The 60,948-nt window shown below is 39.1% G+C and overlaps 1 protein-coding gene across 4 annotated transcripts; it reads right to left on the reverse strand.

Moving 5' to 3' along the window:
• Nucleotides 1-27,481: 27,481 nt before the first annotated feature.
• Nucleotides 27,482-56,599, reverse strand: mfn2.L (mitofusin 2 L homeolog). Of its 4 annotated transcripts, none has more exons than XM_018224449.2 (19): nt 56,343-56,599; nt 53,750-53,820; nt 52,713-52,891; nt 52,239-52,374; nt 44,583-44,745; nt 44,062-44,186; nt 43,194-43,302; nt 42,998-43,105; nt 41,558-41,711; nt 40,474-40,541; nt 40,256-40,377; nt 39,057-39,183; nt 38,293-38,397; nt 38,109-38,211; nt 37,097-37,317; nt 31,999-32,154; nt 31,708-31,904; nt 31,384-31,518; nt 27,482-30,022 (listed from the first exon to the last, which is right to left on the reverse strand). In XM_018224449.2, exons 3-19 carry the CDS (start codon nt 52,885-52,887, stop codon nt 29,956-29,958), a joined length of 2,271 nt encoding a protein of 756 aa, XP_018079938.1. In that variant the 5' UTR covers nt 52,888-52,891; nt 53,750-53,820; nt 56,343-56,599; the 3' UTR covers nt 27,482-29,955.
• Between the last annotated feature and the right edge of the window lie 4,349 nt (nt 56,600-60,948).

Here is a 60,948-nt window from a genome sequence, read left to right on the forward strand (position 1 = left end):
TATGAATGTACTTTTTGAACATTGAGATCAAACAGAAAAACAAAAACCCACAAAGTGATCACTTAGTAAATCTGATAAAGCATTCTAAAGAGTTTTTCACACAGTTTATCTGTGGAAATACTCCACTTGCTTGCCCAGTACAGATGATATTTGGTCTCAGTCTCATACCAACAGTAGAAGTTTGTGAAATGGTTTGCTAAACTTTAGCTTGGCACAAGCAGAATTTACCTGTTACCACTTAGCGATGTCAATTACTGTGTGTTCGTTTGGTATATTTCCTCTGCACAGGACTGTGGTTAAGCCACTGAGGATTTACAGCCAAAATATTTAATTATTTTACCAAGCAGCTATAGGACTGATCTTTGTTTACTTATTTACAGGGCATATGGCATGATTATCCTAGTTCTGCTGTTTTGCTGTAAGTTAGGTTAAGTTAATTTTATGTGTGAATAAAAATGAGGTTGATTAACTATTAGTATATAGTTTGAATTTTGTTTAACAGAATGACAGCCTAGTTGTTTACGTCATAAGGATTGTACACTTAGGTTTTGAAGAAGGGCTGTTTGGCTTGTAATGTACTTGCTGAGACTCACCTGACGAAGGGGGAACGCCCTCCGAAACGTTGTTTGATGCAATAAACATACCAAGGGTAGGACCCCGGTTTAATTTGCTCCGTGTGCCAGGCTTTTGTTTCTACATTGTGGTCCATTGGGAGTGCCGTCTCCCTTAGGCCTTGGCACCAGCGTTATCCGTCGAAGGGCCTGAGTGTGCGCGTGTTTTCTTTATACTTGCTGAGATATTATCATCATTATCGTCATCACATATGTCTCAAGTACCCCAAAATGTTTCAGACAAGATTATCATCTGAGACCAGACGGCCTGGAGGATTTGTCACAGAACATGGACTAAAGTAAACAAGGACTTTAACATCTGATCGTCAGAACTGAAGCCTTTGGAGACGCACTTACAGGGGTATAAAAGGACCAACACTGGAGGTCTGTTTTTGGAAAGTTTTTGTACAACTAGTGTCATACATGAGAGTCATTCCACCAGCGCGAATAAACCTTATCTGTTTTGTTTATCTCATAAGTCTAGGTGGCATTATTCTGTGGAGGAGATTTCCTCAGTAGATAAAGGGACTTGTTGCCTGACACATTTTTAGCTGGGGGACTTGATTTTAAATGCACAACATACTTAGACTGCTAATGGATAGTGTAGGACTCACGTACAATGAGGGGCCTTGACGTGGCACGTGAGCTTACATAATGTGGTACAACACCTCGTTTTTTGCAACAATTATTATTAAAGGTATACAGTGTGCTGGCGATTTTTCTTTGTTACAAATAATGGATTTTTATTGTTTATTGCAGCTGGTCAACTCCAGATGGGTTAGATCGAAGGCTGTTTCTTGGACTGCATGTACTACTACCTGCCACTGCATCTGCCCAGATGCAGACACACATAGTAGATTTCAACTCTGAAATGCACACTAATTCCGTGGCTCCAGGTGTAGACACACATTTGAACTGATGAGCTACATAATACATATTGTATGTTAAGAAATGTGGTTGTTCAACTGCATTTGTGTATATATTTCTGGTAAATATGAACATTGAATGCTTTAAGACCAATAAAGAAAACAATAAGCAAATATTTACAAATCTTGTCTCATAATTGGTCTTCTATAAGGGAACATTTGTTTAAGTAATTAGCTAGGAATCGATATAAGTAAAAATAAACCAAAAAATTGCATTTATTGTTCAGTAGCTATAGATACTCAGTGTACAGTTTTGCTTTGCCAAATAATTTTGCAGCCAATTCATAAATGGCTTATGTTCTGCCGTTGTGCTATTTAAATGATCCAATGGGACAGGAAATGCTTCTGTCCAACTGATTATGGGTAAACAAGGGATTTTAGTAATAGTGATCACTAGGAAAATGTACAGAAAACAAGAACATTTGCTATACTAAAACTTTCTACCCCCATCAAATCTTTGTATATCAGCACTGTGGCAAATTATTAATTCACGAGAAATACATAATAATGTCCAGTCTTCGATATAATGGAAATATTTGTGGTCTGATGCAGAGCTTTTGTTAATTGATGATAAATCTTCCCTTTTGAACATAAATCTGTATGGCAGATTTTGCAAAAAAACTGAATGGCATAGACCAGATTATAGAACAGTGGTTTAGATCATTTACGTGTGAAATCCGCTTTTAGAATGTTATTATACCCTGAGAGAACACTGACAGATATTCGCGTTTTTGAGCCTGCTTTTTTCTGATAAGTGAGGAAACAATTTTAAAATCCTTTTTTTCTGCTGTAAAATATTGTACCCTATAATTCTATGAATAAAAGTTACAAAATAATCAGAAAAAATGGCATGTTCATAATCATTTACATACAGGATTTATATTTTGATACACTGTGAAAGAATTTAACTTAAGGGTTATATCATTAAAGCAAGTGTGCATATGACAGCTTTCAGTCACCTGCTATATCTTCAGTGTTGATGGCAAACAGCCTACTCTTAGTCAGCACTTGGTTAAGCTTCTGTCAAGGTAGGCCAAACTGTACCAATATTCTTCAAACAAAATGTCTAATTATGCAAGCAACAGTTGCAAGTTAATCATTTACATATTGTAGGTGAATTAAGTGAAGACATGCCATGTGTGATGCAGAAGATCACAATTGGCTCAAGGGAATGATGGGAATTCTCTAGTCTATAAAGGGGAGGAGGTATCGTAAAGTAAAGCAGTGGAACACGAGTAAAGGGATCCTGAGAATCAGGATAATGAGGTGTGAAACAAAACTTGTTTTAGCATCTTCCATGAGTGTGATTTATGAATAGGCTCGTTGGTATGAGCAGTCTTCTGCTCCACTGAAGAAGTAACGAGTAACAAGTAACACCCAACAGAGTAGTAAATCAAGCGCTTAGTAAGATTCTATTCAGCAATAAAATCACTGTTACCTTTAAGAAGCACTGGTGCATATTGTGACTGAAATTTTTGGAACAAAACTGGTTTGCTTCGCATTATTTTTACATATCAGTACAGCTATTCTGTGTCAGTTATTTTCCTGTTGTAGTTTTATTGGTATTTATGTTAATTCAAGGCCAAAAGAATGGACGGCACTCTGTTCAAGGAGGTAGCAAGTTTATTGCAGGCTCCTACAAGGATCTCAAGCCCTACGTGTTTCGGGATACAATCCCTTAATCATAGGCAAACATCCATAGACACATTATATACAAAAAGTGCATAGTGACCCCTGCTGGGTTCAACATGGTACTACAGTTAAAATTACTATTTTAGTCCTCGTAATAAAATCAACATCCAGAAGGTAAAACCCTCATCTGTATCTTAAAATAACATGCTGTTAGTTAAAATTATCCCTGTACCTATGTGAATCCTAAATTACCAATGTTTAACATATTAACTCATAGAATCTGACCTCAGATGTATATATTTATAGACCAGGAGAAAGAGAATACACACGTAGGGGCACATTTTACTAAGCTCGAGTGAAGGATTCGAAATAAAAAATCTTCGAATTTCAACGTTTTTTTTTGGGGTACTTCGACCATTGAATAGGCTACTACGACCTTTGACTACGACTTTGATTCGAACGATTCAAACTAAAAATCGTTTGACTCTTCGACCATTCGAAGTACTGTCTCTTTAAAAAAAACTTAGACTACCTACTTCGCCACTTTAAACCTACCAAGCTTCAATGTTAGCCTATGGGGACCTTCCCCATAAGCTTTCTAAGCTTTTTTTGATCGAAGGAAAATCCTTCGATCGATGGATTAAAATCCTTCGAATCGTTCAATTGGAAGGATTTAATCGTTCGATTCGAAGGATTTAATCGTTCGATCGAAGGATTTAATCGTTCGATCAAAGGATTTTTCCTTCGATCGTTCCATTGAAGTATTTGCGGTAAATCCTTCGACTTCAATGTCGAAGGATTTTACTTAGATGGTCGAATATCGAGACTTAATTAACTGTGTGGTTATTAACCCCTTCCGGAAGATTGGGACTGTGATATTTACCAAGGACTGTGTAAAGCAACAGTTAAGCACCTAATAGTGATTTAGGTAGTGTCCCATGTGTCCCCAGTGTAGGAGTGCATAGTGTATTAGTTGTCCAAGTGTTTACTACCGTTTATATAAAGTTTATATTTGTTCATTTGCAAACTGTGTGTTTTATTATTCCTAGTGGAACCCCCTGAGGTGTGTTCCTCAGTGTTTACTAGGTGGAGGCACTGCGCTGTAATTCCCAGTTCCCAGTACTTTTCACACGCAAAATGGACTCAGGGCCCCTGGATTGCCAAGGGTAAGTTGCTAAAGAGACAGTAACCAAATTAGTGTTATAATAGATTGACAGCAATTTCTTAAAATCCTTGTTTAATTGTGTGTGTAGCAGTTGAGTCTTGAAGGTTGCATTCCACTGTGGAATATACAGGCCATATAAACTCAACGCTATCTTGGATCTTTTCATATTTTTGCCTGAAAAGCCAGAAATTCGGATTTTTAGGCTAATTCCAGCGCAGACAACAGAAACTTCCAAATAGGATGGGGACCTCTCCCATTGACTTAAATACCATCTCGGTAGGTCTGAGATGCCAGATTTTTGGATTCAGACTTTTTTGCAGCCTCAGGTTTTAATAAATCCTGAAAAATGTTGAGGATTTTTTTTCAACTAAAAATTTTGGCATTCAGACTCTGATAAATAACCCCCTTAGGGGTGCAGCCTCATCTGAGAATTTGGCCCAGTGTTAGCACAGGAGCCCAAGCCAAGGAATTGGTGAGACTAGTCCAAAATCTAGGGGAAGAGTGCATTGTTTTTTTTTGATGGTGGAGGGGGATGTCCCACAATAAGCCTTGCTCAATAGGCATGGGATATCTCTTGAGAGAGATTTTAAGCCTAAAGACTTGCGTGAACAAGAATTATATACATTAATATACCTCCATTATTGATTTATGAATAGTAAAGCATTTTGGTTAATGAACTAAGAACCTTTATAGCTCACACAAATATATGGATTTCTTATGAACTTGGACTTTTTTTTAAAAATTGCTTTAAAGGAGAACTATACCCCCCCAAACAATATAGGTCTCTATAAAAAGATATTGCATAAAACAGCTCATACTGTATGTAAAACCCTGCTTCATGTAAATAAACCATTTTCATAATAATATACTTTTCTAGTAGTATGTGCCATTGGGTAATCATAAATAGAAAATTGCCAAGGGTCGCCCCCTGGGATCGTACAATTCACTGTGCACACAAACAAATCAAACTATACTTCTTAGGTCACATGAGCAAATTAACAGACAGAGTTGTGTCTTTTGCTTCCACACTTCTTCCTGTTACAGTTAAGAGTTGTAGTATTTCTGGTCAGGTGATCTCTGAGACAGCACACAGACATCATGAAATGGTGGTTCAAGGCAAGAGATGTAAAAGGGCAATATTTACTTAAATATGTATTCCAGTTTGATAAGATTCTTTAATATGCCACTTAATATGTTGTAAACTATCTGTTGCTTAAGTATTCATTTTGGGGGTATAGTTTTACTTTAAGGAATTTTTATGACTTGAAGCTGCCAATTTTTATACATAGATTGAGTAACGCTCCTAAAAATTGTTATCAATTCCTTATATTGAGCTGATCCATTACATTTTGCACGGATAAAGAATCAGCCTTTTAGCACACACAAAGCAGATTTCAGTCTGGGAATGCAAAAAAAAATTAACGGGTAGTGAGAATAAAACCAATACAGGTATAGGATCTGTTATCCAGAATGCTCGGGACCTGGGGTTTTCCAAATAACGGATCTTTCCGTAATTTGGATCTTTATACCGTTACAGGGCAACCCTTTTGAAATAAAAAATAACAAAGTGGTATAAAGGTGATACCTTTATCGGCTAACTAAGATAATCATAGCAAGCTTTTAGAACATTTTAGCTCCGCTCAGTGATTGCCAAACCACTTTATCTTGTATGATTCTTTTACTGGCATGGTGCTGAGAGATTGACAAATTGCTAATGATGTGTCATTATTCAGAAAGGGATCCTGGTGTCAACTTGAAAACTATAGGCCTGTTTTATATATGGTAGGAAATCTTTTGGAGGGGGTAATAAGGCATTAGATACTGAAATTAATTTTAAATAAAAATTGCGTGAGTTTGTGCTGGCATGGTTTTATGTGCAATAGATCTTGCCACACAGAAGGTTACCGATTAAATTAAGGAATACTAAGAATGATATTTATGAGCTGGAAAGAGTGCAGAGACATGCAGCTAAACTGTTAAAGGAATAGTTCAGTGTGAAAATAAAAACTGGGTATATACAGTAGATAGGCTGTGCAAAATAAAAAATGTTTCTAATATAGTTAGTTAGCCAAAAATGTAATATATAAGGCTGGAGTGAACAGATGTCTAATAAAACAGCCAGAATCCAACTTCCTGCTTTTCAGCTCTATAACTCTGAGCTTGTCAGCGACTTGAAGGGGGGCCACATGGCACATTTCTGTTCAGTGAGTTTGTAATTGATCCTCAGCATTCAGCTCAGATTCAAAAGCAACAGATATGACCCATGTGGCCCCCCTCAAGTCTCTGATTGGTTACTGCCTGGTAACCAGGGTAACCAGTCAGTGTAAACCAAGAGAGCTGAAAAGCAGGAAGTAGTGTTCTGACTGACATGTTATACATAAAATCACTCCAGCCTTTATACATTACATTTTTGGCTAACTAACTATATTAGAAACATTTTTTATTTTGCACAGCCTATCTATTTACCCAGTTTTTATTTTTACACTGAACAATTCCTTTAAGGAAAGGAATGTTGAAGTAAGATTAATCAAACTTGGAGTAGTTTTATTGGAGAAAAGATGTTTGCAAGATGACATGACATGACATGACCTCAGGGGATAGTTTAAGCAGATATTTGGGAATTTATTTTGCTCTATTTTAGACTTTAGGGGCCTAATTTCAATTTAAAGCAAAGGAAATAACTCTTCTTACACTGAGGGGAGTGAAACTGTAGAATGCTGTGTAGGGTGATGTTGTGATGGCTCCATTAATACCATTAAGAATGGCTTGATGACTGCTTTGAATAGCACTGGCCAATATCCAGAGCTATAATCTCAAAATCTACAGTAAGGGGGTTACCTATCAAAGGTTGAGTTGATTTTCATCCAAATAAATTGAGTTTCAAGGGTATTTTTAAGTCAAAACTAGAATTTTCGGGTTAAAATAGAAAACTCGAGTTTAAAAAAAAAACAAAAAACTTGAATTATTAAAATGTATTATAACCCAAAGCGGGAAATATATTCCTGCTCAAACCTGTTAGGTCATGTAGAAGTCAATGGCAGAGCTTTCCAGCTCATGGAAAATTATGTGAAGATCCGCTATCTGGAAAACCCCAGGTCCCGAGCATTCTGGATAACAGATCCTATATCTGTATTGGTTTTATTTTCATTGCAATACCCTTTCATTTTTTTGCATTCTCACACTGAAATCTGCTTTGTTTGTGCTAAAAGGATGATCCTGTATCTGTGCAAAAGGTAATGGAGCAGCTCAATATAAGGAATTGATAACAATTTTTAGGAGCATCGCTCAATCTATGTATGAAATGGCAGCTAAAAGTCATAAAAATTCCGTAAAGCAATTTTTAAAAAATTCCAAGTTCATAAGAAATCCATATACAGTATGTGTTTGAGCTATAAAGGTTCTTAGTTGATTAACCAAAATGGTTTACTATTCATAAATCAATAATGTAGGTATGGTAATGCACACAATTCTGGTCATACATTTAGAGATTTATGAGTTTTTTTTTATACCTGAATGAACTCACAATTCAAATGTTTTCCTATTTAATAGAAAAAACTCAAATGGAAAAAAATGTAATCAGTGAATTCAGGATGAACAACCTGAAAACTCAAATTAATCAAGTTTTGGTAGAATCAATTCCGTTTTTAAATGAAACCCACCATAAATACTCAAACATCATGAAAGCTACAAACATGTTCAAATAGTTGGAATTGAGCTGAAGATACCCCACATACCCTTTTCAATTTTACCCCCAGATCACTTTCAAATGGCTGCAGCACAGAGCCTGCCAGCCTGGCCTGACTGCCCCATCCTCCCCCCTCACAAGCCAGTCAGACAGTCACATTCTTCAAAAATATACTAATACGTAATTTAAAAATTCAGCTTGCAGCAGGCACTGCCACACACTTTCTGCACATACCAATCAGGTACAGAAAGATAAATAGGCAGCAAGGCAAAACACAGGTTTAGATAGAACTGGGAGTTCCTAACATGATGAAGTTTGGCGCCAACTGCAGCTCTCCCTGTACACACCCAGGCTTTTATTGCCGGCTTTGGTGATCTTCCCTCATGTGATGCAATGACTCTGTGCGTGCTGTCAGGGCCGTTTTAAGGCCTTGGTAGGCCCTGGGCAAAGAGCTGGCTGGTGGACCCCCAAAATCTGGGAGTACGCCAAAATTTTTTTGTGGAACCAAGCCCACTTTTGGTCACACCCCCAAATACCACACCCATTTAACACAACATAATTCAGTCATGTCAGTATTAAATGAATAATCAGAAGATTAAATGCAGATCTGACAGTATACTACATAAAAATGGATAATTAGCATATTAACCCTAGCTGTGCCAGTATAATCACTATAGAAACTATGAAAACTGAAGGAAGAACACAGTAGCAGTTCCATGTATACATACCCACAGAATTCATAGTAGGATGGCACAGGGGCAATTCCATGTAAAAATATACACAGAATTCATAGTAGGATGGCACAGGGGCAATTCTATGCATAAATACCCCCAGAATTCATAGTAGGATGGCACAGGGGCAATTCCATGTAAAAATATACACAGAATACATAGTAGGATAGCACAGGGGCAATTCCATGTTTAAATACCCCCAGAATTCATAGTAGGATGGCACAGGGGCAATTCCATGTATAAATGCCCCCAGAATTCATAGTAGGATGGCACAGGGGCAATCCCATCTAAAAATATACACAGAATCCATAGTAGGATGGCACAGGGGCAATTCCCTGTTTAAATACCCCCAGAATTCATAGTTGGATGGCACAGGGGCAATTCCATGTATAAAGGCTCCTAAAATTCATAGTAGGGTGGCACCTGGGGAATTCTATGCATAAATACCCACAGAATTCATAGTAGGATGGCACAGGGGCAATTCCACGTTTAAATACCCCCAGAATTCATAGTAGGATGGCACAGGGGCAATTCCATGTTTAAATACCCCCATAATTCATAGTAGGATGGCACAGGGACAATTTCATGTATAAATGCCCCCAGAATTCATAGTAGGATGGCACGGGGGCAATTCTATGCATAAATACCCCCAGAATTCATAGAAGGATGGCACAGGGGCAATTCCATGTTTAAATACCCCCAGAATTCATAGTAGGATGGCACAGGGGCAATTCCATGTTTAAATACCCCAAGAATTCATAGTAGGATGGCACAGGGGCAATTCCATGTACAAACACCCCCAAGAACCCACAGCAAGATGGCAAGGGGCAATTCCACGTATAAATACCCCCCAGAACCCACAGCAGAATGGCAAGGGGCAATTCCTTGTATAAATACCCCCCAGAACCCACAGCAGAATGGCAAGGGGCAATTCCTTGTATAAATATCCCCCAGAAACCACTGCAGGATGGCAAGGGGCAATTCCTTGTATAAATACCTGCCAGAACCCACAGCAGGATGCCAAGGGGCAATTCCATGTATAAATACCACCCAGAACCCACAGCAGGATGCCAAGGGGCAATTCCATGTATAAACACCCCCCAGAAACCACAGCAGAATGGCAAGGGGCAATTCCATGTATAAACACCCCCCAGAACCCACAGCAGGATGGCAAGAAGCAATTCCTTTTATAAATACCCCCCAAGGCCAGAACCCATAGCAGGAAAGGAGACAAGTAGAATTGACTCACAGATTCAATGAAGGTGCCTGGTGTTAGTGTGCAAGTGGGACAGTCGGGTAGCGCCGCAGATCAGGAGGCACAGAACGCAAAGCTCCAATGCGCAGCTCGGCTCCTCTTCCACTCCAGCGTGACGTCAGCGTGCCTCACACACAAGGGCCGCACGCTGCAACATCACCAACCTGTAATGTTAGGGGGGCCTGGCCGGAACCCAGAACAATCAATAGGTGATTTTTTTTCAAGTTATCCAGGCCGGGCCCCTAGAGCTAAGCGGGCCCTAGGCAGGTGCCTAGGGCGCCTGGCGGGTAATCCAGCCCTGCATAAAAGGCATTTTTTCGAATGGCAATTTTTTGTGTTGGCAACATTTGTATTGGCGACTTTTTTTTCTCACAGCAAATCCATGGCTGGAAAATAATTTGCTCATCACTATTAGTGGATACAAAAGAGTTTTACAAGCTGTGGTTTGTGTCAAAGCAAGGGTTATTAAAGGAACAGTGCCACCAAAAAATGAAAGTAATGAAAATATCATGTAATGTTGCCCTGCACTGGTAAAACTGATCTGTTTGTTCACTACTATAGTTCATATAAATAAGCTGCTGTGCAGCAACGGCAGAAATTTAAAAAGGGCTATATGGCACCGGTTTAATAGTGGATAACAGATAACACCATTATGTTCTACAGAGCTTATTTGCTATCTGCTGTGTAACCTTAAGCCTTTTCTCCTTTGAATGGCTGCCCCCATTGTTACATAGCAGATTATATCAACAAAAATAGTGTTTCTGAAACAAACACAGAGTTTTACCAGTGCAGTGCAACACTGCATTATATTTGTATTATTTTTAAATACTTTCATTTTTTAATATTACTTTTCCTTTAAATACTGGCTAACTTTTGCACATGCCATAATTACCATTTTTGGTTTGTGAAATATAATGCAATTCATATATATCTAACATCATATAAAATTGCACTCGAATGTCTTTTAAAGTGACAAAAAATGGTAATTTATTGAAATTACATTTTGGCTTTATCAAGGTGATAGAGCTTGACAAAATCAGACATAAATAACTCCCTTCCTGTAACTTTGAGAAAAGTTTCAACTGAGACAGAAATGTTGGTAATCCAACGCTGCCCAATTATGGCATTTGTGTGTAGTCACATGAATGGCACATGTATCTGAGTCATATGTTTGACACATGTTTGTATGACACATGTATCCAAATGAAAAATGTTCCAGACGGCACTCCAAATAAGTATAAAGAGGTATCTTTGTTGTGTCATGGTGGGTAACATAATCGCCTTATGCGTTTCGGGAAAGCATTCCCTTAGTCATAGGCATACAGATTCACATTAATCTTTCCTTAAATAGTTGATGTCACAGTGACCTCTAGTGGGCTAAGCATCAAACAATTGCCCAACATGTTACAAATGTTTACACATGTATGTATGACTCATGTATGACATTTATGTTTGACACATGTATGTATGACATGTATGTATGACACATCTATGTATGACACATATGTATGACGTGTACGCCATGTATGTATGACTTATATATGTATGACACATTAATGAGATATGTATTACACATCTATGACACATGTATAATGTATGAAAGACATATGTATGACACATATGTATGATGTATAACATGTATGCCACATATATGACATGTATGTATGACGTGTGTATGACAAATGTATGAATGTCACATGTTTAACTCTTATATGACATGTATATAAATAACATGTATGTATGTCACATGTATAACACTTGTATGTTTGACATGTGTATGACACGTGTATGTATAATGCATGTATGACACATACATGTATGAAACATGTACATTGCATGTATGTATATCAAATGTTTAACACTTGTATGACACATATATGCCACATGTTTGACATATGTATAACACATGTATGACATGTTTGGCACATGTTTGACATGTGTATGTATAAAGTATATATGACACTTGAATTTATGCCATGTGTGTATGACACATGTATGTATGACACATGCATGACATGCATGTATCACACAAGTATGCCATGTATATATGCCATATAAGACTTTTGTGTATGTATGACATATGAATGAATGGCATGCATTAATGTGAAATATGTATGAAACATGAATTTATGGCATGTATGTATAAAACAAGTATGACACATGTATGTATGACATGTATGTATGACACATATATGACATGTATTTATGACACATGTATGACATAGTAACATAGTAAGTTAGGTTCAAAAAAGACACATGTCCATCAAGTTCAACCTTTTAACTTTTTTTTAACCAGCCTAACTGCCAGTTGATCCAGAGGAAGGCAAAAAAAAATATCTGAAGCCTCTGCAATTTGCCTCAGAGGGGGAAAAATCTTTCCTCATTCCAAAATGGCATACGGACTAGTCTGTGAATTAACTTGTACTATGAGCTATCTTCCACCTTTTAACTTTTTTTTAACCAGCCTAACTGCCAGTTGATCCAGAGGAAGGCAAAAAAAAATATCTGAAGCCTCTGCAATTTGCCTCAGAGGGGGAAAAATCTTTCCTCATTCCAAAATGGCATACGGACTAGTCTGTGGATTAACTTGTACTATGAGCTATCTTCCACAAGCCTGTATTCCCTCACTTGCTAAAAAGCCATCCACCCCCTTCTTAAAGCTATCTAATGTATCAGCCTGTACAACTGGTTCAGGGAGAGAATTCCACATCTTCACAGCTCTCACTGTAAAAAAACCCCTTCCGAATATTTAGGCGGAACCTCTTTTCTTCTAAATGGAATGGGTGACCTTGTGTCAGCTGGAAAGACCTACTGGTAAATAAAGCATTAGAGAGATTATTATATGATCCCCTTATATATTTATAGATAGTTATCATATCACCCCCTTAAACACCTCTTCTCCAGCGTGAACATCCCCGATTTGGCCAGTCTTTCCTCATAGCTAAGATTTTCCATACCTTTTACCTGCTTAGTTGCCCTTCTCTGGACCCTCTCTAATACAATAATGTCCTGTTTGAGTGATGGAGACCAAAACTGTACGGCATATTCTATATGGGGCCTTACAAGTGCTCTATACAGTGGAAGAATGCCCCCCCTCCTCCCGTGAATCAATGCCCCTTTTAATACAGCTCAAGATCTTATTTGCCTAGTGCAGTTCCATTAAGGGTATATGTGGCTTGGATATTTTTACATCCCAGGTGCATGAATTTACATTTATCAACATTGAATCTCATTTGCCACTTAGCTGCCCGGATTGGCAGTTTGTCAAGATCCTGTTGCAAGGATGTCACATCCTGGATGGAATTAATTGGGCTGGATAGTTTTGTGTCATCTGCAAACACTGATGATATATGTCATACATGTATGTATGATACATGTATGACATATGTATGTCACATATATGCATGACACATGTATAACACTTGTATAACATGTAACCTCCCCTAAGTCATTAATAAACATGTTAAATAAAAGTGGACCCAATACCGAGCCCTGAGGGACCCCACTAAGAACCTTAAGCTGGCCATAGATGCAAAGATCCGATAGTAGGAATCATCGTGCGATCGGACTTTCCCATCTCCCGACCCGCCACTAACCATTCAGATCAAAGTCTTACCAGTCAGATTAGTAAAAGAACAGATCAGCAATGTTCTGCCCCTGACAGCAATCTTACGATATCTATGTCCAACCAAAGCTAGTGACAGTCTCCCACTGAAAATCGTACGATCGGCAATACACGAAGAGATATTATCGGCAGCCAACAGAAATTTTCTAACCTGTCCGATCGACCAAACAACCGATCTCCGCCGGATGAAAAATGTCGGGACTCTCCACACACGTTCCGAAAATCGTACGAATCCTCGATTCGTACGATCAGATCTTTGCGTCTATGGCCAGCTTTACTCTAAGTAGAGAATGTCCCATTAACAACCACCCTCTGTACTCGATCCTGTAGCCAGTTTCCTATCCATGTGCAAACGACTTCATTAAGCCCAACAGACCTTAGTTTAGAAAGCAAATCAAATATGTCTGACATGACCTATCCTTCATAAAGCCATGCTGATTGCTGCTCATAATGCCATTCACATGTATGTATGACACATGTATGTATGACTTATGTAATTATGGCATGTATGTATGACATGTTTATATGATGGAAAACATGTATGTATGAAACTTGTATGACACTTGTATGTATGTATGACACATATGTATGTATATGACAAATACATGCATGCATGTCACCTTATGACATGTATGCATGCCACATGTATGACATGTATGCATGTCATATGTGTGTCACTTGTATGGGACATGTTTGACATATGCATGACACATGTTTGTATGATTCATGTATGACATGTGAGTGTATGGCATATGAATGCATGACACTTGTATGAAATGTATGTATGATACATGTATGAATGCATACATAACACGTGCATGCATGTAACAAGCATGTATGTCACATGTATGTATGTCACATGTTACACACTTGTATGACACATGTTTGACATATGTATAACACATGTATGCCACATTTTCAGCATGTATGACACATGTATGTATGCCATGTATGTATGGAGTATGTATGACACGTGCATGCATGAAACGTGTATGACATATATGTATGACAGGTGTATGTATGACAGTTGTATGTATGACACATGCATGACATGTATGTATGACACATGTATGCAATGTATATATGACATGTAAGAGTTATATGTAAGACACATGTGTGTGTATGATCTGTATGTATGATATATATATATATGACTTGTATATATGACACATGTATGAATGAAACGTGTAGTATGACACATGTGTATGACATGTATGTATGACTGGTATGTATGAATGCAGAATAATACGGATCCGCACACACTTTATCTTCAAGCAGATGGGGGTTACCCCAAGTTTATTGTACCACCACTAAGATCAACGTTTCGGGGGGGTTTAACCACCCTTCATCAGGACTGGTATGTATGACACATGAAGGAATGAAATGTGTATGTATGACATGTATTTATGAGACATGAATGGATGGCATGTATCTGACACATGTATGTATGACACATGTATGTATGTATGTATGTATGTAAGACACATGTATGTAAGACATGTATGCATGACACATGTATGACATGCATGTATGACATGTATGTAAGATTAATGTAATTATGACATGCATGTATGACACATGTATGACACGTATGTGTGACACATGTATGTATGACACATGTATGTATGACTAATGTAATTATGACATGCATGCATGACACATGTATGTATGATGAATAACAAGTATGTATGACACTAGCAGTAGACACATGTATGTATGACAAATACATGTATTTATAACATATGTATGTATGACACATGTATGTAGGACACATATGTATGACAAGTATATATGACACGTATGTATGATGTATGTATGGCACATTGATGACGTGTATGTATGACATGTATTTGACACATGTATGACACATGTTTAACTTGTATGATGTATGTATGACTCATGTATGACATGTATGTATGACACATATATCATTTATATAAGACACATATGGCATGTATGTATGACACATGTATGGCATGCATTTCACGTTTGGCACCCTAATGTATATCCAGAACCCAAGCTAAGCTCCCTGGTCTTGGCTCTCACTTCTGCCTCTAACTGCCGCCTTTCACCTCGGGAAGATCCCTCGGCTAATCGGATGCTGCCAGGTCTTATTTGAGAGAGGAGCAAAGCTAACGGTTCTGGACGAGCAAAGGGGCACAATCGTCTCACCAAGATACTGGAAGAAAGAACACCACCAGGAACAAGCAGGCCGGGCCAGCACAAGCAGAGAATCGTCAGACAGGCCGGAATAGGTATTGGAGAACGTAGAATAGTCGGAGGACAGGCAAATGTCAGATTGGAGAGGTCAGAGTAGTCACAAGCAGGCAGGATCAGGATTGGAAAGGTCAGAGTAATCGGGCAGGCAAAGGTCAGGATTGGAGAGGATAAGAATAGTCACAGGCAAAGCAAGGGTCAAAACCAGTAATAACAGAAAGGATTATACAAAGCAAGGCACTTTGGAACTTTCCAAATAGAACCTAGCAACGGGCAGTGAATTTCCATGAAAGGCCCCATTAAATCGTTTGAATTTTGCGCCGTTGCATGTGACGTCATCACGCCAATGCATAAACCCGGAAGCACGCCGGCGCGCGCGCCATAGAGGAACCGACAAAGAAGGAAATAGGACGCACGCAGTGGGCGTCCACGCCAGAACCGCGGCGTACGTCCCCGCTAACCACTAGACCCCCAGGGAAGGCTACTGGACCACCAGGGTAAGGTTTCACATGTATGGCATGTATGTATGGCATGTATATATGACGCATGTATGTATGACACATGTATGACATGTATGTATGTCAGGTATGCATGAAACATGTTTGACATGTATATATGACATGCCTGTATGACATACAGTTATGCCACATAAGTATGATACATGTGTGACATGTATAACATTTATGCATGGCACATTAATGACACATATATGACATGTATGTATGACACATGTAAGACATTTATATATGCCATGATACATGTGTGACATGTATAACATGTATGTATGGCACATTAATGACATGTATATATGTCACATGTATGACACATGTATGACACATACGATACATGTCTGAAATGCATGTCTGTATGACACCTGTATGACATGTACATATGTATGACACATTTATATGTATGTATGACACATGTATGACTTGTATGTGTGTATGACACATGTATGTATGATATGTATGTATGACACATGCATGACATGTATGAAACATGTATGACATGTATAAATGACACATTCTTATGATATACAGGCGTGGCACGTAGGTATGAGACATACAAAAAATGTATGTATGGCCAAGGTATGACATTTATGTATAGTACATGTCTGACATGAATGTATGGTGTGTATATATGAAACATGTTTGACAAGTATATATTACACGTTTGTATGACACAAATGTATGATACATGTATGGTATGTATTTATTTTACATGTATGGTACATGTGTGACATGTGTATTTCACATGTAACACTTGTATGTATGACACATTTATTGCATGTGTGTATTGCATATGTTTGGTATGTATGTTTGGCACATGTATGACATGTATGTAATACACAAATATGCCATATATGTATGACATGTATGTATGACACTTGTATGACTTGTATGTATGACATCTATGTATGACCCATGTATGACATATATGTATGGCACATGTATGACATGTATGTATGCCAAATCTATGACTTGTATGTATGGCATGTAAGACATGTATGAATGACATGTATGTATGACATGTATTTTATGATTTTATGTTTTGTAGGCTAAAGTGGACATCCCTGTGCTGTTTGAAAACTGTATGTTTCAGACACATGTATGATATATATGTATGTATGACACGTGTATATATATATATATATATATGTAATCTCTCCTACCGTACACCTGTAATTCACCAATTCTGCAACTGGTGGTGCGTTTCTTCCGTTGACCCGGCCGGGTCCCTTAGCAACGTATGTGTATTGAAAAAGGATCCGCACACACTTTGGTTAATGCAGTCGGGGAGTATCCCCTTTTGTTTAGTCATCAAACATTCAACGTTTTGGGGGGGGGGAACACCACACCCTCCCTTCATCACCATTCCTGATGGTGTTCCCCCCCCTGAAACGTTGAATGTTTGGTGGCTAAATAAAAGGTGATACTCCCCGACTGCATTAACCAGAGTGTGTGCGGATCCGTTTTCTATACACATACGTGTATATATGTCACATGTATGACATGTATGTATGGCACATGTATGGCATGCATGTATGTATTACACATGTATGACATACAGGTATGACATGTATGTATGGCATGTATGTATGACACATGAATGGCATGTATGTATGACACATGTATGACATGTATGTATTACACATGTATGACATGTATGTATGACATGTATGAGAAAATGTAATTATGTATCAGTGCAGAGAGTTGTAAATTATAGCAGTCTGCTGCAATAAGAAGTGTCATTAAGCAATGATCTTTTGCAAATCAGCATTGCGACAAACTTAAGCATCAGCATTGCCACAAACTTTAATAGGAACTGAAAATGCTTTAGCTAAGCATCTGCCTTCAGATCAATCAATGAAGATATAATATTTTGCATCCAGGAACACATTATTTTTTTTCAAATAAAATAATACCTCAGATCACTTTAGTGTATTCACAAGGCTCTTTGAGGTCACATGTGACACTAGCAGTTAGCCATATGGCAGGGCCGCCATCATGGAGTCACAGGGGGTACAAGTGTACTGGACCCTGGCCTGAAGAAGGGCAGTGATGAAAAAGCCAAAACAGCCGATGTCCGGAAGCAGAAAAGACCCAAAGTCACGAAAACAGCCGAAATTGAAGTCCCGAAGCGGCAAAAAGGCCGGAAGTCAGGAAAACAGCCGAAATTGAAGTCCTGAAGCGGCAAAAAGACCAAAAGTCACAAAAGGAGGCAAAGATGAAGCCATGAGTTCAATGTGTGTGTGTGGTTTTTTTTTTTAATCCCCTGGCCACCAATGTAATATTTTAATACTCTATATGCCCCTGCCACCAAGGTTTTTTTTAAAAAAAATATTCTCTGGGACCCCAATTTTTTTTTTAACTTGTAAGGGGGGCCCTGGAACGGAGTTCACGGGTTCCATCTTCAGCCGCTTCGGTAATCTTCGGGTCTTCTTCCAGTCATTCGGCAATTTCTGTGACTTTCGGCACATGTGCAGTTGCTGCGGAACAGAAAATTGCTTCAAACTGCACATGCGCCGATACAGCACTTAGCAAAAGAGAAGATCAGCAAAGAGAAGAAGATGGCTGCTGTGAACTCAAATGCCCTGAATCTACACCAAGGGGTAAGTAAAAAGTTAAGGCCATTTAGCAAAGGTACCACCTAGGCTGGGGGGAGCAGGGAGGGGGGTCTATGTAGGGTAGGGGAGTAGGGGATTTTAGTAGCAAGGGTTTACTTCTTGTTTAAAGGGGACCCGTCACCCAAAGAAATTATTCAGAATCCTATTTTATCACATTAGTCAAGCAAAATTAACGTTAATTACACTATATAAATTATTTGAATCTTGTTTCCTTCAGTCTGGGATTTCAAAATTATAGCAAGCAGGCAGCAGCCATTTTGTGCACACTGTTATTAAGGCAAGTTTTGTGTCATTTCAGAATCTTGTTTGTGCACCAGAATGGGGGACCCAATGTCCATTTCCATACTCTGGATACACAATTAAATGGTAAAGACAACGGGGGAATGTGGGGAGAGCAGTCACATCTAGGAAGTGCTGAATGGAAAGTGAAAGTAACTGTCTGCCCCGCCTCTATGCCATTGGCATAGAGGAGGCGCAGACAATATTTGATTGACAGCGGAGATTTTTAAATGAGCTTACAGCAGCTATGAATGCTTTAATAAAAAATAGAAATTGGATTTCATGTTTAATTTGAAAAGGAATTTTATTATACAGATTTTTGTGTCTGGGTGACAGGTCCACTTTAAGGCATGTTTACCCATTGTATGCAGTAAGGGTTGTTAGCAAATCATGTGGGATGCCAACTCAGGACCTCTGTAAGCCAACACCTCCAGTGGCGGAAATATTTTTAAGCTATAAGTGCATTTTAAAGGAATTGTTGAGTGTAAAAATAAAAACTGGGTAAATAGATGACTGGATGTCTAACATAATAGCCAGAACACTACTTTCTGCTTTGCAGCTCTCTCATTTATTGGTTACCAGGCAGTAACCAATCAGTGGCTTGAGGGAGGGCACATGGGTCACAACTGTTGCTTTTGAATCTGAGCTGAATGCTGAGGATCAATTGCAAACTCACTGAACAGTTAAGTCCCACGTGACCCCTCCCTTCAAGTCGCTAACTCAGAGTCAGAGAGCTGAAAAGCAGGAAGTAGTGTTCTGTTAGACATCCAGTCACTCCAGTCTTTGTACAGTAGATTTTTGTTTTGTCTCACTATATTAGAAACTTTTATTTTGCACAGCCTATCCATTTATCCAGTTTTTATTTTTACACTGAACGGTTCCTTCCATACCTAATCGTTACACAGAAAGAGTAGGGAAATTGCTAGCAGAAACAAATATCTGCTCTTCCTGAGTTACTTACTACTGTTAACTGGTAAGTGCATGAAGATCCATCCTGTTTTGGTTTTTCCTTTTCATATGAGCTCAGTATAGAATGCATTACCCCAGTGGCCTATATTGTTGTTTGACAAATAAATGTCCCCTTTAATGGGACATCTCTTCTCTTTTCTTTCATTTTATTTTTAAATAGTTTTATCAGTGAAATGTTTGTAAACAGTTGGCTGAATGCGCAAGTCTTTCTGCTGCCATTTATTTAGTGGTTTCCTCTTGGCATTGATAGTGGAGTATTGCCACAAAGAAATGTTGTGCCTGTTGAAAAACTATGGAGGCACATGGGATATATATGAAAACATACAATTCATTATTGCCCAATAGGCACCACTTCTGTTTGCCCTAATCTATAATTAACTTTGTGTTAATCTGATAATTCTACCTTGTTTTTTTAAAAAAAAATAAAAAATTCCTGCTCCCATTTTATTCTTGTTCCTAACTACCTTGCAATCTCCCAGGAAAATACAAACGGATGTATCAATATTCACTATTCATTTTAAACAATTGCACTGTAATGCTGTCTTAACTGATTATTTTCTAGCTTTAGTTTTAATTCTAGCAAGCAGGCAGGAGCCATTTTGTGGACACTGTTATTAAGGCAAGCCTTGTATCATCTCAGAATCTTGTTTGTGCACCAGAATGGGGGACCCAATGTCCATCCCCATGCACTGGCTATATAATTAAATGGTTAAGAGAACGGGGGAATGTGGGGAGAGCAGGGACATCTAAGGCTGAAGTGACGTAAGCGGCAGGCAGAAACTTTTTAATAATTTCTTAATAAAACAATATCATACTAGGATCTGTTTATACCCCTGTGTTGGAGCCTGAACATCGATCAGGGGAGGATACTGACCACTGTACCGTCTGGGGGAAAGCAAAGGATACTTGAATACTAATACTATATGCCACAAACCTACTGCCATCTTGTAAGTAGGCACTCAAGCCAAAGTTGGTGAAGGTGCCCTTTGGGAAAGCACGTAAAGCTAATTGTATATGGCACTGGAGGAAAGATTAATTTAGAGGAAAACACACACAGAAATCTACTTCATCTTTCCAAACACTGGGTGTCTCAGAAAAAAATCAAAAATCTGTTTTTAGTTGTTTTTACTATCTCTGTTTGCTTTAGGCGCTGATCCAAAAACATTGTTTTTTATGTAATATACATCTAAGAAGTGCTGAATGGAAAGTGAAAGTAATTGCTTGCCCCGCCTCTATGCCAAAGGCATAGAGAAGGGGCAGGCAATATTTGATTGACAGCTGATATTTTTAAATGAGTTTTCAAAAAAGAAAATGATTTTCATATTTAATTTAAAAATTACTTTTATTATACAGATTTGTATGTCTGGATGACAGGTCCACTTTAATGCTGAAATTTGTATGCAATTATATCAGTAATTAATTTGGTATGTATCAGTCTGAATCATAGATTATAGTGATCCCCAACCAGTAGCTCGTGAGCAACATGTTGCTCTCCAACCCCATGGATATTGCTCCCAATGGCCTCAAAGCAGGTGCTTATTTTTGAATTCCAGGCTTGGAGGCAAGTTTTGGCTGCATAAAAAACAGATGTACTGCCAAAAAGAACCTAAATGTAGGTTGACAATCCACAAAGGGGCTACTAAATGGCCAATCTCAGCCCTTATTTGGCACCCCAGGAACATTTTTCATGGTAGTGTTGCTCCCCAACTCCTTTTACTTCTGAATGTTGCTCACAGGTTCTAAAGGTTGGGGATCCCTTATATGCATAGGTATGGGACCTATTATCCAGAATGATTGGGATCTGTGGTTTTCCAGATAAGGTGTCTTTCTGTACTTTTGATCTCCATACACTTAGGGCCTTGGTTAAAAGTCCAATTTGTTCTGATTACTTAAATCCAAAGTCAGACCAAGCTAGAATCCAACATTAGACTTTATTTATGAACAAAAAAATCACGATCTAATTGGATTGGGGATAAACATGAAAAAAACTAGCAAAAACCTTGGTAAGTATTTTATAGTAAAAAAAACTAAATTTTTTCAATGTATGGCATCCGGACTTTAATAAATAAGGATTTTAATAGACTTAAGGGGTTATTTATTGCAGAATTCTGCTGGAGTAGCACTATTAACTGATTCATTTTGAAAAAACTTTTTTTTCCCATGGATTGCTTTGCCTCCAATAAGGATTAATTATGTCCCAGTGGAGATCAAGTATAAGGTACCATTTATTATTACAGAGAAAAAGGGTATAATTTTTAAAAATCATTCAATTAAAATTGAATCATGGGAGATGGTCTACCCGTTATTCGGAGCTTTCTGAATAACAGATCCTATACCTGTACTTTTAAATCATCATTAATATATCCAGTTATGTTCCAGGTCTTTTATGCAAAATACTCACAGACAAACTCACACTTACTCACTTAAATATAATAGTTTATAAACAACTGCTGCAAAACATACATTAGCCTCCAACTCCCTTTATTATATTTTCTTACCAAATACATAATGCCAAACCAAATGTCTAAGAACAAAGTAACTTATCGCTCTATATAAAAGGCTTGAAAAAGCAAGCAATTTGCTTCTCAGGTTTTTCAATATATATTCAGTATATAGTTAGTTGAAAAATGAGAACCTAGCCTGTTTTGAAGGAGTAGTACAACCATATGCATTATATCAGCAGCATTATAAATGCATGGGGGAATAATGAGGAACTGAGCATATGAATAGCATAAAATTATTTCAAATTTAAAAATGTAATTTGCACAGTGAATATCAATAATTGCTGAATACCCAATAATATGCTGAATACCCACTATGGTACCGGAAGTTTTTTTTTAAGTGAGCAGAAAATCGTTACATTTACATAGGAACAGCCAAGATTACAAAATATATATTATAAAAAATGTATATATATTATAATAATGCTAAAAAATATAAAAAAAAATATTCTGAATGGACATGAAACACATTGTATCTGAGAACATATTTTCTGCTTTATAAACCTGTATTATTTTCATGCAATAAATAAATATACAAAGAAACTTTGTATATAGAATATGAATATTTATAATTAATATATTTATAATTTAAAAAACAATTAAATTTTTCTATATACATACAGTATTTCTATAAGTTTATATTTCCATTCCATTCCATAGGACTAGGACTAGTAGGTTGTCAATGTCGCAAATATACAAAACACAATATTCCTGCTATAATAGATTCTTAAATACCATTTTCTCCTCCACGGATGCCATGTATAGATTGGCGTAGGTAGATGCAACATCACTGCCCATGGCAGTTACCCTCTGTTGGATACAATCACCAAATAAAATAATTCTGGTTTAAAACAATTTCCAATACATCTAACAGAAAAGTTTTTGTTAGCAGATTATATTCTGTTGCATCAGTGGTAGCGTAAGGTTTTAAGGCCAGATTCATGCAAGATCGATGTATAAAGACTGGTCACATCGAAACTTACTTACTTGTTCAGGGAGGTGCAGTGTTTTAAGGATATCAAGTAAATGTGGAGTGTCATTAACAAAATATTTTGTACTAGAGGTTGTAAAAGATTATCCAAAAAAATAGCCAGGGGGCTCAATACCAAGTCTGACCCTACAACTATTGGTCGCCCTGGGAGTCTTTTAAAATCTTTTATGAATCTTACGTAATGTGTATAGTACCAGTGTAATGGGATCTACCTTATATATTATATAATTGAGATCCTCATCAATTGTGCCCTTATCAAGGGCACTATGCACCTTATCCAATATGCATTGCTGTATTGACATAAGGGGGTTTGCATTCACTTATTTATACATCTCAGTCTGTGCCGATTGTGAGTAAATCTAATTTACATAAAAGTCCTTATTCATGACCACTAATGCACCTCCCTTATCAGCGGGTTTGATTACAATATTCTCATAATGCAACAGGTCTGCAGGCACGAGCAGTGGTCAGGGACAGACTAAGGGCTCTTACACACGAGTGGTTGACGCTGCGCTCCCTTGCGTTTCCGTTTTTCTGCGTTCAGCCGCAGGGGAGCGCAGGAATAGACGCATTACATTTTTTCCAATGGGGCTGTACTCAAACAGGCGCGTGTAGGCCGCCAAACGCAGGTTGAGACGCAACATGCTGCATTTTTCCTGCGTTCGGCGCCTACAGAATTTATTGAACCCCGAGAATGGAAAAGTCCAAATTTGAAAATCCAGCATCTCAGACTTGTCGAGGTTGCATATAAGTCAATGGGAGAAGTCCCAATGAGTTTTTGTGAGCCAGGTTTCGTGCAATTTTTTGTGTGAAAATTCCAAAAAAAAATCTTGAAAATCGGATGAAAAAATCAAAAAAAATCTGATTTTTTTCGTGAGAGGAAATTTTCATTTACCGTATATACTCGAGTATAAGCCGACCCGAGCATAAGCCGAGGTACCTAATTTTACTTACGAAAACTGGGAAAACGTATTGACTCGAGTATAAGCCTAGACACAACTAAGACCATTAGACAAGCAAGTATAGACGGTAATTTTTGGCAAAATCAAACTACACTTCATTCCTTTTATTGACAAAAAGTTTCTATTTATAACCCTTTATGCTGCAATCACTACAGCTAAATCACAGAAAATTTGTACCCCCCAGTGGATTTATATTACAGACATTTTTTCTGCCCACGCCATCATACACAGACACACACATATACTATATACACACACACTCCCCACACAATAATGACAAGGCACAGAGGAGGCAGAAAGCATGCACTGGTCTATGTCAAACTCTGATAACATATGTTAATGCAGAGCCAGAGTGTCTAACCTGTAGACTTCCAGCTGCAAATGCACAACACAGGGAAGCAGGTACAGCAAGTGCAACAATAACTGGAGGGTCGCACACGTCTGGGTCAGATGACAGGGAAAGCCTGGAGGGTTGCTCGGGCCTGCAAGTGAGGGAGGATCCATGGCCTGTAGTGGTTGTTTCTACTGCCACATTCCTTTAATCTTTGAGCTTGTTTGGAAAGAAAAGGCCCCAGTCGTAGGACTTTGCAGCGTGCCCTCTCTTACCTGGGTTTGATCCCGGCAGCGCTCCATTCATAGGCCCAGTGCGCGGGGGACACAGGAGCCAGTGGGTTGGTAAAGGTGGGGTAGGTAGTTTCTGTCCATATTTACAAAGCGACGCGATTTTTAGCGGCAGTGTGGTTGCGAAGGAGGTTAAGGCGCGCACACCGGTGCATGCGCGTGGTCCTGTATGTGCTTGCGCAAGCTCAGCGGCGCGCACAGAAATCCAGCTCAAGATCCGTGTAATTCAAACGGCCGCATCCGGTCACCGAGGTGAGAGGTAGTGGCTAGTTTCTTAGAAGCAGGATGCGGTTTTATTTGCTCGGTTTCCTGGGGGGTTATCTGCTCTGGGTTAAAGTGTATTGACCGCAGCGCCGGTAGCTGGCAGTCCGGCATTGTAGACTGTGTATGTACGGTATGTATGTGTGTGTTGCACGGATGAGGGGGGGTCTTTTTAATACATCTATTTCATCTACCAGAGGTGGGTTTTTTTATCGCTGACTCGAGTATAAGCCGAGGTAGACTTTTTCAGCACATTTCGAGTGCTGAAAAACTCGGCTTATACTCGAGTATATACGGTAACTGTAATAATAAATAAGCGTAAAAAACCCGAGCGGATTTGATCAGAGTTTGTAGCAGAAAATATTGAGATTAATTCGGACTTTGATAAATAACCCCCATGAATGACATGTATGTATGACACGTATATATTAATGAAGTGTGTATATGACATGTATATATGGAAATAGTATAACATCTGTATGTATGACAATTGTAGGACTTGTAAGTTTGAAGCTTTAATGTATGTATGTCACATTCATGTGTGATACAAGTATGAATGTATGACATGTATATATGTATGTATGTCTTATGTACATATGTATAACCATTGCAAGTGATATGCATGTTCAAAACTTTTTGATGTATTTATGAGCATGTATTTATGACATGTTTGATGCATGTATGACACTTGTATTTCACAGGTTTGTTGTGTGTATATGTAAATCATGTATGTATAACATGTATGTATCATACATATGTATAAAAGATGTACGCATGACCAATCTATGCATTACACACATATTAAACATTCATGCATGCATATTTGTATGTTGTATATTGTGTCAATGGCAGAGGTCCCTATCCTATTTTCTGTGGTCTGCACTGAATTGATGCTAAAAATCTGATCATTTCTGACTTTTTGCCTTCTTCTGTCTCCTTCCCATCTTTCATATGGGGGTCACTGACCCCTCCAGCCAAAAACGATGTTATTGTTACTTATCTTTCTAAGCAGGAATTCTGGTATTTGTATTCCCATCTCACAATCAAAACTCCACCATATTTTCCAGGGTAAATATGACCCTAGCAATCAGATAGTTGCTGAAAAACCAAACTGGAGAGCTGCTAAATAAAAAGCTAAATAACTGAAAAACCATGAAAAATTAAGACCATTTGCAAATTGTCTCAGAAGATCAGTCTACAGCATACTAAAAGTTAATATAAAGGTAGCCTACCCTTTTAAGTTAAATTACATAAAATACCTATACATAACTGTTAAAGGACCGGTAACATCAAAAAATGTAATTGTTTTAAAGTAATACAAATATAATGCAGTGTTGTCCTGCATTGGTAAAACTGGTGTGTTTGCTTCAGAAACACTACTATTGTTTATATAAATAAGCTGCTGTGTTGCAATGGGGGCAGCTATTCAAAAGAGAATATGCTCAAGTTACACAGCAGAACATGTTACCTGTTATCCACTATTTAACCTGTCCCATATAGCCTTTTTTCAATTTCTGCCATTGCTACTCAGCAGCTTGTTTATATGAATTATAGTTGTTTTTCTGAAACAAACAGATCAGTTTTACCAGTGCAGGGCAACATTACATGATATTTTCATTACTTTAAAACACTTTCAGTTTTTGGTGTTACTTTTCCTTTAAATGGCTCGTCTTTTTTTCTTCCCTTTAATTGAATTAAACCCCTCTGAAGAGGTATCATATTGAGTTTTTGTGAACAAATTCAGTATTTTCAAGCCATACCATTACCATCTGGTGTCCACAATACATTGTATGGCAACTTGAAAATATATTACTCAAATTTAAATATGACAAAAAAAAAATCTATAGTGGATATTAAATATTTAAAAATAATCTTAAAAAGTATTGTCTGGTTCTTTAAATAAATTCAGATTAGAAACCATGGTGTTAAGAATATTTTTTTATTATTTTGAAGTGGCACAGAAGACATGCACGTTACATTTTGTTACAATAAATACAGAGGAGAAAATACTGTAAGTCAATTTCACATACGGCCTGTAACAAAAACAATAAGTTAAGTACAATGATGATCTATATAATAAAGTGCATTTAACTAGCATCAAAGAGATTTTGAAGATTGTCTTTCAAGTATAAATGATCTGCTTCTGACAAACAGGAAATATTAAGAACAGAGCCAAACAGATACTAAAGCAGCAAATATAGTAGTGAATTATCAGATCATTAGCATTAAGTGCATTTACATTTGCCATTATTTTCATAAGTTTTTTTTCCCCGAAACCACCACTGTCTGTTTAAATTTTAACTTTCCTTCTTTTTCTTCACATCTGTTAACAGCTCCATGAACTAAGACTTAAGTGTACTCAATGATCTGATTTTGGAAGAGAGTTCAGGCACTGAACCGAGGAGGACATGGTAGCATATTTTATTTATTTTTTTATTTTTTTACAGCATCATGTCAAAGGAAATACTCAGATCACTGGAAGTAGATTTTAAAAACAGAAAAGGCACAGTAGGATGTAATGCCTCGGGCATCAGGCAGATAAGGCAAATGTCTCCTTTTCTTAAAGGGGAACTTTCTAATTACAAGTTAAATATTCTGTACCGTTTCTGAAATGATCAAATTTATTTATCTTCAATATTCCTCTCTCAGTATCTATTTCCCATTGTTCTTTCTTCATGCAGGAGTTGACAGTTAGATCCATTATATCTTATAGGGGGGTTCCTTTTGCCGAGAAGATGTGTTAGAATTCACTAAAAATATCACTAGAAATCCTGTCTTTCTACATTCAGGATGTGTGCAAAAGGCAGTTAGATTTTATTTGTAATGGAATTAGTTATCTGAATGAGCTCTAAAACTGCTAGGAAAGGACCCCCCCCCAGTTCTAACTGTCAATGAATATCTGACACCCAACTGCTGCATGAAGAGAGAATCAAGAGAAACAGAGGAATAATAAATAAACTTGATTATTTCAGAAACAATACAGAATATTTAACTGATTGCATTTACAAAGTTTCTTATTTCAGTATGCCAAAGCTTATATTAAATTTTCACGATTGTTCCCCTTTAAGTCCATCACATTTTATTGTAACCCATTAACAGCTGCTACCAATGATCAACATAACCTCTGCACTTGAACCAGATTGCTGGGTGGATTAGTATCATAAAGATACAGGGAATTAACAAGGTTTATAGCTATGAGACCTTTTAAGAAGCATGCCCCTACAATTTACTGACAAGTTGATACTGATACTACAGGGACCTGACTATTAAGATACACATATTAAACCATTCTAAATAAATAGTCCCAGGTATTTGCATTTTTTCTGGATTTGGCATTTACAGTCGTTGTGTCTGCTTACTGCTACTAGAAATATCTAGTCATTATGTTTTAATATGTACATCTGGTTTTAGCTGGCCACATAATAAGATCCAGAGAGCCGGATCCATGGTCAGTTGTGCCAAAATGTATTTGTGTGGATCCATACTAGCCTATGAGATCAGAGCTGCTTGGATATTTCTACAAGTCCAGTGCAGAATATGAAAATAACCAATTACTATATTTAACAGCCAATGTGGTCACTGGGCAAATAATAAATACATGTTTAATCCAAAATGGATTCTGCTCAGGCAGTTGTCGGTGAGTGTGTTTGGAGCTAGAACAAACCATTAGGCCAAACAGAACAAAATGCCTATGTTTTGCCAGCTATAGATTGTACATTGTTTGGTAAACTACACAAATCTAGAAAAAGCAATACTGGATGCAATGCACACTAACCATCCATAACTACAAACAAGAACACCATTCACACACATTCAAATTTTAGTGTAGCCCTTTTTGTGCCGGCCACAACATGAGAAGAGCATATATAATGTGGTTTTAGAAGTGCTTAAATATATGTACTAAGAATACACTAACAAAGCCACTGTTCTGTGATACTCTGGGGAAATTAATCACACTCTGCAAAACAAATTGTCTAAAAACATCTAAGTTACCGAATAAGGTACTTTCTATGCTGACAGAATGGGGGATGAACCTCCACATTTCTCACATATTCCACAGGTTTATTTCTGCATGTGCTTTGAGATCCTCTGTTGCAAATGATAAGCGAATATACGGCAGATGCAAAGCAACAAATTAATAACTTACATGCCTTCTTAGACTCATCTCTACCATGGCACACAGCAGCTTTTAGGGACTTACAGCAGAAAAATACAGAAAACAAACAAGAAATGACAGCGATCTTAACATAACATTTCTTAAAGCCGTTGTGAAAAAACTGTAGCTAGGAAACGTCCTATCTTAAGTATAGAAAAAAACTTAATGGGATCACTGCAGTGTTTACACAGGGTATGTGAAAAGGACATTTTCTGCCCTCTGTGCTGTTGTAATAACAATATCAACTCTGTTGTAGGTACTGATGTGTAAACATATTTAGCTCACTATCCAGCCAGCCAGCTTTATTCCTGGAGAGGAGAAAAAAAAATAGCAACCCAGTGAGTAAAAAAACACAAGTGTGTGACAGTTGTATGCATGAATTATATACGGCTTTCAGTTTTCTAATCCCAATCTCTGCTCTGGAGAGTATAGAGGAAAATGTTAGAGCAAGGGTACATGGAGCGTAGGCTCCACTCCTCTCAGCCTGTGTATTCTTTGCAGGCTGAGAGAAGTGGATCCACTCAGTGCCCCATCTGAATTGATTTTAATAAGATTCACTAGCGTGGAGTCACACGCAGCTGTGCGATGGAAAGGTCAGCTTGACAACAAGAAAGTAGATGTTTCAGGGCTGACCTCCACTTTGAATGACTGCATGCAAGTGGAAACAGTTCAGATGGATGAAGCTGGAGAGCAGCAGAGCAGACGCTCCATGTGCCTTTGCTTTTACAGGCAGAAATACTAGGTCTGTGATGTGCTTATTTATTTTATAAGACACAAACAATGCCACTTTGGAGTAGTTTTTAATAAAGAATTCAGTGTTGCTATTATTTTAGAGGTGTTGATATGACTAAATGCATTTTTACTGGTATGCATTCAAAGCCTCAAAAACACAGAAAATGCATATTACTCTTTATAGAGCACTGGCATATTCTACAGCGCTATACAGAGGTTATATTTCAGTCAATCATGCAAAGTTGCAGCTATTTATGCATTGTAATTTCCTTGATTAGACCACAACAAAATTAACATTTTTGATGATGATGCGCAGTTTCATATGGTGAGAGTCGATAGCATTAACTCTTTTCCAGCCTCTGTGGTTTACATGGCAGCATTAAGTTAGCCCCATCAGTTTCTCCATATGTTATGTGTTAAAAAAAATAATAATGCAATATACCAAGTACATAATGCACTGGAATGGATGCCTGACCCTTTTACCCTACCCTTAAGGTAATTGTTACAGAGATTGTAATAGCTCACCTGATACCCTGGTCCAGTACTCCTGTTAGTGGGAAAACTGCACCCACCTGGGGTATTTCTGCAGAAGTTCTTCAGTGCAATCTTTCTTCTCTCTTTATTTCTCCATGCATGAGAATACACTGGCCCAGGGTATCAGGTAAGAGATTTTAATCACTGGGGGTACCTAACAATCTGGCCCCTTAGTGATTTAAACTTTAGTTCTCCTTTAAGTAACAAATGTGAAACAACATGAATTTCTGTTGGGGTCGTTTGCTGCTGCTATATGGCCAACAGTCTAAATTTCCTAATTTGTTCTACATATATTTAGACTGATCACAATAAAAATTTACCATTTTTAAACATTACTAGATCAAAAAAAAAAAAACATAAGCACAAATGAATCTCACCAAAAACTTGCAATACCATAGCATACCTTAAGAGTTTTGCTTTACTCTGTAGACTGTCCAGGATTTCAATCTTTTTATTCAAAACATCAATATCTTGTTCCAGATTTTCTCTAGTCACATCTACCTGCTGGCACAAGTGAGCAAATGTACTGGAGAGCTCTCTGTCAGAAAAGAGAAAAAAAAATAAAAAAATAGTAGAAAGACACCTACAAATCTATGTTTCAAGATTGTCCATCATGTAACAGAATGTAAACTAGAATAAAAAAATTGCGTTTTCCAATTATTCCTAAAGCCAAAACGACAATATAAAGCTTTACATGATCTGAAAACACAATAACTAGGAAACTTACTGCTGAACTTGGTGGCTGCAATTGGAACCAGTGTAGCTGACAATTAGCTGCAGCTTCTCTGCAGCATAGTCCACAAACTGTCGTTTGAAGGCCCTTTCCTTTGCTTTATTAGTCCAAGTAAGGCGCTCATATACATATAGAAGTCCATAAAGGCCAAAAGAGAGTGCAATGAGCCTCCAACCCACTGCTTTCCAAACCTGTAAAAGGAAAACACAAAATGGACAAATCCATAGTTTCATCAACAGTTATTCAAAATAGTATATAAAAACATAAAATAGAGAGAATACTTACTACTCCTCCTACCACAAGTATTCCCATGGAAGTACGGGATGTTAACGAAGCTAGTCCAGTTACCATGGAAACCATAAGTTCTTCCTGTGTCATAGAGCCTTGTGGCATTGGTGGCATACTGGGGTTTACTGGGGTCAAAGGCATCACACGAGGTACCTGAAAAAGTATCATATTTAATTTACCCTGTTATGTTGATGGTTGGGAGCTTCAGAACACTATCATGAAATACCCTGTTACAGCACATTTACTCTCTTATTTAAGCTGCTACCACGTCAACATAAAAAAAAAGCCAAACAAACTAACCTGCCATGGATGCAATGGTTGAGGAATTTGCAAGAACAAGGTGGCAACTGCATTATTTGCAAAGAAGAATATACAAGGCATCTCAGGATCAGGCTATTTCAAAAGTGTAAGCTATTTCCAACAGCATGGAGCCCTCGCATAAAATGAAAGTGGTGAAAACCAAAGTGACTAACTTGATGAATATACATCTAACCTAGTCACTGCCTAAATTCACCAAATCATTACAGATAGTCTGGAAAAATAATAGGAAACATTTACAAAACAATGGCCTATCAGGACCAAGCTCCTTCTTTTGGAACACTCAACAACCCTATGCTTCCTCCCTTTCAATACGGTAGAAAATGACATATCTTGACAAGGGGACATAGAAACATTTGCCACTCCCCACCTTTGAAACTCTATCCAATAAATACCTCCTCTCTCGGAAACATTTACAGGAACAGTTAAACCAAACAAATTAAAGTGTATTAAAGGAATAGCAATATAATCTACAGTCTGGTCAATTCCCTATGGGACCAGACTGTAAATTATAACCTTATAAACAGCGCGTTCTGGCGTCAGAACGCGCCTTTTTTAACTTAATGCGTCAGCAGTGGACACTGCCGCACACTACCTGCAGCTTATCTTCCTGCCTGTCTGCCGCACTTGTCACTTCCCCACGTCCTCTCTCTCCCTCTGCTGTTTCCACCGTCAGCGTCTCTCTCACTCTTCTGTCCCCCCCTCCACCTCTGGTCTCGCTCAGTCTGCGTTACGTCTTTCTCCCTCTTCCGCTCCCCCTCCAACCACTCCCTCTGCCCCACACACTTGAAAATAAAACCTGTCAAAAATGACACATGCTGCAGCCGGTGAGCTTAACTCTTTACAAAACAGCAACATCCCTTAGTTACATACCTTGTGCTTGTAAGGGCGGGGCAATTATGGATATTTACAGGCAGGTAAGCCAATGGCTAATCACGTGGGTGTGGCTTGCGAGCAGCTGGATAAGATCAATTGGTGGATGCCCGTAATGAGGTAAAGTCTTCTAAGTGTTCTTATACAAAACAAGTAGATTGCACGTGCTGCATGTCTGCTGTGTGTAGTGATGCCTTACAACATGTGCCCCTAAACTGTGTGGCTCATGCGACATGATTTCTGTGGCATATAAACCTTGGATGCAGCTGGGTATAATGTCCCATGTTTTCTTATAACTTTAAGCCTGTTAGTTCATAATTGAATGAGCATTAGATATTGACTAATAGTACAGCAACAGGAACTTGCTTTTAGCAGAAAAGGGCTGCATTAGTTGTTGCTGAACTTCAATTTTCACCACATGGGATTTTCTTTCTATTCTTAAGCGTATAACTATATTGCAATACTAATCAAAATGTACCAGAAACAAGTAAACATCAGAAAAACAGAACAAGCATAAACAATCCAAAACCTGAAGTCAATGGGCCCTGCTCTTAACTGCCTACCCAGTTCTAGTCAGATTGAGCTCCCCATGCACCTCCTTTATGGAAGCTGCCACTACATTCTGGAAAACTCTGTTGTAGAAGGACAGATGAGAAGAAAAATTAGTGTAGGGTAACTTTTATTTTGTACAGCAGATGTTTTCCCTCATGAGGTAAACAAATCTTTTCCTCTGAGGGATGCCACTTTAGTTCAGCCACTGAAACTTCCCCCTCCTAACCTTGCCTTCAGCCATCTCTGATGCCGTGGAAGACAATGATGTCACACAGAGAGGGCTACTTCAAAACAACCGGAAGAAAAAATACAGGTACCTAGACCCCTAAAACGGCTGCAGGGAAAGATAAAAATCAACAAGGAGAGACACCAGCAAAATAGACTAGTTGGCATTATGTAAAAAGCAAACACATAAATCTTCAGGAAGTAAAAACTGAACTCAGAAACTTTAGATTATAATGAATAATGTACCCCCTACTTTAAATTTATAAAGATATTAATAGTCACCTCGGAGTTATGTGACCTGTATAAAAGCACTCGGCCTGCGGCCTCGTGCTTTTATATGGTCACATAACTCCTCGGTAACATAATATCTTTATAAATTACAGTAGGGGGTACATTATCCACTATATAATGTACTGTTGTGCTGCACTTGCAAAACTGGTGTGTTTGCTTCAGAAACTCTACAATAGTTTATATAAACAAGCTGCTGTGTAGCCATGGAGGCAGCCATTTAAAGCTGAAGAATGAGAAAAGGCATAGAAAAGACAGATAAGTTCTGTAGTATACAATGGGATTCTTCAGAACGTATCAATTATTTAATGTGTAACCTATGCTTCAATGGCTGCCCCCATGGCAGCAGCTTATTTATATAAACTATAGTAGTTTTTCTGAACTTAACACACAAGTTTTACAAGTGCAGGGCAACCGTTCATTATATTATCATTCCTATAAGACATTTTCATTTTTTGGTGTTACGGTTCCTTTAACTGGCCTACAGTCCAAGCATTCACACCAAATCTCACCTTAACTGGCCTTAAGGTTTGGTACCCCCTGCCACTGCTTTCAGTCCCCCCGGGGTGGGGTAACCCTTCAGTTTGGAACCACTGTTATGCAGTAAACCTAATGCAATCACTTAATTGCTTTGGTAAAGGGGAAAAAGGTTCTTTATACATCATATAGGGTTTGCAGAGTCCTCTTTCCAAAAGGAATGGGGGATTTGCAAAGAACCTAAATTACATAAAGCATTCAATTCTCCTTTAAAACAAAGCAAATGTGTTAATGTGTAAAGCCTATGTGACCTACAAAGCCAACGTTCTCTATGGACTGAGACACCCATTGGGTGCACACCTTATCCAGCTCTCTCTCCTGCCCTTAGATACTGTATATGGCCCTAGGTAGAATTCAGAGAGAGTATAAGGCACCTAGAATATAAACTACATTCTCCAAACATGTTATTACCATAAGAATGCATATTTAAAGTCCTAGATTACCTGGTTTCGTGAAATGATAGACAATCACTGTTCAGGTGGGGTTTTTTTTTCTTCAAACTTTGTATTTATTGAAATTTTTGCATACAACTAATAGCATTTACTGTCATTTGTATCTCAACATAATGAATAAAGAACATTTCTGTTATACAATCTTTGCCTGGTTGTGTGTTGTATAATTTTATTTACTTCAAACCTGGCCAGTAGGCCTTTTTTGTAATTGGGAGGGGAAAAATAGGGATGGGGAGGGTGTTGCGGTGGTTGCGGTTTTATCTATTGATATTGTTAATAATATCCCTTCTCTATATAACCATATTTTCCACACTTCTTCAAATTTGCTGATTTTATTGTTCATCAATTCTGTGAGTTTCTCCATCAGTTTTTTTTTTAAAATACAGTATTAGGAAATATAATACTGTCCACCCAAAAGCTATTCTTTGCACAACAAATACAGTGTTAACTTTCTGGTACACATTAGAAGTTTTCAGTGGCTTCAAAAATTTGACTGCCAAACAGCTCAAAACTGGTGACAAGCCCCTTTGCAATGAGCCATCGGGTTGCCATGTTGGATCCAGTTACATTTGACTGCTCTTTGGCCACACTTTCTGCTGCACACATTTGCACATTTAGTGTAAACACTTGAATACACAAACACGATTACTTTTTACCATTTACAGTTTGTTTTTTTCTTTAAAAACTATTTATTTTGTATTGTGATTAGTGGATCAACATATTTTGATCAGTATCCATGCTGTCTGATCAAATCTTTTATTTTATTGATTTGCAAAAATGTCTTTATTTACTGCATTTTGATCCCTGCTGATATGGTTTGTTACTTGTTTTAGAATAGCTACAAAGCTATGATGCCTTTGGCATAGCTTTGCAGCTTGATCGTTTTGAGTATATTTATGCATTTTGTATTAGGAAGAATATATACTTTCCAAAAAGGGATCCTGATGTTTTTAGGGGCTCTTATAAAAAATAAAATGCATGCAGAGTTCTTATTTTGCAGCATGTTAGCCAAGAAAATTTGTATGAATTATTTTCGTGTATGGTTTTTATTTTACAAGCTATATATTAAAGGGGTTGTTCACCTTCCAAACACTTTTTTCAGTTCAGTTGTTTTTAGATTGTTCTCAGTAATTAAGGTGCAGATTCTAAACGGTTACAGTTACGCAACATTTAGTTGATACATTTCTCAGCAGCATCTCTGGAGTATTAGCAACTATTGTATAAATTCTAACATCTGCCTGTAATGAAACCCAGAGATTCAGCTCAGCAGGGAGAAAGATAAAAGATGTATTAACTAAATGTATCCATTTAGAACAGTTTACAGGGTCGCGACCCCCCTCCCCAGGGCTGCTTCACAAGGTGAAAAATTACACTTTACACTTCAATATTAGAAAATGGTCACACATAGAAAATAGAAAGTCCCATTTTGGATTCAAACAAATCATAAACCTTCCGAATATATATGGTTTCAGGGGCCAGCATACTTTTTGCGGCTTTTAACACATATAAAACAGGCAGTGTGTATTTCAAGTAACTGAAGCATATACAAGGAAATTAGTGTGCACATGCTATTTATTAGAGCTCAAACTGCTCTCTTTCTAACCCCTGACATTTAAATGTAGGATGTTTTAGCTAAAATGTAGGAAATTTGTTGCAGTACATGCCACATACTTTGGTAAACCTATGTACACTGGGCATCAAATGTTCAGTATATCAAAACCTTTTTAAAACTACAGTACATACTTTTTTTCCCAAAACTATGCAAAAAACAATATTTTAAGGTCAGCAACCCTCAATTTGCATTCTAATTAAAAAAAGAAAAACCTAACAAGTAATTCTTTGATAAATACCTGATCATTGTAGGCCATCAAAGCTCGTCGTCCATTTTTGGGCCCCAAGAATCTGTTCACTAGCATTGTCCAGCCCAGAGAAAAGTGAAATTCCACATCTTCCTGAAAATCTGCACATAATTTATCACAGCTCAAGTCATAGCTGAGATTAAAGCATTGCCGGGGAACCAATAAATCCATTTGGGTTCTTGCAGTAGGTGGCAAAAGAGGCATCATTCCTTCTACAGAAAAAGAAAGTCATTAATGTCATAATGTATGCATGATATTTAAGGGGTGGTTCGCCTTTATATTACCTTTAGTATTTTATAGAATGGCCAATTCTAAGCATCTTTTCAGTTGGTCTTCATTAATTATTTTCTACAGTTTTTTTTCAATAATTTGCCTTAGTCTTTTGACTCTTTCTAGCTTTTAAAAGGGGTCACTGACCCCATCTAAAAACAAATGCTCTGTTGGCTACAAATGTATTGTGATTTCTACTTTTTATAACTCCTCTTTCTATCAGGTCCTCTCCTATTCATATTCCAGTCTCTTATTCAAATTAGTGCATGGTTTCTAGTGTAATCTGTATCGTAGCAAACTGGAGTGCTGCTGGACAAAAAGCTTAATAACTTAAAAACCATAAATAATAAAAAATGAAAACCAATTGCAAATTGTCTCAGAATATCACTCTCTACATCATACTAAAACTCAAAGATGAACAACCCCTTTAACTTTTCTTCATTTTTACTGTTTTGCCCTGAAATAAAATATGCATCAGGCTTGATACTTTAGTCTTCAGTCAATGCAGGTTTAATATATATTCTTGTCGGTGAAATTCTTGACTTAATTACACTAACATATTTGCAGACCTGTTATTCCGACCTACATGTTTATTATGCCATGAATTTTCAAACAATGTTCATGCTTTTATCCAAAGTTACTCTTAGTGTTATCTAAAAGAATACCCCATTGCACTGACCAGAGTTTGTCTGTCAGTCTGCTTTAGACAACTCAGAAATAAAAATGACCAAACCTATCATCTCCTGCTGAGTGGTTTGCAGTGAAACGGAAATCACACTAGAGCAACGATCTGACAAGTTCCTTCCAAGACCTTCTTCAATATGTCGGTGAAGTTCCTTACAAGATAGCAAGAAACCTACAGTTAAGCATATACTAATGGAAGAAGGCAACATTGCTGATATTTGGAGATTTCTTACATTCTTGTAGACTTTAAGGACCACTGGCGAAGGGTGAAAATCCAACTGAAACTCATCAACCAAAACAGAAAGTCTGCGAATCTCTTCAGCCATTGCATTGGAGACCTAAAAGATAATGACAAAGATTTAACTTGTTCATTGTCTATTTTGCAGTAACCTAATTTATGTTCTGTTAATGTTCTGTCATTTTATGGCCTATTCCCTCTAAGTTTTAGACTATATTGTGCAACTTTTAAGCACCAGTCTGCAATGCATGCATAGCTTTGTGCTTTAATATGGCCTAATATGGTTTTTATATGGTATGAAACATCACATTGACTTTTAATTATTTATATTTTGAATTTCCTCTTTTTTACATTTGGGGTATATTTCCTATAAAGGGCTAGGTTAAATTCAAGGAGAAACCCTTTTTTCTATTTTAATTCCCTATTTCCCCATAGATGTCTACCGAGTTTTCATGAGATAAACAGAGATATGTTTTTCTGGTAGAAATGATTGCAGCCAAGTGTGTGATAAGCAGGAGTGCATCCATTCATCTAGACAGACTTAATAAATTGGTGACAAGCTTAACAGTTGTTACATTATATAATAGACACCAAAGGCAGTTTCTTATACATTAAAAAGTGTTTATGGTACGGGATGTCAATTCTTTTTTTATTTCTACTGGTCTCTTGGTTAATATGTAATAGACAAGTTCAAATTTGATGTAATTTGTCACACTAAATATATTTCAATGTGTAATTTTAAAACTTCTGTACTCTCACCTGTCTTTCCACTTCATCAGTGATGAGTTTGATTTTAAATCTGTAATCCTCTGTCAGAAGCTCCAGTTGTTTCTCAATAAATTCCAAACGATCCTTAAACTCCTCACATTTTTCCAAACATAAGCATCTGTTAAAAAAAAAATGTACACTTCCTATAAAGGCAGCATTTATTAAAGTTATTACATAAAGTAACTTATGGGTTATGTGCACTTGAGCACAAAACAGGGATCCATTTAAAAAGCATTGCCATGGCATTTTCCTATAATTCTCTTTTGTTAGTTCTTTTCAGTTTTTCTTTATTATTTAAGAACAATTCTAAGAAGCAACTCATAATTGTCCCTCAGGCATTAGCCCAAATAGTAAATTGTGCATAGTGACAGTGAGAAAATATGTATTGCCAGAAATACAGAGAGAGAAACATACAAAACATTAAACTTAATGGGGTTGCTCCTAATAATGCTCTCCGGCAAAGCCAAGTTTGCAAGCCAGGGTAGATACATTTGTATTGAGGCTGGCCACAAAAATAAGAAATTGTTCTCCGTAAATTTAAAGTTAAGGACATGAACTGCAGCTACAAGCATCAGCCCCAAAACATTGTGTCATGCAAAAGAGACACCTTAACTATATTAATATATGTTCTATTTACATTTATTTCCTGTTACATAACAGGTGCTTTTTACATACACTTTGGAAGTGTTCAGTCTAGTGTGCTTTACTTTTTCTAATCTTCACACTCTAGTTAAATTAACTGCAGGCGTTTCCAACCAGCTGAACAGATGAACACAAAATGCAGTCATTTTCAATAACATAGTTTGACCATCAGTCTCCATGTAATATATATGAGAATGGTTGGTCAAATGTGAAAGGCAATATATAATTTGACAACGGAGATTTTTAAATGAGAATTTTTTAATTAAAAAAAATATATATATATTTATATAGGATTCCTGTTTAATTTGAAAAGAGCTTTTATTTTACAGCTTTTTATTACTCGGTGACAAGTTCCCTTTAAAGTAACCATTACTTTTTAGAGAATATTGCAAGTGAGCACCAATCCCTAACTAAGCTACATTATACATTATTTTTAGATGCAAATAAACAACATGAAACTTATGTTGTGATTTGTGTTCTCTGGCACTAATGTTACTAATGTTGTTTAATTACGTTGATTTTATGTGTTTATCTGTGACCATTTTTACCTCTGCTCTTGGGCAGCAACATGGACAGACTCCATTATTTGTCGCAAAACTTCAGCAATATGCTTGGCTCTCTTCGTATGCTGCTCAAATTTGGTCTTAACAGCAGACTGTGAAATGCACTCCTATAAAGATAGATGGGTGTGAAACATAAAACTGTTAAACAGCAGACTATTGCCATTATAAACAAACTATACCCTATACAAATTCTTACTACCTACCTCAAATCTTCTCTCAAAATTCTGGAATTCAAACATTCTAGCTTGAAAGCCCTCAGCTAAAGCTCCACCTAGAGACAGGATAAAAGTGAAAATAGCTCTGCCCGATTATCACATCAATCAATGACCAACTTTAAGGGGGAAATGCATACACACACGAGCACACAAATATAATTGATCTGTGCCAATCTGGTGGCACAAATCAATTACTGCATAATCTGCTGATACAATACAAATGATAAGCATAAATTACCCCAGTTTATTATAAACAGCATATAATGTTTTTTTTTAGACAAGCTTAAAGCGATCACACTGAAACACTTGTGATCACCAGATGTCCTTGCTGTCATTTACTTCAATGGCAAACTTTTAGGGCAGTGAATTGGAAATTGAGTTAATATCTAGAGTTAAAAAAGTCCATAAAGCTAAAAAGCACTTCTGTTTGCCAGTATCATAAAAAGCACATTCTGTTTATTGTAATACTTTTTCAATACATATGCTTAAATGTTTGGTTTTCTTATTTAACAAAAAAATCTTTTTAAAGATGCATGTCTTTTAAACCACAGCATAATCAGTGTACTGTTTACTGAGCTATATACAATGAAAACCACTGAACTTGCTATTACTGTTTTATGACTAATCTTCCATTATTATGCTTATTATTATTATCTTATCTTTGCTAGCATATAACACCTCTAAAGTTATAATATTTAAATGATTATTCAATGATTAATCACTTTTCATACAGTATTGGACCTTTTAGTTACATCTACAGAAATGTTATTTTTAGGACAGAGTTCCTAACTACATTGAGTTTTTACTATTCGCTGAGTGTTTTTGGACCCAAGAGACAAGCTAAGAGCTAGATCACTAATTCTAGAACTGGCTGTGTGATCAAGCTTTTCTGCCCTTGTGCCAATATATTCTTTGGCCAGTAGGTGGGGGTAAATATCTATACTGCAATACAGAAAGCACACACAATGGGTAGAAAACCATACTTTTTTTACAGCCACATTGTTGGCAGTTACCTTTTTTTAAGTTTGTTAAGTCACTGTATATAAATAATTATTATTTAATTAGAACATACCTCCTTCAGGCATTCCCTGAGCTTTCTGTATTCTGGCATTCAAAACTTCTTTGGCTGACACAAAGAATATACGATCTCCAGCTTGGGTTCGATCAAGCACTCCCAGTTCATCGACTAAAAAACTGGTGCAACGTTCCATGTGCTGGCGACGTACCTGAAAGTTGGCCAAATGGACAAGCCGCATCACTGTACCACTGCAATGTTACTGCATTATACCACTTATATGTTAATTTGCTTATCATACAGGTAATTTCAAGAACATTTTGGTTAAATAATATGCTCTAATTACATATGGATTTTTCAGTATCAAAATTGGCCTACATGTTGATCTTTGTGGAGTGCCTGCCCATACTTTCTGAAGGTTTGGGGCTTGGCACTCAAAACCAATGTTTCTACTGGTGAGTGTCTTCTAAATAAACTTGGGGGGTTCATCCGTATTTTTCCAATAAGGAGGCAGTGGCCCCCCAAATGATTTATTCTGGTGCTTTGATCTACCTCCATAACAATGTTTGCACATTTCTGACTCTCATTTTATGTGGGATCATGAAGTGGATCAGAAATTAACCATATTAAAAATTTTTTTTACAAAGCTTTAGTTCAAGAATGATTTTTTGAGCTCAAGAGACAGTGACAAAACATCCCACAATGCTTGGTATTTCAAATCGCCTGAAAGCACTAGGACACCATTGCGGCAACCTGTAGTGATTTGGACGTCCTTGTGAACTTCTAAACATTGTTTGTCTCAAAAAGCCCCAAATTCCAGCTATGTAATTGCCCAGAAAAAAGAATGACACAGGTTACCCGAGACTGCCATTGGAACCTTCCTTTCACTCTAAATGGGAAACACGAGACAGGACTAAAATAAGCACTTTTCAGTAAAATGCTGCTCTAAAAATCACTTGTGGGCTGAAACTCATCAGTACTGGTGCCCTCAGGCATTTCCCACTCAAGAGAAGAGGACCTGGCAGGGAAAGTTTTGGACACCTTTTTGCTGGCTGAATGTCTTGGATTTTCATTTGATCACTTAAAATTAAGCACTGCAGCTTAGAATGAAAGGATCCTCTTTTTGGTTTTCTTTTTTTTAATCCCTCCTTGTGATGTTTATAATGGTGTTAAGGAACGCCATCACTCCTTTCTTTAATCACAGATATAATCCCATGAATGGAAGGAGATATCATTAATCTATTCCCTTATGCCACTAAAAAAATTTTTTTGAATATAATATTATGAATCAATATTAAAGTATTGTAGGTCAGACTATATGTGTTATAACTATTAATTCAGGTATATATAGAAATCTGTCATAAATCATTAAAAAATTATTTATATTTGTGTCTCTACATAAATACTATATAACAAAGCTAGCAAATTAAATATTACCAAATAAGGAAGTGTTGCATAGCTTACTAGAAAGTGTATTCTAAAAGTATCCATGCTCACCTCTTCCATATATTCTGGCTCTGAGGCAGAAGCATCCCATCGATTGTTCAGGATGAAGATATTTGGTCGAGATAGCCTCTCATTAACCTTGTGGAAAAACTGCTTTTCCTTTGCAAAGAAGGAGCCAAGTTTAAGGCTTCATAGAATTATACAATGAAGAATACACTTCAATCTTACACAGCATTGCAACACTTACTGTCTGCATTAATGTAGACTCTGAGTTTGCAACCAACACAAACACATCAGCATCAAGGCAGAACTTATCTATCCAGCTATCCAACTCTGTGGTTACATCAATGCCAGGGCTGTAAACAAATAACCATACTATTGGTGGAGTGCATTGTTAAACAAACACAATCATTAAAAGACAGTATTGAAATCCACAATTTCACTAATATACTTGGATAAAAAAAAAAAAAAAACACGCACACACATTATTACGTAGTATTGCTTTCCACAGAGGAATATGTAAGCATGATTATTAAAGAAACAGTAACACCAAAAAAATGAACATGTATCAAAGTAATTAAAGTATAATGTAATGGTGTGCTGTGCTGGTAAAAGTTATGTGTTCAGAATGACTATTATAGTTTATATAAACAAGCTGTGTAGCCATATGGTCAACCATTCAAGCTGCAAAAAATAAGAAAAGGTATAGGTTACATAGCAGATAACAGATAAAACACCATTGTATTCTACAGAGCTTATCTGGTATCTGCTGTGTAACCTGGGCCTTTTCTCCTTTTTTTCCAGCTTGAATGGCTGCCCCAATGGCTACACATCAGCTTGTTTATATACACTATAGTAGTCATTCTGAAGCCCCACAGAACTTTTACCAGCACAGGGCAGCAGCATGTTATACTTTAACTACTTTGATTTTTGGTGTTACTGATCCTTTAAGAAACACTTGCATGCCATCATTTTTTAATATGTTATGTTCAACAGTCTCCACTACCATAACCCACCTGAGTTTTTACAAAAAATAATTTTACGGAATACCCAGTTCTCAAGAATTGTTTTGGTAATGTATTATTGTAAATAAAATATAGGTCTGGAGGTCATACCTGTCCATCAACACAAGGTCATCCTTTAAAAGAGGACATTTAGAATTAGGCCACATAACACTGACCATACAGCCAGAATCTAGTAGGTCATCTTGATGCAGAGCGTGGGCAAGCTGGTTTACAGTCTGAAATACAATAGGTTTACTGCATTTACAATAGAAAAAAAAAAACACTTTCTAACAGTATGGCCTTAATCACTGCCCAGCTATATATTTTTTCCCACAATATGCTCTATGCATTAATAAGTGAGGCAGGTCATGTACCTGCACAAAATAATAGGTAAGGTTGAACCTTCAAACAGCATCTTACTTACTGCAGCGAAAGTTCATACAGCTGCAGGGGGGCACGGTGTCCAAGCCACAGCTGTTTAGACAGGAAACGCAACTTTATAGTAGCTGCATTTGACAAAAACTTTTTATCTCAGGCAAGATAAGATTTGAAAAATAACAGTTGTTAATATGGATTTATGTAATACAAATTTGCACTATGATGGTAAAGTATTATCATTGGTGAAGTGTTACCTTTACACTCCTTTTCTCCTCTGAACCATCAGTAAGTAGATAAGCATCATTGCCATCTGTCCCTTCAACTCGCAGAAAGCAGTTGGTAGTGTGTCCGATGCCAGAAGGAAGGACTTTGTCCCATAGCATTGCATTAATCACACTACTTTTTCCATTGCTAGTCCTGAAAGAGAATAGTAAAACACATATGGTATTCCACTGAAGAGTTTTACAGTGCACTGTCCCTGAGCTATTGCAATGCCACATGGGGCGCAAATTTTTTGATACTTACAGTTAAATCCGTTTCTCTGTAGTCGATAGGGGGACACAGGGAATGAGTGGGGTTAAGCTCCTCCCTCAAGGAGGCAGGACACGTGCATAAATTATTAAGGGGTGTGCCAGAGGGCCTGGCTTTACCCCACACTGCACTAACCTATTAAGTTTGTACCAAAGAGAGACTGCTGAACACATTATCTATAACTCAACTTGCAGAACAGGTAACCCGGGGAATTATTCCCTTATGGACTAACATGGTCAACATCATGTAGCAGCGGCTGTAAGCCCTGTGTCCCCCTATCGACTACAGAGAAACGGATTTAACAGTGAGTATCTCTGTCGTCTATGGGGGATACAGGGAACGAGTGGGGACTTAACAAATCAGCAGGGTGGGAGCGAGTGATTGTAACACATTATTGCACCACGGAGTGCAACTTCTTGCGACCAAAGGAGGCCTCTGCTGAGGAAAACGTGGTGAGACTGTAGAATTTGGTTAAGGATCCAGAAATGGCCGAGTTGCACTACGCCCAGGAAGCTCCCATTGACCTTGCAGAGTGTTCCTTTAGAAATGTACACTTGACGGATGGTCTCTTTAAGCCATCGTGCAATGGAAGTCTTGGATGCTGCCATACCTTGCCGAGGCCTGGTGGGCACTGCAAACAGTGCTTGGGAATGTTGAAATGACTTGGATTTTTCCAGATACCAACAAAGGGCTCTGACTACATCCAAGCTGTGAAGTCGTCTTTCCTTATTGCTCTTGGGTTCCGGTCATAGGGATGGTACCACAATTTCCTGCTTCATATCTTATCCTTGTGAAATACTAGGAAAGATCGGTCACATGATAGGGCACTAAGCTCCGAAACTCTTCTGGCTGATGAAATTGGCACCAGAAACACTACCTTTCAGGTGAGCCACTTGTCAGAATTTGTCCCCAGGGGTTCAAATGGAGGGTCTAGAAGAGCCTCCAGTACCAGGTTGAGGTCCCATCCTGGAATCGGAGCTCGACATGAGCTACTCCTTGCAAGAAGGTACGGACGGGTTGTCAAAAGAAAGCCATGACTGAAAAGGCGCTGATAGCGCTGAAACTTGTACCTTAAACAAACTCAACTTGAGGCCCAAGTGAAGACCTTGTTGTAAAAAGGATAGGATTCTTGGGATGTTGCATTCAAGAAAAGATAAATGTGCTTCTCTGCGCCAGTTCCACTAGCTGCACTTAACCCTATGGTAGGCCTTAGATGATGAGGGCTTGCGTGACTTTAGCATCATGGTGATTACCTCTTCGGCTAGCTATGCATCGTCTTCTCCAACTGAGGCAACATGGGAAGAGGCGGAAAGATGTATGCTAGTTTAAACCGCAAACTCTGTCTCTGGCATCCACTCCCGCTGACATCGGGTCCCGCAAGTGGGTGAAGAATCTTTTCACCTTGCGATTGGTTCTGGACACCATCAGGTCGATCTGTTTTGCCAGGTCCGCGAATACCTCTGGGTGAATTCCCATTTCCCGGGGTCCAGTTGGTTCTGACTGAGGACATCCACCTTCGTATTGTCCACTCCTGGTATGTGAATGGCGGACAGTGGCATGGAGTCAAACTTGGTCCAACTTAAAATCGGTTTTGCTTATGTTAACTTTGCTGCGGGTACCTCCCTGTCTGTTTATATAGGCTACAGTGGTGGAATTGTCGCTCTGTACTCAGACTTTGCCTGAAGATTACAGACTTTGCCTGAAGATGGGTTGACCAGCGATCAAGAGCTAATTTTACTGGCGGGAGCTCCCAGAATATTTATTGGCAGCTTGGCCTCGGTTGGGACATTGTAATGATAGACAACAGTCTCCAAGGTTGGGGGGCAACATGGAACAACCCGTCGTTATCACAATCCAGTCTGGAGTCGCCCAAGATTGGCCTCCTGACAGGTTGTTTTGTCAGAGCCACCAGTGCAGGCGAGTCTCTGAGTGAGGGGGCCTCCCTTCTAAGCGGAAAGAACGTTGGCTTGTAGACGGATGAGGTGAACACTACCTCTATAGACGAAACCATCAATCCCAGTACTTCCATCGCCTGGTGGTTTGTAGGTTGTTTGGTGTGAAGAAGCATGTTGACCTGGTCTCTTATTCTCATCTGTTTGTCTTGGGGTAGGCTCAACCGTTAAATTCGAGACCCAAGAACTTCATCTGGTAGCTGGAAAGCAGGCTGGACTTGTCCCAGTTGATGGTCCAACTGAAGTCTTGGAGCATAATGATTACTGCCGCTCTGCCCTTCTCCTTTATCTTGGCCTTCAGGAGAAGGTCGTCCATATAATGTGTCACCAATATTCCCTGGAGCCTTAGTGCTGCTGCCGTTACCGACATGAGTTTGGTGAAGACTTTGGGGGCTGATGATAGCCCAAAGGGAAGAGCCACAAACTGAAAGTGAAGGTTCTTTAAGGCAAATCCCAGAAAACGGTGATGGGGTGGCCAAATTGGTACATGGAGATATGCATCCTTGATGCCTAGGAAAATCATTAGTTGTTCCGGTTCCATTCCTCATATTACTGATCGTAGAGTCTCCATTTTGAAGCGTACCGAACGAATGTGTTTGTTGAGGAATTTCAAATCCAGGACTGGTCTGAATGACCGTCCCTCTTGGGGACCAGGAACAGGTTGAAGTAGAACCAGAAAATCTCTCCGACTGAGGCACTGGTACGATCACTCCATCTGTTCCATCTTGATGATGCAGTTCAGAAAGGCCTGAGCTTTGATGGAGCTGGCCGGAACTCTGGACATAAGGAGTTTTCTTGGGGGGCGGGAAGAGAAGTCTTCTTAGATTATCTTGTCGACCCAGCTGTCCGATGAATGTTGGTTCCACACCTCCCGGAATTAAAGCAACCTGCCCCTATCGGCTACTGTGGTTCCTGAGAGCATGCCCCGTCAACCTGAAGTGGACTTATCGGCTGAGGGCTTGTTATGAACGTGTTGGGTTTCCATATTGAGTGGCCCTTGTCCGCAGGTTTTGTCAGAAATTGGTAACGTTGAGGGGGGATGCAACATCTAGAATACCGTCCGCTTTGGCCACGAAAATTTTTTCCCAGTCTCATCAATGTAGATGATCTGCTCTTGATCTGAGGAAGAAAGGTGCTCTTTCCCCCTGTGGCCTGAGAGATGATCTTCTCAAGTTCCTCCCCAAAAAGTCGCTGTCCTTTGAATGGCAGGGAGGTTAGTGATTTCTTTGAACGGAGGTCAGCAACCCAGCTATTTAGCCAAAGTGTTCTACGAGTCGCTACTGATAGTGCTGATGTGTGGCCGGTAATCTATGCAGTGTCCATGGAGGCGTCACGCAGATAAGCTGAAGCTTCTGCGATCCTCTGATCAGGGATTCTACCATGCTTGAATGGCCCTGGCTACCCAGGTTGAGGCCAGTACTGGGCATAGTATGGATCCGGCTGATGAGTACACTGCTCTCCGGAATCCCTCTATCCCTGGATCTTTGAACGCTGCCACATCTGTGACAGGTAGAGCTGTGGCCTTCGATAGTCTAGACACCAGAGCACCGACTGTTGGGGGCATTGACCACTTGTCCACCAGTTCCCTGGTAAAGGATAGGATTTAGAAAATATTCGAGTAGCCTGAAATTTTCGTTCTGGCGAGTTCCACTCCTCCTGGATGAGGCTGAGGAGTTGTTTATGTAAAGGGAAGGATGCAGAGGACTTGGGTTGTCACTTGAATAGGCTCGCGGTTTGTGTTTGTTGATCCTCTGCGAGAGTAATTTTAAGTACCTCTAGTACTCATTTAATGATGTTATCGATATCAGCAGCAGCAGCACCTCTCGGCCCATGGCCTCCTCGTTTTCCTCCCCTTCCCCTGAGGAAACATCGGAAGGTATCCGTTTGCCCTCGGAATGGGATGAATCTTCTCCAGCTGAAGAACCATCTCAAGGTGTATGGTTCATTGCGTCCCCTCTTGTACTTTCTGGTCTCTTATGTTTTCCGCTGGATTTGTGACCCAGCTTGGCTAACGCTTTTCCCAAATTGCCAGCGATAGATGCCAAGCTCTGTAATGTAGCAAGAGACCCGGAAAGCTGAACTGCCCAAAGGGGGGCTGGTGGGTCTGAAGAGGTGCCAGCGACACTCCCTTGTGCTGTAGGTTCTTGGATTGCATTCCCTGACTGAGCTGTCGTGGGGTGGGGGTAAACCCTGGAGCGGATACATCTCCTTGCCCCCTGGAGCAAGATTTGCAGAGCGGCTCACCCTGACGACCTGGGATCTTTGCCTGGCATTTTGTGCAAAGAAAATGCGTGACTTGCGCTGCTGGTGCTCTCCCTCCTACCCTGGGGAATAGCACCCCTGACTTACCTTCTGCCATTGGAGTGGCTCTGGTACCTGCAGAAGAGATAGGTTGGATTAGGCTATAGTTGCCCCAGTAAGCGCTGTAAAGCCTCTTGCCTAGAGGAGGGTATAACTCCGGGGGTGCCCCAATAGGTAGGGTAATGGCTGTGAGTTGAGGACCTTCCCAGAGAAGACAGAGACTCTCTGTGCTCTCGAACGTTCGCTCCTTGGACAACAAGATGGATCATCTGTGGCTCCAGCATTCAAGCCAGCGAGAAATAAAGGACTGTTGCATCTTTATTTTAACGGAAACATGGCTAAACACAAACATTGCTGACTTGGCTATCCACCTAGCCTGCTACCGAGCCGACAGAAACACCGCTTTGTCTGGCAAGAGCCAAGGTGGCGGTTTGTGCATCTATATCAACAAACTCTGGTGCACAAACTCTGCTGAAGTGACTCGCCACTGCTCACCACAAGTGGAGTTTTTAATTGTTAAATGTCGGCCTATCTGCCGAGGGAATTTACTGCAGTACTAGTGGTAGCTATGTACTAGCCGCCTAGCTCAAATGTTAACCTGGCAACAAGCTTCAAACAACACACCCGGACAGATTTATCGTTGTTGCTGGCGATTTCAACCATGCGAACCTGAAGTCAGTTCTTCCCAAATTCTTTCAACATGTGAACTTTGCTACAAGGGGAGAGAACTGTTTGGACAAAGTCTACACGAACGTGTGCGGCGCCTACAAAGCCTTCGCGTGCGCCCACATAGGTTCCTCCGACCACCAGACAGTGATGTTATCACCCACATACACATCGCTGCTCAAACGCACAAAACCAGCCAGAAAAACCATCGCAGTCTGGCCGAGTGGAGCTGTGGAAGCACTTCAGGACTGTCTCGAGTGCACAGATTGGAACATGTTTAGGGAGGCTGCTACCCACAACAGCTCCATCAACTTGGAGGAGTACACAGACTCTGTGGCCTGCTACATCAACAAATGCATAGAGGATGTTACCATCTTCAAAACTGTCACCACGAGAGCCAACGAAAAACCCTGGTTTCCAGGTTCGTACAAGGCTAAGAGAGAGAGATGACGCTTTCTGATCAGGGGACAGATTTGCTCTTAAAATAGCCAGGGCCAACCTCTCTCGAACCATCCACCAAGCAAAGCAGGATTACACATTGAAGATTCAAAATCATTTAGACAACTCAAAAGACTCACGCAACTTATGGCAAGGCATTCAGGCTGTTACACAGTATAAGCCTGCGCGGAGCAGCAGCGCCGAAGACGCCACACTCCCAGAGGAACTGAACAAGTTCTACGCACTGTTTGACGCGCTAAACAAAGAGCCTGTGAGGAAAGCCACGCCTCCTCTCACCAACCAAGTCATCTGTCTACCCACTGCTGACGTGAGGTGAACCTTAACCAAGGTCAATCCACAAAAGGCTGCCGGACCAGACAACATTCCTGGTCGTGTGCTCAGAGACTGTGCTGATCAGCTGGCTGACGTCTTTAACACATCGCTAAACCAGATGATCATCCCCACATGATTCAAGTCCCCCACCATCATTCCAGTGCCAATCTTCAGTAACCTGCCTCAATGACTACCGCCCTGTTGCACTAACCCCGGTCATCATGAAATGCTTCGAGAGACTTGTGATGGCACACATCAAGAGCACCCTCCCCCGCTCACTGGACCCACTACAATTTGCATATCGGCCAAACAGGTCAACTGAGGATGCCATATCTTCTGTACTCCACCTCTCACTAACTCATCTGGACAAGAAAGACAGTTATGTGAGAATGCCGTTTATAGACTTTAGCTCAGCATTCAATACCATAATCCCTCAAAAGGTGAGTGGGAAACTAAGAGAGCTGTGATTAAATACCTCTTTGTTCAATTGGACCTTGGACTTTCTGTCAGAGAGGCCTCAGTCTGTTCGTATCTGTGACAACGTTTCCAGCACCATCAGATTGAGCACAGGAGCTCCTCAAGGATGTGTTCTCAGCCCATTGTTGTACACATTGCTGACACATGACTGCATAGCTAGACACAGCTCAAACCACATCATCAAGTTTGCCGATGACACAACTGTGGTGGGGCTCATCAGCCACAACGACGAGTCGGCGTACAGAGATGAGGTTCAGCAGCTGGCGGTCTGGTGCAGTGAGAACAACCTGTCACTGAATGTGGATAAAACGAAAGAGATGATTGTCGACTTTAGGATAACTCTCCCTGCTCACACACCACTTAACATCAACGGCTCCACGGTAGAGACAGTAAAGAACACCAAATTCCTGGGAGTCCACATCTCTGATGACCTCACCTGGACCACCAACACCGCCTCCATCACCAAAAAGGATCAGCAGCGTCTTTACTTCCTAAGACGACTGAAACGGGCCAGCCTTCCGCCTCCCACCCTCACAGTGTTCTACAGGGGCACCATAGAGAGCGTCCTGACGAGCTGCATCTCCATCTGGTACAGTAGTGCCAGCTTTGCTGACCGGAAAAGTCTACAGCGGACTGTCAGAGCAGCTGGCAACATCATTGGAGCGGCTCTTCCATCACTGCAGGACATCTTCCACAAGTGCTGTGTAAGAAAGGCCTCCTGCATTGCACTGGACTCCACACACCCCTCACACGGACTGTTCACGCTGCTCCCATCCGGCAGACGCTTTTGCAGTATTAAAGCCCGAACAACCAGGCTGCGTGAAAGCTTTTTTCCACAAGCTATCAGACTCCTCAACTCACTGGCTGCCCTCCCACTACATTCCAGACACACCTGAACTGTGAACTAAACTTTGTGAAATGTTCATTTATTTGCACAATTCTAAAGGTTTACACATGTATATATCCAATATATTGCACATTTCATGTTTACATATTTATTGTGTATTTTTAAGTTCCTTTTTGTGATATGTACTAGCTGGAGCCACGTCGTCTCGTCTCACTGTATATTCGTATACTGCTGAGATGACAATAAAGTTTACTTTGCCCTTTTAAACATATATATAGTTGGAATATAAAAGTTGTATCAGGAATGAATCTGAAATGCACATTTAAAAAAAAAAAATCTTATAGGTAAATAAAGGAATATCTTACCTGCCAAAAAAGGCCACTTTCATGTGCCGTCGGGCTAAAACTTCACTGATGCCAGCAACATTGGTCAGATAGCACTTAACTTCAAGCACCTGCTCTTCTGAGGCAACTGGATCCAACTCTGCATTCTTGTATGTTTCTGTAGAGATCAAACAAAGCTTTTATGCATCATTTCTATGAGGATCAAAGCAGATAAGGTCCTATAACCCTTTGACTCCACAAAGAATCCTGGCCATATCCCTAACCTAATCTTGGATTTGGTGCATCCCTAGTTTTATGTTTCTAAGTGCACACAGACTGTAGTTAAATGAGAGCTTTTAGTCACAAGTTGTTTTCAAACAAACTAGGCAACGATTGGTCAATATACGCCTCTATGTAATTGAACATCCGTGTATTTATTTTTAATTAAATACACGTATAAACATGAACTAAATAGAAGGGGGAGAGAAAACACCACTGACTGGCAATAATAATTACCTTCGAGAAAGTTGTAGCTCTCCTGGGTGTAGGCACCAAGCTGGTCAAAAATACCATTGATTTTCTTCTTAGCAGTAACAAAGTGCTTAAGAGGGGAAGCAGTAACTTCAGCCATGAATCTTTTGTCTTTTTTTGTGGTGACTTTTATTGCTGGACGGGAAAACAGCACGGACATTGCGCTGCAAGGAAAGAAAATTCTTGTTAATATAATGGATTCTATGAGGTACAAGCCACACTGCACAGAAGTTGATCCTATCTGTAGGGCTGCCATACTGGATTATTCTTTAAAAGTATGTTAAAACGGTCACTTTTATGTTTGTTAGCGGAGCTGGTCGGTATCATTTTAGAAACCAGCACTGTCCTTTCTTTCCCTTCAGTCTCCTGCACTAAGAGCAAGTTGAACCAGGTTTACAATTTTCATACCATTCTCCCCCACCCACCACCCCACAGTCTGGTGTGAAGGTTGTCTGGAAGTGCAGCCTTCAGAACCAGGACAGTCAACACAACTCAGGTACCAAAGAGCTAAAGGACAGACAAGGCAAATAATTTAAAATTAAAACAAGAATATAATAATGGCACATTCTTTTAAAGACACATACAGAGGCTCAATGTCTAACCAGCACAGCTGTTCAGTATGTAAGACTACATAATGAGCATAAGCGAAAAACGTCAACAAAGTTGTTAGCTTAAAAAAAAAAAAAATTGCAGAATGCAAACTATTTTTTAAGGTGCGAAAGGCAGGGTCTTGGCTCTATCCACTGGTGTATATATAAAACCATGTACACTGCAGTGATCATTTAGAACAGTAGTAATTTAGTATTGGCACTGGAAAGTCCCTTTGCCATTATACATAAGCTGTAATACAGAATGTTGTAGAACTAGCCCATTTTAGGCTTTGGAAAGCAGATATTTAGCTGTGTAAATTTAGAATGCCTTTATTGTACTTATGGTGCTACAGTCCATCAAGAACTACATTTAAAGAGAGCATTAGAAGGAATATGACAAGACAAGACAGACCAGACTCAATACCACTAAACCTGATTTAATTTTCTTGCAAAACAAGTGTAACCACTTCAGCTGCCTTTGGACCAGTTTTTGACCTTTAACCCTATAGAGAGAATACAAAAATCTATTATAAATGGCACTTGCAAAGGTAAAATTAATTAAATCACTTTTCAACTGGTCTTCAATTTTTGTATGCAAGCCCTGTAAACAGAAGGAAGAATATCTGTAAGCATTTTTATTTATATTCTAGCCCCCTCATATTTATCTTACATTCATGCCCTGAAAGTCTCTAAAATTGGGCTGTACTGACAGATTTCTTTTTGTCAGACTTGCTCCCTATTAGTGCCATCATTTCTATATGGGTTCCACATTTCGTTTTGACTGTGAAGAAAAAGGTAATTCCTTGCAAACATCTAAATTCATGTGCACAACGAACTGGGTAGGTCAGAAGAATTGCAAAATCATGTGCTTTTGCAAATTCTTTGTAAAATTCTTCAAAATCTTTTTTTTTTAAATTTCTTTATTTTCGATTTTTCAACAAGGGTACAAAACAAAAAAGGGGAAGTAAAATGGTGATATAATTACAATTGCAAATATCCACGCATTAAATAAATATACTGCAATAACTCATTCCCATCCTTTTATTTGCCTTTTAATCTATCCTTTAAATGTCCTCCATAAATCTATGCCAAGGAAGCCAGGTTCTCCAGTATTTCTTACAAGTTTTGATAAAAATGGGTTAACTCTTCTAATAAACTTATTTCCTTCACAGCTCTGAGCCATTCCTCATAAATCGGTGGTTTTTCAGATTTCCAATTCCTAGGGATTAGAGATTTTGCGGTCTGAATTAACTGAAAGGTAAGAGGGTATTCAAGCATAGTTTGTTTATCTTTGTTAATATTGAATAATATCAGAGTAATCCGCCCTCTGAATTCTTATCCCAGAAATTTTATATATACACTCCAATATCTGACTCCAATAACCATCCAGGGACGGGCACGATACCCAAATATGTGTATGATTCCCCTCCCCTTCTTCACATCTCCAACATCTATTTGATGTATGTGGGAACATTTTTTTAAGTTTACTTGGGGTATAATGTTATCAGTTTAATCAGTTTAATTCTTCAAAATCTCATTCTCAAATATAAAACACTTGAATGAATACAATCCAGGCAAAAAAACTTGAATACTGTAAATGATTGAGTTATTGGCAAAAAAAACCTTGAGTAACTCGATTTGATCGAGTTTGAGCGCAATCCACCAAAAAAAAACCCCCAAAAATTATGAAGGTAAAAAACATCTTCAAATGGTTCAAGGGACCTCTGCCATTGACTTCCTTATGAGCTTGGCAGGCTTATTGCAGCTTTGGGGCATAATAAATCTCAAAAAATTTAGATTTTTTGTTGGTGCAAAATCAATTTTTACTGAAACTACCCTCAAAAACTATATTTTTTTGGGAAAAATGCAATTAGTTTTTGGTAAATAACACCCTGTATGTGACATGTAATCATCATATAATTGTGAATGCTTAGTGCTAAATTTTACATTTTTTGTGGGAGTGGAACTGCAGTTATGGCAACACCAAAATTACAAGACAGTAATAAACTAAAGATGGTTTGAGAGCATCAGGTTGATGAAAACAGGTGCAACTCTACTCCAGTCCGGTAGTTTATAGCGGCTAATAAGAATTAAAAGGGCTGTTCACCTTTATATTAACTTTTAGTATGATGTAGAGAGTGGTATTATGAGATACTTTGTAATTGGTTTTCATGTTTTATTTCGTGTGCCTTTTGAGTTATTTAGCTTTTTATTCAGCAGCTCTCCAGTTAGCAATTTCAGCAATCTGGCCGCTAGGGTCTAAATTATACCAATAACCATGCACTTATTTGAATAAAAGCATGAAATGTGAGCAGGGTCGGACTGGGGGCCAGGGCCCATCGGGGTTGCTTCCTCAGGGCCCCGCGCGTGTGCGCACAGTGATTTTGCTGCAACCGTCTGGTTGAAGCAGGAAGACAAAAGAGGTGCCAATCTGGACTGGTGGAGCCCAACGGGTATTTCCCTGTGTCCCGACAGCCCAGTCCGACCCTGAATATGAGTAGGAGAGGCCTGAATAGAAACATGAGTGAAAAAAGTAGCAATAACAATAAATTTGTAGCCTTACATAGAATTTGTTTTTAGATGGGGTCAATGACCCCCATTTGAAAGAGTCAGAAGAAGGCGAAAATTATTTATAAAAAAAAGAAGTCCAAATTAAACGTTTCTTAAAAATAGTGATTCTAAAACATACTGAAAGTTAACTTAAAGGCGAACCTCCCCTTTAACCACCGACTCTTCATTGGCCTCAGGGTATGTAATTTGACAGCCCTGCACTGAGAAATTGACGCAAAGCTGTCAACAATACCGCACTCGTACCAAACATTAATCTCAGATGAGCAAATGAGTTTACATTCAATGCACACAAAAGTGGTCTCTTACACAAGTCTCTACACGGCTGATGTAACAAGCTCAGGAGCATCTGTTGTACAAAACACACTCAGGTTACAAACCCCCATGACCACAAGTGCCCTTTTGCATCAGCTAATAAGCACAGCACACACATATAGGATCATCTTAAAGTTCTTACTTGTAGTGCAAGGATGCAGTTACTAGGCCCGCATGCTTTTCAGCAGGACTGGGGTTATAAAAGCAAGGATAGAACGGCCGGATGGGAGGCCAATAGCAGCAGGTAGTTTTATACACAGCAAATGCGATGTTCTACGCTCCGTGTTCACTCACATACCCACAGCAGAACGCAGACCTCCACTGAAGGGTACGGGACAGGAAGGAGTCTGAACTATGCTCCTACCCAAGCACTATAGCAAGCCGCACCCTCCAGCCCTGATTGGCACGCAGCAGGAAATCCAGAGAGTGATGTCACACACTCCGTCAAACAGGGGGCGGGGTATAAAGCCGCGGTTGTACCAAAGGGCATTTCTGGAAATTGTAATTCATTGGCAGCAAGACATGTAACGATGTAATAGGTGTGTTTGGAGAATGGGAATGCTACTCTGATGTAGGAGTAGAGTTGTTTCTAGTTCCTAGAGGCGATTCTTCCTACGGTGACGTCACACGCGCGCGTCATCGCTACGTGATATATATTGAAGTTAGAAGAGTGTTAGGTCTTTGTTGCTCTCTGGTTTCCTCAGATTGTATTCAATATCATTTTCACAGCTACACGAGTCTCTGCTCTGCTGTCTAATAATGTGTGTCCCTCTCAACATGTTGGGTGTGTTGGCAGGGCAGGGGGGAGAGTTGTAGGGGGCCCTGCCACGCCACACTTACTAGATTAGCCGGCCCCCATCTTTCTGAGAGCTGCTGACTTCGGGAAGGCATGGCCACCAATTTTCTCATTATGTGGGGGAGGGCCTGGCCACCAATTTTTCTTTTCTCATGTGGGGTCCTAGCCACCAATATTTTTTAATGGGGGGGCCCTGGCCACAAATATTTTTTTATGGGGGGCCCTGACCACCAATATCTTTTTATTAACATGTGGGAACCCTAGCCACCAATATTTTTTTTGTTTTTTTACTGTGTGGTGGGGGGCGGACCTGTAGGTGGGGCTTGCGGTGGGTGCAGCCCAGGGGGCCCAGGAAATTTTGTCGTATGGGCCCTGTGACTGTGTGTTGGTTGGGGTAGCTTGTTGTGTGCTGTTAGTTCTATGTGGGTGCTGAGTGCTGACTGCTGAGGCTAGTTCCTAGGTACTTATACCCTGTTAGGGTGGTTGGGACAGTGTGAGAGAATCCTAGAAATATACATGAATGGGATGATGGCAGTTTTTGGTGACCACATACAGGTTCATGGCTGCAAGGGGTCTTGCTACTGTGTGTGACATGTCCTTCCATATGTCTGTGGCCTTGGTCTTCACTGTGGTGAAGCAGTGTGTTGGGGCTACTAGGTATTTCTTAACCAAAAAGAAAACAGTCAGGTTTAGGAACTTCAAGTAACAAATAATTACAAAAGCAGAAATACCATGACCTATAAGTAACTTTTGATGTAGATTAATATTTTGAAAAGAACATTTATAGTGTCAGTATCACTATAAATATTCAAGTTAGCTGGAACAGCTGAGACTTTTCTTGGGTACTAGAAGGCCAATAAAGCTTGCAGAAATGCTACCAGACAAGATAAAATGATGAATGAAAAGAGAATTGCATTGAAGCTCGTAAAATGAATCCAAAATTATATATTTAAATATGTAAATAGTAAAATGAAGAAAAAATGGATGGGGACCTTATTATCAGAGGGAGGTCAGTTGGTTGATGAGAGCAGGGAGATTTTAAAGGGGTTATTCACCTTCCAAACACTTTTTCAGTTTAGTTGGTTTCAGATAATACGTTCTGATAATTTTATATACTCATATTTTATATTTGACCGTTTTTCTGTTAATTGAAGCTTAATTTTTCTATCTCAGGAGTTTCAGGACAGCATCTCCATAATTCAGGTGTAGAATTTGTGAACTGTTACAATTTGCTACATTAGTTGATACATTTCTTAGCAGCATCTGCCTTTAATGAAACTTAAAGGGATCCTGTCATCGGAAAACATGTTTTTTTCATGTTTTCTTGGGGCAGCTGGGAAATTGACAATATGTCTAGCCCGATTTCAGATTTCAAAATTGAATATAAAAAAATCAGTTTGCTCTTTTGAGAAATGGATTTCAGTGCAGAATTCTGCTGGAGCAGCACTATTAACTGATTCATTTTGAAAAAAATTTTTTTCCCATGACAGTATCCCTTGAAGGATTTTGCTCAGCAGAGCCAGATAGATAAGAAATGAATTGACTAATATATAAATCTATAACAGTTTAGAGGAGTCGCTGAGCAGAGCTGCTCTAGGCAGACATAAGGGAGAACAAGAAAGTCTTTAATAATGGTGAACTATAGAAACCAACTGAAAAAAAGTGTTGGAAGCTGAACAACCCCTTTAAATTGTTATTGCAACTGAGGAACCAGCTAATGAAGGCTTCCTTTTAATAGACTAAATTCTAATTATGTGTGTCCATATCCAGTCCAATAAACTCTGTCACTACCACTATATCTGCACCAATATCAGTATAACCTTATTGAAGGAGGGCTGCCTATTGGGATGGATTTGTTGTCAGGAATTTGTTATCCACTACAATTGTACTTTTCTTTACTCCTTAGGATTTTACCCTTGTACATAATTTAGCATATTTTTATGCTTTGGGCCCTGGCTTCTTTTCTTCTAGGAGCACCATGTTGACTCTTCATTACCACAACTATATGCACTTAAAGAATTGAAATGGTCTGCAATAACACTTCAACCTGCTAGGAGCCTCAAACAGACCTTCATTGGTTTGGTTAAGCCGACAGAGGAACAGTTAAAACAACCCATGGCAGAAAAGTTGTGAAATGCAGACAGACGTGTCCTATTAACCGAATACAGAGAATTTACCAGCTCAGTTTAGGACGACTAACAACCCCAACGCACATATATAACTGCTGGTTTGTTTCTTCTTGCTAGGCCTACACGCTGACAGGCCAATATCTGATACCTGTCTGCACCACAGAAAGTGAAATGTTAATGCTGTCGACAGCAACAGTCAACTCTTATCAAGAGGAGCAAGCAGATATTTCATTGGTTATAACCTCAGAGGGTCATTTAAAGGGGTGGTTCACCTTTAAGAAAACAGTAACACTATAACCCTCCACCTAGGGAACACTGAGGAACACACCTCAGGGGGATTCCACTAAGAATAATAAAACACACACAGTTTCCAAATGAAAATAAACTTTATATAAACTGCAGTAAAACTTGGGCAAACTAATACACCATGCACTCCTACACTGGGGACACGTGGGACACGACCTAAATCACTATTAGGTACTTAACTGTTGCTCCAGCACAGTCCTTATTAATATCAAAGTCCCAATCCTCCGTAAGGGGTTAATAACCACACAGTTCAAATGAAATGTCCCTTCCCCAGAGCTCTTATTCCCCAGATAGCGCCACCATTTCCCAAAAGTACCTCTCCCTTTGGAATTCAGCAGCAGCTCCCACGTAGCAGGTAAATACACAAGACTTGTCTTCACTTTGGGGCCCCACGCTTGTATCCGTGCCAGTATCCTCCCTTTGGTGGCTTACTCATGGGGTGCTCTCAGAGGCAATTACACTGGAGATTATAGGCAGCTCTGCAACAGGATCGATCTCAACAGTGGCACCTTTCTCCTTCTGACTTTCTAGCATCTTGGCAGGGGACAGGCTGGGCTCAATATGTACCTCCACAGATTTAACAGCTTCTCTGTACTTACAGCTACTCATGCCGACTCTGTTCAGATCTCTGGGAGACCCCATACATTTGGCTCCAAAGTCAGGCACACCCTCTCTCCCAAGGATGCACTGGGGTGGCCAGCCAATTGGATCGCTCTCCAGCCTGTAACTGGGCTGGATGATGTCACAGGCAGAAAAAGGAGATTTTGTGTACTCACCGTTAAATCTCTTTCTCATCAGTCGCTTGGGGGACACAGGGACAATGGGGTATAGCTAGTACATCTAGGAGGCAGGACACAACTAGAAAAAACTGGTTCCTCCTCCACTGGCTATACCCCCAGTAGGCGGAGCTGAACTCAGTTTGAGCTGTGTCCTCAGGAGGATAGGACATGTTTTTCTTTTTTTCAAGTTTTTTCTATTTTATTTTTTAATGTGATCAGCTAGACTGGCACTTGGGGTTGTTCAGGCCCTCTACACTGCGTAGAGGTCTTAGATGTACCAGCTATAGCCCATTGTCCCTGTGTCCCCAAAGCAGACCTGGAGAAAACAGGGGAAGGATTCCTCTTGTCCCCTACAACACCAAAAACTGAAAGTTTATCAAACTAATTAAAATATAATGAACTGTTGCACTGCACTGGTAAAAGTGGCATGTTTGCTACTATAGTTTATATAAAGAAGCTGCTGTGTAGCCATGGGAGCAGCCATTCAAGCTGGGAAAAAGGCACATATTACATAGCACATAACATATAAGCCGTGTCCAATACAATGGTGCTGTCTGCTAAGTAACCTGTGCCTTTTTTCCAGCTTGAATGACTGTCCCCATGGCAACAGCTTGTTGATATAAACGATAATATACTTTAAAAAGCAAGCACACAGCTTTTACTATTGCAGGCTAACATTATATTATATGTTAATTACTTTAAAACACTTTAATTTTTTGGTGTTACTGTTCCTTTTAA

Source organism: Xenopus laevis, chromosome 7L (assembly GCF_017654675.1).
Source record: "Xenopus laevis strain J_2021 chromosome 7L, Xenopus_laevis_v10.1, whole genome shotgun sequence".
In the NCBI taxonomy this organism is placed as follows: domain Eukaryota; kingdom Metazoa; phylum Chordata; class Amphibia; order Anura; family Pipidae; genus Xenopus; species Xenopus laevis.

Coding starts and splice junctions, on each gene's coding strand:
- mfn2.L (XM_018224449.2), bottom strand. CDS start 52,887: ATGTCCGTGCTGTTTTCCCGTCCAGCAATAAAAGTCACCACAAAAAAA. Junction 43,106..43,193: donor AGTCTACATTAATGCAGACA/GTAAGTGTTGCA, acceptor TTCTTTGCAAAG/GAAAAGCAGTTTTTCCACAA. Junction 32,155..37,096: donor TGATGGCCTACAATGATCAG/GTATTTATCAAA, acceptor ATACTTTTTCAG/GTACCTCGTGTGATGCCTTT.